The 72,089-nt window shown below is 41.4% G+C and overlaps 5 protein-coding genes and 1 non-coding gene across 7 annotated transcripts in view; 3 read left to right on the top strand and 3 right to left on the bottom strand.

Moving 5' to 3' along the window:
* The window catches only part of LOC114308428 (BTB/POZ domain-containing protein At1g55760), a 7,345-nt gene extending 2,670 nt beyond the window's left edge, over nt 1-4,675 (bottom strand). Inside the window, exon 1 of one of the 2 annotated variants that reach the window (XM_082880289.1) lies at nt 4,537-4,675. In XM_082880289.1, the coding sequence (XP_082736415.1) occupies nt 4,537-4,562 (26 nt within the window). In that variant the 5' untranslated portion in view covers nt 4,563-4,675. Of the gene's footprint in view, nt 1-614; nt 1,817-4,536 lie in introns of those variants that run through there. The other variant, XM_028254013.2, reaches the window with a different exon arrangement.
* On the bottom strand, nt 4,587-7,391 carry LOC114308410 (disease resistance protein RPM1). Its single transcript, XM_028253991.2, has one exon. It carries the CDS (start codon nt 7,389-7,391, stop codon nt 4,587-4,589), a length of 2,805 nt encoding a protein of 934 aa, XP_028109792.2.
* Nucleotides 7,392-48,220: 40,829 nt separating this feature from the next.
* On the top strand, nt 48,221-49,379 carry LOC114315725 (uncharacterized protein At1g08160). Its single transcript, XM_028262336.2, has one exon. It carries the CDS (start codon nt 48,464-48,466, stop codon nt 49,187-49,189), a length of 726 nt encoding a protein of 241 aa, XP_028118137.2. The 5' UTR covers nt 48,221-48,463; the 3' UTR covers nt 49,190-49,379.
* Nucleotides 49,380-50,719: 1,340 nt separating this feature from the next.
* Nucleotides 50,720-51,905, bottom strand: LOC114315680 (uncharacterized). The gene is made up of 2 exons (XR_014336658.1): nt 51,285-51,905; nt 50,720-51,017 (listed from the first exon to the last, which is right to left on the bottom strand). It is a non-coding gene; the product is annotated as an uncharacterized LOC114315680 (transcript).
* Nucleotides 51,906-54,350: 2,445 nt separating this feature from the next.
* LOC145796423 (uncharacterized) lies at nt 54,351-54,839 on the top strand. The gene has a single exon (XM_082881530.1). The coding sequence runs from the start codon at nt 54,351-54,353 to the stop codon at nt 54,837-54,839; it is 489 nt and encodes a 162-aa protein (XP_082737656.1).
* Nucleotides 54,840-54,992: 153 nt separating this feature from the next.
* LOC114315724 (uncharacterized) lies at nt 54,993-55,703 on the top strand. Its single transcript, XM_028262335.2, has one exon. It carries the CDS (start codon nt 54,993-54,995, stop codon nt 55,701-55,703), a length of 711 nt encoding a protein of 236 aa, XP_028118136.2.
* The last annotated feature ends 16,386 nt before the right edge of the window (nt 55,704-72,089 follow it).

Genomic DNA, 72,089 nt, shown 5'->3' with positions numbered 1-72,089 from the left:
CCAATTAATATTCTGTTTGTTTGCCCAGAGAATTCAACAGAATTGAAGAAATTAAATTGGTATTTTCTGAATTTTCATCACAAGGAGCCATAGAGAACTTAAAAATGAGATTTTGGGTTGTTTTAGCTTTCCATTGATCACAAAACGCAATTAACATATGATTCAAGATTCTATGTTCTTTTCCTTTGTTTTCTCAGTAACCAAACAAAAAAGAGACAAATTCCACAGGACTAAAAAAAATAATAATAAAAAAAATCAATTATAGTAAAGTTCACTCACCAATTCCATTGATCAAAGAACCCACTTAACATACGATTCAAGATTATACGTTATCTTCGTTTCCTCTGTTTTCTCAGAAACCAAACAAAACAGAGGCAAAATCCATAGGACTAAACATAAATTCAATTATTGGAAAGTACACTCACCAATTCCATTGGGGAAAAAAAAAAAATTACCCAAAAAATTCCATTGATCAAAAAACCAAATTAACTTACGATTCGAGATTATTATACGTTCTGTTCATTACCTCTGTTTTCTCAGAAACCAAACAAAACAGAGGCAAAATCCACAGGACACACTGATCAAAAATTCAATTTTAGAAAAAATTCACTCACCAATTCCACTTGCCGATCTTGAAAGGATCGGATTTACGGTAAGTACAAGAAGCCAAATTTTCGATCCGCCATTGGGCGAGTCGAGCCGTGGTGTCGACACGGTAAACAGAGTCGCCGCTCATCCTCGCGAAGGCCAGTGCGGCTGCGATTTCATGGATGCACTCCAATAACCCCCCTCCAATGCCCACCTTCCCCAGGTTTCCTCCTCTCTCTATCCTCCTCTTCCTCCCTCATACACACACACACACACACATATATATACGTGTGTGTATAGGCTGTCTCTGTTTCTGCACTGACAGTGTTGAAGAAGAAGAAGAAAGATTGTTTAGACAGCTGATGTGTGAAATAGTGAAGAGATTTCAATTTTGAGATTGGTCTACGCCATTGATGGTGAAGTTTGGAGAGGAGTGATGAGTTTTAGAGAGAGAAACAGCGTGGGCAGAGAGAGAGAGAGAGAGGGAGAGAGAGAAAGACAGAGAACGGGGACAAGTTAATATGCAGATTTGTTGATAGTGGTGGTGGGGGTTATTTGCGTCTTTTCACAATTGATTTTTATAAAAATGTAGGGAGCCGCTATTTGCACACACCATTTACCCTCTTTACACACACTTAATGAATTTTTTTTTATTACATTTCAATCCTAAAATGAAACTACCAAAATAACCTTCATCTTCTCCCCCAACCCGTCTCTTTCAGTCCAAAAACCTAACCCTAACCCTAACCCTAACCCTAACCATCAGTCACCACCATCCTCCATGGCCGCCGCCTCTCTTTTCCTCCATCACCGCCGTTACCTCTTCCTCCACCACTGCAACTCCCTTTCATCTGCGAACCCATTGCCTTCCCACTTCTCTTCCCCACCACGTCGGGCATCGTGGAATCGCCTCATTTTCTTACCATTCAGACTACCAGTGTCGAAGGAATCGCCTCCGTTCGGAAATCAACCATCGAACCAATGAATTTGGTTCGACTATCACCATCCGAACAAAACACATTGGTTCGACCATTAACATCCGAATCCCCTTTCGTCTGCGAGTCGTCATCACCTTCCTTTTCGCGACTGAGAGGAGAGAGAGAGGGGGGGTCGCGGTACGTCGCCGGTGCTGCGTCGCCGCCGGCAAGGTAGTTGCTGTCCAGGGTTAGGGTTAGGATTTGGGTTTGATCGTTGCTTGGGTGTGGAAGAAGGTGTGTGGATTGGGAGTGTGTGTATTGTGTGTGTTGAGTAATTTATTTTTTTTTTTTTTTTTTTTGGGCGTGTGAATTAAGAAAGTTGTGTAAAAAAAGGAAGGGGTGTGTGTAAATAGAATCACCCAAAAATGTAGTAAATGTGTTTGTGTGTATGTGTACGTATTTGTGTAGGCTAGGAAAGGAACATTAATTTTTTTTAATTTCTTTTTTTTTTGGTGCATTGAAGTAAAGTATCGGTTCCTTGGAAAATCGCTAGACACTAGGAAATCACTAACTTGTGAGTCCCTATTTGCTACTTTTTATATTTATAAAAAAATTTAAAATGTGAGAACATAAATATGATACAAAAAAATGTATTTTTTTTCCTTCAAACTATTGCGACGGGTGCCGGCAACCCCTCCAATCACCATTATTGGCGACGACCTTTGATAAATCCCCTCTACTTCTAGTCACCTACTTTGATCATCACCTCTATTTGACCATCGACAACAATCTTCAACTATCACTCCTAGTTATTACTGTTAGTGATCCCTTTGATCACTTCTAAGCAATTGTTGTTAATGACTCTTTCGGTCACTATTATTTGTGACCATCATCGATGAGTCTGCATTAACCACCTCTTCCGGCCATCACTTCTGTCAATATCTTTCCAGTCACTTTCTTTAATCCTGTGTTTGGTTGAGGGATTTGATGAGCGATTTGGAAAGAGAAATGAAAAACGTAAGTGAAATGTTAATAAAATATATCTATATTTCACTTAATTTCACACACTTTTTTCCTTTCCTTTCCAAATCCCTCCTTAAATTTCCAAACCAAACACAACATAAGTCTCTTTAAGTTTAGCAAACTTTGTTATTATTATTATTATTATTATTTTCAAGAGAATGTTATAACTAGTAGGTGTCCATTGTGCTATGGAGGCACCATATTAGACATGCTAATCTTTTATTTTGTTTTATTTATTTTGTTGAATGAAATTTCAGTAACCAACTCTTCGACCTACCAAAGGGATTTTTTTTTTTTTTAAAAAAAAAAAAAAAAAAAAAAACTACGTACTCTTTGAATTATTTTCATAAAACCACTACTTGTAAAGCAAAAGGAAAAAAACATTATGTCAATTTAGAGCAGTTGCATACTATGCATAGCCATTATTGGCTTGAGTACTTTAAGGAAGAAAGTTTGGGCACAAGGGATATTTGTCTAAAATCGGTTTTTGATTCTTAAAATAAAAAAAATAAAAAAAAATTGAAATACGACTGTTATAGAAGTGGAATCTCTAATTGTAGCAACAACAAAAAAAAAAAATGAAAAATAAATTTAAGTTGTTTGGATCTTAAATTTAAAAATAAAAAGAAAAACTTGAAAAAAAATATAAAGCAAATTTTGTTATATTTTTTTTCCCTAATCTAAAATTTTGTCAAGTTTGAGTGATAGTAAAATGGGCCAATAGGGTCATTTGGTTGGATCACTGTTTTTGCTAAACAAGTTAAAACCGCACGTCAAAACCTTAAACATGTCATATATTTGTTGGCCACCTTGCAAACATTTGTGACGTGTATATATATAATTATTAAAAAGAAAACATCACCACGTGACACATTTGCTGTGATTCAAGTATTTAAAAACTTTATACTATCTATTTAAAAGGTAAAATATGATTTACTTGAATTTAATCTCTCCAGCTAAATTAAATATTTAGTTCAATTTTTATAGGAGAGCCAATGAATTTTCTAATGAGATCCATTCGCCCTTTCACAATAATTAGGCTAAATGTCCAATTTTATTTTCGAGAAGCATATCCCATGTTGAAAAAAAGTAGATCAGCAAAATTATTATCAACAAGGAGGTAATTTGGTCAAAATTAGAAGGAAAAGGACTTCTAAACCTCTTGCTTTTAGAAAAATAAAATAGTTTTTTATCAAATTATAAAATAAAATGAAAGATAGGGTTATGCCGCCTTTTTTGGATTAAACTTTACCCTGAAAGATAGAGGAGATGGGTAAGAACTTTATGGTTTATCACTTAACAAATTGATATAGCCACTAAAGTATAAAAATGAACATAAAAGAAGAAAGAACCAAGAAAGTTTGTATCATGAAAAGAGGGCGAGAAAGTTACTTATTGTGGGGGCATGAAGGTTTGGAATCTTTGATTAATTTATTTATTTTGTTTGATTGGGGAGTATAAATATACACACATACAATTGGAGAAGAAAAGTATCTATATATGTGGGGGCATATCAATCTCACTTCCAATGTTGCAAGCAATCCCTACTTCAAACAAATGGGTAGAGTATTTTTGTGAGGAAAAACGATGATTATGTCCCACATATCATAATCCAATCATGAACATAAATCAAATACATTAGGATATAAATACAAGTATTGTGTTGGAAAGCCCAACTAGAGAGGGGTGACCACTAGAATTAGACCTTAAGGAAGTTGAAACCCCAAAGGTCGCCTTGGGTTGTGCACTATAAGTACGACCACTAATCCATGAGCTGTAGGTAGTTCATTCGCATGTAGGTAAGGATTCGAATCCACAATCCTAACAGTGGGTACAGTAGATTCGTTCTACCAACCTTGTGTGCTAGCACAACGAGTGAAATTTTATACATCCTGGCAACTTTGTTGTCTTGCTAACCCATAATTGCAGTCTTTTATTTGGTTTCAATTACAATAAGCATACAAGGATATCAACAATGTGTGTGTGAGACAGAGAGAGTAAAGCTTACCAGGTGGTGTACTTGTATGTGGACATGGTAGATTCATATAGCAAGAGGAATCAAGAAAGATTTTGATCCAGGGACCAGGATCCATCGTCTTGAAGAATGAAAGAATGGATGACATCAATGTGCTCTACCATCTCACGGTCGTCACTACCCTTTTGAAGTCCACCGATGAACTCCGTGGGCATACTGTACAGAAGAAGCTCTTTGAGGCGAGTGAGATTATGGATGCCTAATGGAAGCATCTTCAACTGCCCACAACTACGTAGCGTCAGTTTTTGAAGCACAGACATTGATCCTTCCTCTACTACCACTGTATGCAAGTGATCAAATTGTTCAATGTGTAACATCTTTAGTTTCTTGAACCCTCCAGCTTTGAACACCAACTCTTCACCAGTGAAAGCATCATCCATTTGGAGCTCCATCAGATTCGGCAAACTGTGAAGGGCCACAAGTGGGTTGCTCGTCAATCCTGACCACTTGAGACGGATCCTAAACAGGTTAGTAAGTGAGGAAATCCATTTTGGGAACTCAGGTAGGTGACCTTTGAGATATAGATGTTGAAGATGAGGGCAAGGGCAAGCATGACTAGGCATATCGAGAGGTTCCTGTTTGCCAGTTGAACTAACATCAAGAGTTGAAAGATTTTCCATCCTTTGAATGGATGCACACAAATCCTTTCCATCTTCTCTTTTGAGGTCTATCAGCCCCAGCTTCCTGAGCTGAGTTAAATCACCCAACTCTTTAATAATTTTGTGGTTCTTGTCCGGCTTGACAAGTGACAACGTCTGTAAGTTAGTTAAACCCCCAATTCCTTCAACCATCTCCACTCCTTCATCAGGGTTCAACCATACATGATTCTTGCCCCTGTCGCGACAAAGCAAAAGATGGCGCAGATTATGAAGTTGGTTGATCTTCTTTGGCAACTGACTGACACCTGTTTGCTTAAGGTCTAAGGTTTCAAGGTACAAAAGCTTTTTAATAGATTTTGGAATGTTTTCAATTTGAGTACGCCTAAAACTAAGGTACCTTAGAAGGGTGAGACGAACAATAACTTCAGGAAATCTATTTAGAGGGGCATCACGAAAATCTAAAACCCTTAACAAGTTGAAAGAAGGAAGACCAAGCATGTCTGTAATTACAGAGGGGTCAGAAAGCTTGTCCATCTTGAAAAAGAATGTGGAACGAACAGAACTGGAACGAACAGAACTGGAAAGAACAGAATTGGAACGGAATACTGTGCTGATCTGTGTGATGCAGCTAGGGTTATGGATAGAAAGGCGTCGGAATTTCTCACTTAAACGTGTATCTGCTGTCTTTGCAAGAACTGAGACAAGGTTCTCCTCCTCGGACTTCTGAATGATGAACTCAAGGACAAAGTTTAGAACTCGACAATCTTTCACTCGTCCATCAAAATTCCATGTTGCATGAACCAAATTACTTCCAACAAGTTCATTGAGGTAATCCTCTGCAACCTCTTCCAGTGTTTTGCCTCTTGTTTCCTCCACAAATCCCTCGGCTATCCACAAGCGAACCAATCTTCCACGCTCAATGGAGTGATCCTCAGGAAATACGCTGAAGTACAAGAAACAGCTCTGAAGATTCCACGGTAGATCCTTGTAGCTTGCCAATAGCTTGTTGATAATTGAAAGACTGGAACTAGTTCCAACCTCGGAAACAAGGCTGTCATGCATTCTTTTCCACACTGTTGGATTTTGTTGTTTCTTTGACAGCAGAGTACCTACTGCCACAATTGCATGAGGATTCCCTTCACATCTTTTCATAATTTTTTTAGACCAATCCTCTAACTCCGGAGGACATTTGTTGGCTTGGAAAGCCTTTTTACAGAAGAGTTTCCAAGCCTCTGGACCTGATAAACAGGTTAAATTATGGGTATGGTGCTCATCTGAGCAAAAAGAGGCCACATCTAACTTTCGAGTTGTGACAACTATTCTGCTTCCATTGGATTTATTAGGTAATGCATCCCGAATATTTTCCCAATGTTTTATACTCCAAATATCATCTAGAAAAACAACAAACCTTTTTTGCTGCAGATAATTCCACAATTTGGCCGGTGTAACTGCTGCACTTTCATGATCGGGTATTGGTTCCTTCGTTGATGAACAAAATTGTTTTAACATGCTTTGTAAGATGTGCTCAATTTTTGGAGAATGGGACACACGAACCCAAGCATAGCAATCAAACAGTTCATGACTTCTAATGATGCCGTAAACATTCTTTGCTAGAAGGGATTTGCCTGAGCCACAAGGGCCAACCACGGAGATGATCATGGTCTTTTGCCTCGGTTCTGTGCCTCTCAACTGACAAATAAGCTCTTCTCTAGGCTTTTCAAAGCCTACTATTTCATCTTCAATATGATCACAATGCTCCACCCACGGCCTGGAATTGGGGCCTTCACAGAGACTGCTTCCACCTCCGTCACCACCACCGCCACCAAGTTGATCTGAAGCTGTAATACCCACAATCCTTTCCTTAATGCCTTCCATCTTGGAGGACATGGTGTTATGTAAAGGAATCCAGTGTGCCAAATTGTGAAAAAATTCATGGGTTTTCTTGGTGATTCTATGCCTATGATATCGATATGTCACATGAAGCATAATCTCATCAAGAACATTCTCGGTGTCGTAAGCTATATCCCGAACTTGTTTCATTCTTTCTTTGAGCACCCAACTGCGTCCTTCTCTACCTTCCATGTCCCTAAGGTAGGCTTGCATCGTTCCCAAACTGTTTGTTACCTCTTCTACTTGATCGCGTAAAGTTTTCTGAAAGGGAACTCGGTCAAGGGAGGAAAGAACCGTTTGAACCAAAGACAGTGCTACTGTAACAGCTATTCCCTCCATTCCTGCTAGCCAGCCAGCTCCTCCTTCCTCTACGTTGTCCTCAAGGAAGAAAGATTAAGCCTTACTGTTCTGTTTTTTCTCAACCGTAATCAGATTTAACCAGTAGGAAAATTACAATGGAAAAAAAATGAAGAAAAAGAAGAGCATGGAATGGAAAGACAGCTAGCGTATCAGTGAGTTAACACGATGATGAATGGAAGAAATTATGTTTTAAAAAGAATGGAAGAAAGGAGAATTGTAACCAGGGATTGACATTGCTATGTAATATTACAGTAAAATCTAATAAATACATGTACTACGTCTGAACAAACGCGCTAATGAATGGAAGAAAAGTCAATTGTAACCATGGATTGTAGGAGACAGCACATACATCTAATAAATACATGTACTACGTCTGAACTAACGCGCTAATGGATGGAAGAAAAGTCAATTGTAACCATGGATTGTAGGAGACAGCATATACATCTGATTTTTATTTTTATTTTTCCAGTCAATGGTGTGTTTGGTAACGTTTACGTTTTCAGTTTATATTTATAAAAATTTTATAAACTGGTTTTTGTTTATTTTTTATTTACTTTTAGAAAAACATAAACTGCAAACACGTTTGGTAATTAACAAAATGTTTAAAAAATTTAAAAATATAAAAAGAGTGAGAAATAGCAAGTGGTGGCAAGTGGCGGCGGAAGACGGTGGTGGAAAGTGATGACGGTGGGTGGTGGGTAGTTGGTGGTGGCGGGTGGGTGGTGGTGGTGGTGGGTGGGTGGGTGAGTGAGTGGGTGACGGTGGCGGGTGGTGGGTGGCAGCGAGTGGGTGGTGGTGGTGATGGCGGGTGGGTGGCGGATGGCGGGTGGTGGTAACGGGTAGGTAACGGGTGGTGGTAGTGGTGGGTGGGTGATGGTGGTGGGTGGTAGCGAGTGGGTGGTTGTGGCGGGTGAGTGGCGGATGGTGGTGGGTGGTGGCGGATGGGTGATGGTGGGTGGGTGGGTGACGATGACGAGTGATGGGTGGTAGCAAGTGGGTGGTGGTGGTAGTGGCGGCGGGTGGTGGGTGGTGGCGAGTGGTGGTGGTGTTGGTGGGTAGGTGGGTGACGGTGGCGGGTGGCGGGTGGTAGGTGGTAGCGAGTGGGTGGTGGTGGTAGTAGTGGTGGGTGGTGGCAGGTGGATGGCGGGTGGGTGGTGAGTGGTAGTGGCAAGTAGGTGGCGGGTGGTGGGTGGTGGTGGCGGGCGGTGGATGGTAGTGGCGGGGGTAGTGGGTGGTAGCGGGTGGATGACAGGTGGGTGGGGGGTGGTGGTGGTGGCGAGGGGTGGATGGTGGTGGCGAGTGGGTGGTGGGTGGTGGTGTGTGGTGGTGACAGGTGGGTGTTGGGTAGTGGTGGCAGGTGGTGGTGGTGGCGGAAGACGGTGGTGGAAAATTGTGGCGGGTGGTGGCTAGTGTTGGGTGGTAAAAAAAAAACTGAAAACTCAAAATGGAAACACATTTTTTGTGTTTTCATTTTTTGGCCAAATTTATAAACTGAGACCACTGATTTATAAATCAAAAATTTACCAAACAAGTTTTTATTTGAATTTTTAAAATTTTTATAATTATAAATAGAAAACAAAAAACGTAAGTATTACCAAACGACACCTCAGCGTTTTATTCTCACTCAACATATCATTCATTAAAAACATTAGGTTGATCTGCGATTGATACCATTTGATTAGATGACATATCTCTTTGAAAAAATTGGATTATCTATTCTCGAAATCATACTTATTGTCTATTTTTTTTTTATAAAACAAATGTACTCCAATCATGTAGCTACCGATGTCCAATCAATTTTATTTTTTGTATACATGATCTTTTTTGAGAACCCAACAAATTGAATGGTTTAGATCATTAAAGTGGTCCGGAGGGAGATCACAATCCCTCAATTGGACCCATGGACAGCAGGGAAGCCTCGTATTTTTTTGATAATAAGAACTAGTAAGAAGAAATCATTTATTCTAAAAATATTTCATTTGAACGAGTCAGCTAGGCATCGCACCGTCGGCAGAAAGATACTTCATGTGAAGTTATGTGGGAGCTTCCTGCAATAAAGTCGGTCAATACCCCGATGGAGGAAATGTCTATTGAGATGATCATGGATGCTTAACAGAAGCACATCATCTGATATTTCAATCTGTGAAAGGGAAACTTGTTATTTCCTCTAATATTCTAAATCACAACAGCATTTGGTGGTTGCCTAGCAAAAAAGGAAAAATTAAAAAATTAAAAAAGAAGTGGGCGTGCAATTGATGGTTATAATCAAGGTTTTAAAAAGCGGCCGCAACCATTACGTAGCGCCGTTACGTAACGGTTTTGGCGGTTACTGTCACTTGTTACAGCCGCTTATGCGCTGTGATTGAGATTCATAGGTGTGTCGGTCGTAGCGGTCATAACGGTGCCATAACAGTTATAACGGCGCCATAACAACTATAACGGCCTGTTACACACCATTACGTAATTGTTCCAAACTGTTTCTTTTGAAAAAACACACAAAAAAAAGCTAAAAATAGAGAGAAGAGGGAAGATAAAGAGAGAAAATGGACGAGCAAAAGATAGAGAGAGAGAAGAAGGAAGATGAAGAACATATTATTGATTTGTTGAAACTGTAAGACCTATGTTATTCTATTCAGCTACTATCACTCAACTATTTTGTTCATGTACAATAATAATAATAAGTGTGGTCATTATTTATTTGGCTTGGTTAAAATATGTATATGTATATATATATAGGCTCTTATTTATTCTCTTATTTTTGTCATTGTTTATCTTATATATAATAGTTAGTGATTGATTGATTTTTTGTGTAATATAAAGTCATTAATTATTAAAATAAAATGTAAAAAACTCAGTTTATAGTGATTTAAAAATATGAAATATATTGAATCATACTTAAAAATTTAAAAAAATTGATTAATATTTATTTTTAACCCAATAAATATGATCATGGAAAAAAAATATGCGTATCGATAAGTTTTTTTCAAATTGTGCGAAAGATAAAAAAATTTACGGTTCCGATTACCGCAACTGTTGCACTATGATCTTTACACCCCGCAACTGTAACTGCGCCATCGCTACCGTTACGACGATCGCAACCGCTTTTCAGAACCTAAGAACTAGCAGTCTCAATGTTCCATATGCAAGTTGTAGCATCAACTTGACTGCTTCAAGTCTACTTTTAACTTGGAAACATTCAGACATGTGTACACCTTTCACAAGTTGACAAGAGGGTCCATACTTCATAAGAACTTGTCAATATGAATAAGTCGTCAAAGCCTCAATCTTGGCCAAAAGAAAGATCGTTTGGAGTCCTTGAAGTAGGGACTCCCTGTTAAACCTAATCATAGTTCTGCCTAAAGTGTAATGTGATTCAAGTTATCAAATCTAGGTGACAGATTATCACACATTCTAATAATCATATCACATTTTGTAGAGGAATGTTGAGTCATTAAAGAGTGCAAAAGATAAATTTGTCCATAACATTTAAAATTACGCAAATTATACCAGCAGTCTCTAACTTTTTTTTTTCACTTTGTGTGTGTTTGGTCACAATCCAAACTGATTGTTGTAGTTTCATTTAACTTGAAGAGAATGATTGTAGCAGGGATGGAGCCAAAAAGTACCTGTAATATATCCCTTATAAAATTATATTAGTAACCCTCCTAAATTATTTTAAGGTATCTAATATTTTTAATTTTTCAAAAAGAACCCCTCATATGAAGTTTTAAAAAATGAGTAATAATATACAAATGTAATGCTTGTACAAAAATTCTTTACACATTGAGTTGGAATATTGTCATTTCTTCATTTTCAATCAAAACTAGGGGTGTGTGCAGTGGGGGTCGGTACAGTTTAGGAGAAAAATAGAAATCGTACAGCGGGTGGCGGATTGATAAAAGTGTTATTAAAAATTGTCGTTTTTTCTATCAAAAACCGGCAATTCGATTGACAAATAATGGCGGTTTCGACTTGGCGGTTCGGGCAGATTAGCAATTTACAAGAAAACATAATTTAAATTATAAAATTTGAATCAAAGAGTAAAAGATCTAATTTATAAATTAACTAAAATAGTCAAAATTAAAATATTGTGTTTTCATTGTGTGCTACCTAGACAATATTATGAGAACACTTTGATTAAAGTAAAATGGGTAAATTACACTGACACCCCATGAGGTTTATGTTCATTACAGTTCCCCCCTCAACTTTTGAAAATTACATCCCCTGAGATTTAAAGTTTCATTAGAGATTCTCTCCTTAGCCATTGACACCTCTCACCTTTTAGAAATTACAATCCCCTCCCTAAGGTTTAAAGTAGCATTACCAATTGCCCCCTCGGTTAGTATTAATTGGAAAAAAAAATTTGTTAGTAAAATTTTTAAATTTTTGTTTAAAAACCAACGTAAACTCATTTTTTGAATTTACGTTTTTTTCTCAAATTTACAAACTAAGACAACCATTTATAAACCAAAAAAATTATCAAACAAGTTTTTATAATAGTTTTTAAAATTTTTGTAAATATAAATTGAAAACTGAAAACGAAATGATTACCAAATAGGTCTTAGATGGTAAAAATGTCATAAAATTAACAAATAATTAAATAAGTTACCAATGTAAGAAATGACTTATCAAAAGATTCTTAGGTTATATATGGTTTGATTTTTAGAATTTTTTAAAAAAAATTAAAAATTAATTTGGTTTAGAAATAAAAAATAAAAAATAATTTCCATTTCGTTTAAAAAATAATTTTCATTTCGTTTAAGAAATAGCCTAAGAATATTTTGATAAGTCAATTTTACGGCATTTTTACCATTTGAGACTTGTTTGGTAATCATTTCGTTTTCAATTTTCAATTTATATTTACAAAAATTTTAAAAATTGTCATAAAAACTTGTTTGATAATTTTTTTGGTTTATAAATGGTTGTCTCAGTTTGCAAATTTGAGAAAAAAATGTAAATTCAAAAAATGAGTTTACGTTGATTTTTAAACAAAAAACTAAAAATTTTACTAACAAAATTTTTTTTTTCAATTAATTTTTTTTTCAATGATTTTTTTTTCAACTAATACTAACCGAAGGGGCAATTGGTAATACTACTTTAAACTTTAGTGAGCGGATTGTAATTTCTAAAATATGAGGGGTGTCAATGTAATTTACCCAATGAGGGTAAAATTGGTATTTAAAAAAATTAAAAGGGCTGAGGAGGGAATCTGTAATGAAACTTTAAACCTCAGTGGGGAGATGTAATTTCTAAAAAGTGAGGGGAACTGTAATAAATATAAATCTCAGAAGGTGTCAGTGTAATTTACCCATGTAAAATAAATAAAGCACTTTCATGTGCTCACCAGACAATATGACGAGAGCATCATTGCCTGTTTGGTAACCATTCTATTTTTAGTTTTCAGTTTATATTTATAAAATTTTTAAAAACTGTCATTAAAACTTGTTTGATAATTTTTTTGATTTATAAATGGTTATCTAAGTTTATAAATTTGAGAAAAAAACGTAAACTCAAAAAATGAGTTTACCTTTTTAGTTTTCAATTTTTTTTTTCAATTAATTTTTTTCCAATTAATTTTTTTCAAATAATTTTTTTTTCAATTAATTAATTTTTTTAATTAATTTTTTTTCAAATAATGTTTTTTTCAATTAATTTTTTTTCCCAATTAATTTTTTTCAATTATTTTTTAATTAATTTTTTTCAATTAATTTTTTTTCCAAATATTTTTTTCCCCAATTAAATTTTTTTAATTAATTTTTTTCAATTAGAATATGTATGATCTCATTGTCATAAATAATAAAAATAAATATAAATATTTTAGGCCTGAGCAAATATATTTTTTAGTTTATATTTTTAAAATTTTTAAATATTTTATTCAAACTAAACGCGTTTATAATTTATGTTTTTTTAAAAATAAACAAAAACTAATTTATAAAATTTTTATAAACAAAAACCAACAAAAAAAAAAAAAACAACGTAAACCTTGCCAAGCTACGAAAGAATTTATGTTTTATACAACTAGAAAAGCTTTGATACGGCAAATAAACAACTAATAAACACTGTCTATTTGTCCACTTCGGCAAGAGATAGATATTGACGAATGGAGAGAGAGCAGAGGGAGAGGAAAAAGAGCCACATACCAGGCAACTTAGCGAGCAGAGAGCAGCAACGGAGAGAAGAGAGCAGCGGCGGCGAGCGGACAGCAGCGACGGCGAGGCTAACGACAGTGGTGGAGAGGCTAGGACAGTGCCGATCGGCAAGGTAAGGAAGGAGGAGATGTTGGGTCCAACTATAGTACGCAAATGGTGGTATTCATGTACCATACGTAAATTAATATCAGCCCTTAGATCTTTCTTTTTGATCTGGGCTGTCCGCCAAAAGTTCTGTTAACCGGTTATAACCGGTAACAACAAAACCCATAGCCTTCCTCTTTTCTTCTCTCTCTTCTGGTATCTTCTCTTCCCTCCGTGTATTTCATGGTGGATGGATAACTCTTCTCTCTCCTATGATTTTTATTTTTTTAAAGTTCGATACGTGGAATTCCGTGGAATTCCATGAATTCCGACATCGCAATAGGAGGCCATCTTCAAATGCACTCACACCTTCTCCAGCAGCACCTCCTGCTTCGCCTTCTTAACGGCGGCGACGTCTTACTCCGCCCTTATTGAATAGTATGCCCATCCTTCAGCCCCTACACATAAAGGTCGAAGACCACATGACCAACATGGTAGGGCGGCGGGCCTGGCTTTGTTCCCATCATCATCATCCTTGTATGGTTTTTGAATTTCAATCCCAACTGTTGAGTTGAAATGGGTCAATCTTAAATATGATGATGTTTTATGTGTGTATAATTGAGAGGGTGATTTATGATCTGGAGTTGGGCCGTGGTAATGGCCGAGCAGGTTGAGAGCCCAACGGTGCATGGGGTCGAGATGATTGACTATCCGCCAAGAGATGGGCTGCCAGAACTTGGGCCGGGCAGAACTTGGGCCGAGTGTGTGTCGCCCCAGACCGTAAACAAGCTGCTCGGTTGGACCGAGCTGCTCGATCAGACGATGGCCAAAGCAAGACAAGCGGAGTGACCGGCGCCCGGAAAGGCGTGGTCAGCCGAGGTAACTATTTGATTGGCAGAAAGGCCGGCCACAGGAAGTGCCTCGGGCTAGGCTTTGCCGAGATGTCGCCTAGCCCGGTCCTTCTTGGACTTAGCCAGTGAAGTGCTTGGGTATGAAGCACGGCACGGCACGGAAACGGATAGAGCAGCTCGGCTGCTGAGCTCCAGCTGTGAAGGCAGACAGTTGAGATTAGGTGATGTTCAGCAAGGTTCATGATGACAGATGGGATAGCAGAGCCACGTGTCAGGGGATGACTGGGAGAAGATATGGGGCACAGAGGGTATATAAGCATGTCTGCGCCCCCCATACGAAGGAGATGAACACTTTGTAAGGATTTTCTTACACTAAAACACCTCCTCCTCTCTCTCTCTCTCTATCCTAAGGTGTGTGCTAACTTGATCGTCGGAGGGTTTTTCCGGCCACACACTGCCGGGTAGCTCACCGTTATTTGCTCGCAGGTGATCGGACATAAACGGAGCTCGGAAGAAAGGAGTACGGGCTTGCCGGAATATTTGCTCCCCGTACAATTGGCGCCGTCTGTGGAAAGATTGACAGACAAAACCTTGTCTTCCGGGTTCATCTAATCGCCGTCCATGGCGAACAACGACGAGTTTCCGTTGTCTGCCATAGACGGAGCTACCCCGGAATTCACCCGAATGAGAGAAGGTCCCCCCGCCATCCATCCAATGGCGGACTTGGGGACGCCCACTGGAGGACAGTTAGTAGACGCGCGGGATAAGCGCGGAAGAAGTCATGGACATTCGCGGAGTCCAGACGGTCACCGGCGGAGGAGAGACTCACACGCCAGGCGACTGGAAAGTAAGTTAAGAGATCAAGATGCTGTCATCCGGCGAATGGCGGCAGAGATGGAGGATCTCAAGCGGCATGTCAAGGGGAAAGGTGTAGTTGGAGTGGGAGACCACAGTGAGCGCACCACCCCATCCCGCCGTTCAGGCGGTCAGAGTCAGCGACGTACTCAGTCCATATCCATTACCAGAAGTTACCAGGTTGGTGATTCCGATGCGGGTGCAGAGAAGTCTAGCGCGCAAGACAGCACCTACAAACCCTCACGTCCGGAGACGACGTCGAGGTATTCTTACTCTGCTCAGTCAGAAGATTTACGGGCGGTCTTAAAGGAGCGGGCTCGCCGTCGCGAAGCTCAGAGAATACCTGCCTTCCAGCGGCTATCCTACGGGGTACACGCCAGCGAGGAGGTCGGAATGCCTCCACCCCGTCAAGCAGTGCCACTCTTCGAAGATACGGACTTGGCTAGGCTGAGTGCCACCCCTTTTTCCCTGGATATAGAAACAACACCGCTTCCGGCAGGCTTCCACCAACCTAAGTTCACACTTTACGACGGAAAAACCGATCCATACATGCATGTGAGCCACTTCCGACAGGTTATGGCCGGACATAGGCGCAATGACGGACTTATGTGCCTAATCTTCCCGTCAAGTTTAGGCGAGCTGGGCTTAAAGTGGTTTGAGAGGTTGCCGGAAGGGAGCATATAAAGGTGGCATCAGTTGGCCGAGGCGTTTGTTACACGCTTCAAAACCAACACAAAGACACCAAAGGAAGTCGATCATTTGCTAAGTGTCAAGATAGAACCGAGCGACACACTGAAGGTATACAACTCAAGGTACTGGGAAACCTTCAACGAGATCTTGGACTGCCCGGTCAACCTTGCAATCACGCAATACAAGCATGGTCTCCCGGTCGGACATAGACTGCGGGACTCGCTTACCATGCACCAGCCGACCTCCATAGGCCAGCTCATGCAGCGCATCAATGAGCACATCCGAGTAGAGGATGACGCGTCAGCTTCTACCGTGAAGGCCACTGCGGTAGCAACAGACATGAAGACAGCAGGCAAAGTGCACGCAGTTGGGCAAGAGTCCAGCCGCTCAAGTGACCGAGCAGAGGAATCGGACCGTGGCACGAACCGTAAAAACCGGGGTAGAGGACGTCGGAATGACCAGGATGACTACCCCCGAGATGATGTAGCCGACGCAAACAGAAGGATGAAGGCAAGGACTGGCATAACCACGGTCTTCAAGATTCCAATCTATCGCATACTTAGTGAAATCCGCGACGAGGAGTATGTCCAGTTTCCTGCTAAGTTGGGCGATGGACAAAAGGGCTATAATCCGCGGTATCGTTGCACGTTCCACCGGGAGAGAGGCCACCGGACTGAGGATTGTTTGCCTTTGCGGCAACATTTGGAAGAGCTGGTTGCGGCCGGACATCTAGACTTTTACATTGATGGTGGCGTGAAGCCGAATCAGGCTCCGGTCGATCCCAGGGGACAGGATAACCGAGACGCACCACCACATGGAGTTATTAATGTCATCCACAGCATCGTGGAACCGGAGCGTGTCTGCGAACTCCGGGGCATGATAAAAAAGGCAGAGCGTATGAGGGAAGTTTTGTCGGTACAGCCTGCCATCAAAAGGGGGAAGACTGAAGAAAAAGACGTGATTAGTTTCACCTCAAGGGATCTAGAGCGTATCCAGACGCCGCACAACGATGCCCTAGTAATAACACTACGCGTCAAGGACTTTGATGTTAAGCGGATCTTGATCGATCAGGGAAGCTCGGTCGAGATCATGTACTATGATGCGTTCAAGCAGCTTAAACTCCGGGAGACAGACTTGGCTCCGGCTACTTCGCCACTGGTCGGATTCAACTCGCAACCAGAGTGGCCTTTAGGAAAGATTATCCTGCCGGTCAAAGCGGGATCCGTGGTCAAACAAGTTGAGTTTTGGGTGTTGCAAGTGCCTTCGACGTACAACCTTATCCTTGGAAGGGGATGGCTACACGCCATGCAAGCCGTGGCATCAACTTTTCACCAAGTAATGAAATTTCCCTCGGCTATCGGGGTAATCGAGGAGATTTGGGCGATCAGGTCATGTCCAAGCAGTGCTTCGTGGCGGTCAACGAGAGCCGGGCTGCCAAAGGATTCGTTCAAATGATTGAGGGACCGGAGGACCTGGGTGTCTTCGATGATGTGGGCACCAAGACCGAAGACAAGGCAGTTGAGGAATTGGTTGAGGTGCGAATTGATACAGAACAGCCGGACAAGTTCTTCTAGCTCGACTCAAGTCTCACGGTCATAGAGAGAACCGAGATGGTTGAGTTTTGGGTGGCCAACATCGAAGTCTTCGCGTGGTCGCCTTACGACATGCCTGGCCTCGATCCAAGTTTTATCTGTCATCACCTCAACGTCTTCCCTGGAGCAAAGCCAGTCATCCAGCGAACAAGGAGATCGGCACTGCATCACGCCGGGGTAGTTGCGGAGGAGGTGAAGAACCTGCTTGAGGCACGAGCAATCCAGGAAGTGCACTACCCTCGGTGGATTTCCAACACAGTTGTGGTGCCGAAGAAGAATGGAAAGTGGCGAGTTTGTGTCGACTATAAGACGGTCAACCGAGCTTGTCCCAAAGATAGTTTCCCTTTGCCGCGAATAGACCAGCTCGTGGACTTGACGGCTGGACATAATAGGCTCAGTTTCCTGGATGCCTACCGCGGCTACCACCAGATCGCCATGCATGGGCCTGACCGAGAGATCACCTCTTTCACGACTCCTAGAGGACTATTCTGCTACCGAGTCATGCCTTTTGGTTTGAAGAACGCCGGGGCAACCTTTTAGAGGATGGTGACCAAAATGTTTGCTCCTTTGCTTGGCCGGACAATGGAGGCTTACATCGATGATATGGTGGTAAAGAGCCGACTTGAAGCAAACCATTTGTCCGACTTAGCTGAGATGTTTGCCATTATAAAGAAACACAAGCTGAGCTTGAATGCATCAAAGTGTGCCTTTGGTGTGGGATCCGGGAAATTTTTGGGATTCTTAGTCACAAACCGAGGCATCGAAGCAGACCCTACTCAGATCAGAGCCGTGCAAGAATTGAAGCAGCCCAGCTCGGCTAAGGACGTGCAGCATCTAGCTGGGATGGCCGCCGCGCTTAATCGGTTTATAAGCCGGTCATCAGATCGCTGCCGCCCTTTCTTTCAAGCATTAAAGTCAAAATTCTCGTGGGACGTAGAGTGTGACCGAGCTTTGGCCGAGCTCATGGAATATCTGTCTACTCCGCCACTGTTGGTTACACCAAAGCCGGGAGAGGAACTTTATCTTTACCTTGCCGTCTCCCAGCACGCGGTCAGTGCGGTGCTAGTCCGCGCTGAAGGAATCAAGCACTTCCCAATTTTTTATGTCAGCAAGACCTTACTGCCGACTGAGACGAGATATTTGCCGCTGGAAAAGCTTGCTTTGGCATTAATGATGGCTTCGAGGAAGTTGGCGCATTATTTTCACGCCCATACCATCGTCGTACTAACCGAGTTTCCCCTCAAGGCCTTGTTTGAACGGGCGGACTTCTCAGGCCGAATTCTTAAGTGGGCGGTGGAGTTGGGGCAGTTTGAGGTGAAGTTCCATCCGCGCACTGTTATCAAAGCTCAGACTTTGGCCGACTTCGTCGCCGAGTTCTCGCCTGGCATTCATCCGGTGTGCCCGGTCGATATTACCGTGGCAGATGATGAGGTGCACGCAAGACCATCCGAAGTACAACGAGTTGTTGGGAGTAGCGACGCGGAGTTTGCGCGCACCAGTGAAGCACCCTCAGTTTGCACGGTTATACCACTTGGTGATGCGATGACGGAGTTGAGTATCACCGACCCATCCACTCTGTCCGGTCCCGCATCACCAAGGGGGGAAGAAGTTGAGCCACACAGCTCAGGACCTGCGGCCGGCGTAACACCGCAACCTGATGATTCGCCTATGGACTTGAGCATTACAGATCGACTTGCTGAGTCCGGTGCCGAATCATCAAGGGGGGAAGGAATGGATCCACACCGCTCAGAACCTGCGGCCGGCTTAACACCGCCACCTGATGATTCGCCCACGGACTTGAGCATTATAGAACAACTTGCTGAGTCCGGTGCCGAATCGCCAAGGGGGACTGAATTGGAACCGGTCAACAGAGAACTTGGAACCGCACAGCCGAGCAATGATGATCCCACTGCCCTTCGCAACTCTCAGGACCCATCAGACTGCTGGAAGCTTTTTGTGGGAGAAATGTGGAAGCTTTTTGTTGATGGAGCGTCCAACCGTCATGGTGCCGGCCTAGGTATTGTTCTTATCTCCCCGGATGGCCTAACCATTGAACATTCTATCACGCTTGGCTTCCCAGCATCTAATAACGAGGCTGAGTACGAAGCACTTCTCGCCGGGCTCAAGAGCGCAATTCAAATGAAGGCTGCTGAGCTCTTGGTGTACAGTGACTCCCAACTTGTGGTTAACCAAGTCTCTGGGATTTACGAAGCAAAGGACGACAGGATAGCGAAGTACCAAGCTCTGGTCAGGGAACATATCAAACAGTTTGAGGCAATCAAAGTCCAACGGATTGGCCGGGAAGAAAACAGCCGAGCTGATGAACTGGCCGGCCTTGCTTCCATGGTAGATAGTACGTCTCCAAACCCCCTGTTGATTAACTTTCTTCCGCGGCCAAGCATTGAAGACGCCGGGCAGACTGATGTACTCTGCGCCGCGCTAGGTCCTTCTTGGATGGACCCCTTGATCTTGTTCCTCAGAGACCGGACTCTTCCAACTGACAAGAAAGAAGCACACAAAATCTGGGTGAAGTCAGCGCGGTTTTGGCTCTCTCCATCTGGCGCGTTGTATAAGAGGTCCTTCAATGGTCCTTATCTAAAGTGCGTGCACCCGAATAGTGTGGAGGCCTTCTTGTACGAAATTCACGAAGGCATTTGTGGCAGCCACATAGGGGGCAGGTCCTTGGCCTACCGAGCTATTTCGCAGGGATACTGGTGGCCGTGCATGCAGGCCGACGCACAAAAGTACGTCCGCAAGTGCGAAAAATGCCAGAAATTCGCCCATCAGATCCATCAGCCTGCTAGGGAACTTCTTCCCCTCACCAGTCTTTAGCCCTTCGCCATGTGGGGGCTAGATATAGTGGGGCCATTGCCAACAGCACCGGGCAACCGGAAATTCTTTATTGCGGCCACAGATTACTTCACGAAATGGGTTGAAGCTGAGCCCTTGGCAACCATCAAAGAGAAAGACGTGAAGCGGTTTGTCTGGCAGAACGTGGTCACACGGTTTGGCCTCCCCAAAATTTTGATCTCTGACAACGGCACCCAGTTTGACGGTCGCCTATTCAGAGGATTTTGTGAAGATTTGAAGATAGAATTCTATAACTCCACCCCGGCTTACTCGCAGTCCAATGGTCAAGCCGAGGCATCAAACAAGACTATACTGGATGGGTTGAAGAAACGGCTGGAAAAGGCAAAGGAAAAATGGGCTGAGGAATTACCCAGCGTCCTTTGGGCATACCGAACAACCCCGCGACGTTCTACCGGGGAAACTCCATATGCTTTGGATTATGGCATGGAGGCGGTCATACCCCTGGAAGTTGGCATGCCCACCCTAAGAAGCGAGAGTTTTGAGCCCGAATTGAATGCCGAAGCTATTGCCTTGGAATTGGACCTCGTAGAAGAGTGTCGGGAAAAGGCCCTCATCCATGTGGCCGCCTACCAACAAGAGCTCTCCAAGAAATACAACAAGACGGTACACCCCAGACCATTCAAGGTTGGTGATTGGGTTTTGAGAAAGATTATGGGCAACACCCTGGTGCTAGGAGAATGCAAACTAGGGGCAAATTGGGAAGGACCCTACAAGATCACCGGTCTGGCGGGCAAGGGGGCTTACCACTTGGAGGATTTAGAGGGAAGAGCAATACCCCGGCCGTGGAATGCGGCCAACTTGAAACTGTATTATTTTTAAGCTTTTGCTTTCTTTTCTTGTGCAAAGAAATTTTTTGGCCTGCACCACAGCATGTAATTCTTTTTGTCAATTTATAGAAGTAATTTTGCTTTAGCACTTGGACTTTCATTTAATGTTAAGGACCGAGATGATGTACTCTGGTTAGAAGAGTTGGTGTTTTGTCCAACTTCGGATTCCCAACCGAGATGATGTACTCCGGCTGGAAGAGTTGGTGTTTTGCCCAACTTCGGATTCCCAACCGAGATGATGTACTCCGGCTGGAAGAGTTGGTGTTTTGTCCAACTTCAGATTCCCAACCGAGATGATGTACTCCGGCTGGAAGAGTTGGTGTTTTGCCCAACTTCGGATTCCCAACCGAGATGATGTACTCCGGTTGGAAGAGTTGGTGTTTTGTCCAACTTCGGATTCCCAACCGAGATGATGTACTTCGGTTGGAAGAGTTGGTGTTTTGTCCAACTTTGGATTCCCAACCGAGATGATGTACTCCGGCTAGAAGAGTTGGTGTTTTGCCCAACTTCGGATTCCCAACCGAGATGATGTACTCCGGTTGAAAGTGTTGCTGATTTGTTCAACTTTGTTATTACCAACCAGGATAATCACTTCGGTTTATGAATTTGTTTTGTTCTGCCTAAGTACTTTAACCGAGTTATGAATTCCGGTCGACGAGGTGTTTTGTTCAAACAATGACTTATACCGAGATGCTTTGCTGAAAATGGCATTTATGGCAACCGCGCAAACACTTGGCAAAATTTGGCTTTTTCATTGATAAGAAAATCAATACAAAAGGTGGGGACATAGCCCGGTTACATCAAAAGCGTTGAAAGCAAAAATACAAAAAAGAAAAGAAAACTAAACTAAGGGGGAGAGATTGGTGAACTCGTCCTCGCCAGCATCAAGGTTGATGGTTGGACTTGCGTCTTGGGCACCGGGCTCATCATTGCCGGGCTGCTCTTGCACCTCGGCCTCCTCTGCCTCAGAATCTGTCTCACCGTCTCCCTCTTCAAGTCCTTCCTCGGCCTCAGCTTGCAAAGCGCTGAAGACGTCGTTTGCATAAGGCACGAGGTAGACCGGTAGCGAAGCTGGAGGAGGGTTGGCAAATACGTCGGTGTCAGAGCCCTGGCCGAGGTGTTCGCAGGCGGACTTCCAGCCGGCTTTGAAGTAGATGTCTTGTGTTGCAAAGACTTGCTTCTTGTAGCTCTGCTCGGCCTCGTTAAAACCGGCGTTGTTGGCAGCCCGGCAAGCTTTCTTTTTTGACTTTTTCAGGGTGTCCACCTCGGTCTGGATGTAACAACCCTCATACTGTTTACTGATTAAGGACTGATTGATTACCGTTAATCACCGATTACTGCTAAACGGAACTGATAACTGACTGACTGAAATTAAAACTGAATTGACTGAGTATATGTTAGTTAATTGCATTCTATCTGTTTGATTGTCTGATTATCTGTTCACGTTTATATGTTTAAACTGCTAATTGAAGGCCTTATCGGCGGCCGAATCCGAAACCGATTAGTGTTCTATGATCCACATAATTAATGTGATTTTATGGTATATTTATCTGAAAACTGATTATGTATGATTAAATTAGATTAAAATAAGCTAATTAAAGAGTTCGGTTTATTTACCATATTGCCACCCTTAGTGGCCCACTACTTGGATCATCTTTGATTCTCATTATGCTCACACATACACATTTCATCAGCTCATTTTGAGCACACCACCGACTAGAGAGAGGGAGGTAGGGAGTTAGAGTGAATTCACCTTGAATTCCTTGGAAACTTGAAGAATTGCTTGGTAATTGAAGTGTATTTGCATATTTGAGCTCCCTCACTCCTAATTCTACAAGATTAAGGTAGGACATCCATCTTCTTGTTGCTGTCCTTGAGTTCATTCTTGCATGATTCATGTTAATTTGTGGAGCTAAGTCATGATTTGGTTCATTAATGATGGATTGAAGATCATTTCTTGCATGCATGTTAGTATTGTTGCATTTTGAGGTTGATTACATGGACATTAGTGCATGCATGCTCATATTGTTGTTATAGACCATGTTTCCAACTGGTTTGAAAAGAAATGAGCTCATTTGAGCAAGCTTTGGAGCTTTAATTTGGTTTAAAACTCATGCATGACATGTTTGAATGTTGTTCTTGAAAATGGGTTTGAATATGGTTCTAATTGACTCACCTTTGGGGCTTGAATTCATAAATTGAGCTTTGAAACTTGTTATACATTGAATTTAGTTATGTTTTCCAGAATTTGGGCCCAAGAGGTCGAGTTTGGAGTGGTTGAATGCTTGGTTTGAGCTTGGGAGGCAGATCTGGAAATTCCAGATTTGGCTTCCTCGCTCGAGCGAAGGATTCCCCGCTCGAGCGAGCACCTTTGTCCAGGGCTCCGCTCGAGCGACCATCGAGCGACCATCGCGCGTAAAATTTCAGCATCCAGTACTTTTACTGTTTTGCAGACCGCTCGAGCGAAGGATTCCTCGCTCGAGCGAAGCCTTTGATTTTGGACTTACGCTCGAGCGTAGAAAGTCTCGCTCGAGCAAGGCTCCTATTTTCAGCAAACTTTGCGAAATGTTTTCTAAGTGTATTTTTGCATCCTCATCCCATCCTAGGCATTCTTAGGCCTAGTTTAAGGCACCTTGATGAGGATATCATTGTAGAACACACCAAGGCAAATTAGGGATTAAGTTATGAGATTTCCCAACTGTGTAGCTTAGTGTGTTCAACCTGTGATCTGTGTAGGGTTGGCAACTGGGGAGACACGCTCTAGCATACTGTAGCCCAGAACTCTGTGAGTAACAATTGTGTAAAGATATGTTCAACTGATTATCTTCTGAATACTGAACTGAACTGTTTACTGAACTGGTATTATTTACTGAATGAATGTATGTCCTTTATTTCTGAACTGTACTGTGGCATCCTTAGTATCTACGGTTTACTGTTACTGTTACTGTCACAGAGATCTCTGTCGGTTTCCTTGTGGAACCACTACTGTTTACTGACTGATGGCCATCATTACTGTTCGGTCTTTTAAGACCTACTGTTACTGTTATGCTAATGGATGTACCACATATGACTGTTTACTGTACTGAGCAACTGAATTACTGATTGAAATGAACTGTTTTCATTACTGTAAGGACATTCATTCTAAACCCCTTTACGCTTTATGTTATTCACTGGGCTTTAGCTCACTGCTCATATATATATGTAGGTGTACAGGCACCAGATCGCAGCTAGAAGCGTCAGGGTTACTCCAGTTTTGTCAAGCCAGCCTTTGTGCCTCACTGCGAGGTTCCGAGCCTACTGTTAAGGCTTAGGGGTGTTTTAGAACTTCCCCCTTTTGTACTGTTTCACTATTTTGTATAGACTGACTGTTTACTGTACTGTTATACAGGGATTAGGTCCCTGTACTGTGTGACTGTTAATTTTGTATACTGTGTTGTACAGACGGAACGTTTTCTGTACTGTTATGTGGGGTTGAGTCCCTAGTTAAGTGGATGTGAATATTGTGTATACTGTTCTGTACTGTTTTTGTATGAATGCATAAAAAAAAAGCCTTTTTGCATACAGACTGTCACAGCTCAATGGACACTATTTATTTACTGTATTGGCTTCCGCCAGGCCCTGTACTCTGTTTCACTGTATTACTGTTCAGCAGGCCTTCGGTAATCTCGGATTACTGGCCGGTTACGGTGCTAAACCCATAGGGCCGGGTTTGGGTCGTGACAGAGTGGTATCAGAGCGATACTTACCACGAGTTATACCGCACACACGTGTCCAAATGAGCTATAGGGTGTCCTAGAAAGTTATTAGGGCATCTCATGAGCATGTTAAGTGTGTGATTACGTTATGACTGAATATCTGCTAATGTGTTAAACTGTTAAACAAATGACTGCTTATGTATAAAACTGTTATAACTGTTATAGTGAAATGGACAATGCAAATGAACCTGAATCCTCGTCTACCGAGGCAAGAATGGAAAGAATGGAAAGAATGATAGAACTGATAACTGCTAGACTTGAACAACAGAACCAACCTCCTCCTCCTCCGGTACAGCCGGAACCTAATGTTAACGTGGATGATGGGGATATTATTGCTCTCACCCATAAATTCAGCAAGATGAAACCGCCATCCTTCCAGGGAGGCCTTGAACCGTTAAAGGCTGAAGCTTGGGTTCTGGAAACGGAAAAATTGTTCGAAGTGTTTCCGTGCTCAGAAGCAAACAAAGTATTGTTAGCTACCTTCACCCTACAAGAAGAAGCTAGAAGGTGGTGGATGTTAATCCGTGAAACAAACACTGTTATGACTTGGGCTCAGTTCAAGGAGTCCTTCTTTGAAAAGTACTTCCCTCAGTGTGTCAGGGATAGAAAAGTGACCGAATTTGAACAGCTGAAGCAGGGCACAATGTCCGTTGCAGAATATGAAACCAAATTTACTGAACTTGCCCATTATGCACCGCACATGGTGGATACTGAATATAAGAAGGCCAGAAAATTTGAAGGTGGCCTTAATGTGGCAATACTTGACCGGATAAATGTTTTGAAATTACCGACTTTTGTGGGTGTTCTCGACCGGGCATTGATGGCCGAGTCGAACATTGCAGCAGTGAAACAATCTGAAACACCAACGACTGAATGGCATGGAAAAAGACAGAGTTTCAAATTTAAGAAAGGCAAGCACAACCCAGCCAACAAGAAACAGAATACGGGGTTGACAACTAGCCCCAGCCAAGGGAGTGGTTTCATACCACCCTGTTCTGAATGTGGCAAGAAGCACAAAGGGGTTTGCTACAGAATATCTGGAGCCTGTTACAGGTGTGGCAAGGTGGGCCACATGGTTAAAGACTGCCCCTCTGCTCCACAAGCCAGTGGTAAAGCTGCACCAAGCGCAGCAGCATCAAATGCTCCACCAAAGCCTAACCCCAGAGTTACGGGGAAAGAGCCTATGAGGCAAGGCCGAGTGTTCGCACTAGTACCGGGAGATGTGCAGAATACCGAGACCGTTGTGTCAGGTATTCTCTCTATCTGTACTCAAAATGCATATGTACTGATTGATTCGGGGTCTACGCATTCTTATGTATCATATGCTTTTTCACGGAAATTGGATAGACCCTTAGAACCCATGAACTATCTGCTAGCCGTATCATCACCCGTAGGGGGATCCATGACATGTGCTTATATGTACCCCGCATGTGAAATTATTGTTGGGGATATGCATCTGTTTATTGATTTACTGCCATTGAACATTGATCATTTTGACGTAATACTGGGGATGGATTGGTTACAGAAATATCATGCCACTATTGACTGTGTAACGAAACAAGTAGTTTTCCGTCCACCTGGTTTACCTGAATTCGTGTTTAATGGGGTTGGAGTAGTACCTCCCCCGTATCTGATTTCATTTGTGAAAGCTGGTAAGCTGATTAGAAAGGGATGTAAAGGGTATCTGTGTTCTGTATTGACTGTGCCTATTGATGATAATACTAATGTGGACTGTATTCCTATAGTCAGAGAATTTCCAGATGTTTTTCCAGATAATCTTCCAGGAGATTTGACTGACAGGGAGATTGAATTTACCATTGATGTGATGCCGGGTACGCAGCCGATATCGAAAGCTCCATACCGAATGGCTCCAACTGAATTGAAAGAACTGAAAGTGCAACTGCAAGAACTGTTAGACAAAAAGTTCATCAGACCCAGTACCTCACCATGGGGTGCACCGGTTTTGTTTGTAAAGAAGAAAGATGGCTCACTGAGACTGTGCATTGACTACCGTGAACTGAATAAGGTAGCTGTAAAGAATAAATACCCATTACCGCGCATTGATGATTTATTTGATCAGTTACAGGGTGCACAAGTATTTTCCAAAATTGATCTCAGATCCGGATACCATCAGTTGAAAGTTAAATCAGATGACATTGATAAAACTGCTTTTAGAACGAGGTATGGCCATTATGAATTTCTAGTTATGCCTTTTGGAGTCACGAACGCACCAGCTGCTTTTATGGACCTCATGAACAGAATTTTTAAACCGTACCTTGATGACTTTATTGTTGTATTTATCAATGACATATTGATTTACTCCAAGAGTATAGAAGAACATGAATATCATCTGAGACTTGCCCTACAAACCTTAAGAAAACAGAAACTGTATGCGAAACTGTCTAAATGCGAATTTTGGCTTGACCATGTTATGTTTTTGGGGCATGTTGTTAGCAAAAATGGAATTTCTGTTGACCCGCAGAAAATTGAAGCTGTAGTGAACTGGCCTAGACCAACAAATGTGACTGAAGTCCGAAGCTTTTTGGGATTGGCTGGATATTACAGAAGATTTGTCAAAGATTTCTCCAAAATTGCTCTACCATTGACTCAGTTAACTCAGAAGGGGACATCATTTGACTGGACTGACCAAAGAGAATCTGCGTTCCAGGAGTTGAAAACTCGACTTGTGACTGCACCAGTTTTGACTTTACCCTCAGGTACGGATGGTTATACTGTATTTAGTGATGCTTCTCATAAGGGTTTGGGATGTGTTTTAATGCAGAATGGGAGAGTTATTGCTTATGCTTCCCGACAACTGAGACCACATGAAAAGAATTACCCGACCCATGATCTGGAACTTGCTGCAGTAGTATTTGCACTGAAAATTTGGCGTCACTACCTGTACGGGGTAACATGTGAAGTATATACCGACCACAAGAGCTTGAAGTATTTCTTCACACAGAAAGAACTGAATATGAGACAGCGGAGATGGCTAGAACTGATAAAGGATTACGACCTACAGATCTTGTACCACCCAGGAAAAGCCAATACCGTTGCCGATGCATTGAGCCGGAAATCGATTGGAAACTTAGCCTGTTTGCTTACAGGGCAGAAAGAGTTGCTTTGTGACCTGGAAAAATCTGAAATAGAAATTGTTTTGAGAGGACAAGGTGGAATCTTAGCTGCTATTTCTGCTCAACCGGCACTGATCAAGGAGATTAAAGAGAAACAGCAACTGGATGACTTCTTGAAAAAGATCATCGAAGAAAGAGAATCTAAACCGAGACCGGGATTCAAATGTGAGAATAATGTACTGAAATTTCAAGAAAGACTGTGTGTACCGAATGATACTGAACTGAAAAGAAGAGTTCTGCAAGAAGGCCACAATTCGAAATTGTCTATCCATCCGGGGAATACGAAAATGTACCAAGATCTAAAACAGAATTTCTGGTGGCCGGGAATGAAGAAAGAAATTGCTGATTTTGTATCCAAATGTCTTCATTGCCAACAGGTCAAAGCTGAACATCAACGACCTGCCGGACTATTGCAACCCCTACCCATACCAGAGTGGAAATGGGAGCATATCACGATGGATTTTATCGTTGGATTACCTCGCTCCAGAAAAGGTATGGATTCAATTTGGGTTATTGTTGATAGGCTAACCAAATCTGCTCACTTCTTACCTGTCAAGACGATTTATAATGCGGACAAATTGGCTGTTATCTATATTGATGAAATCGTTAGACTGCATGGAGTGCCTGTGTCTATTGTTTCTGACAGGGATTCGAAGTTTACATCGAGGTTTTGGCAAAGCCTACAAACTGCACTGGGTACTGAACTGAGATTGAGTAGTGCCTATCATCCTCAGACAGATGGCCAATCAGAAAGGACCATCCAAACTCTGGAGGATTTACTGAGAATGTGTGTCCTTGATTTTCAGGGAGACTGGGAAAGCCATTTGCCCTTAGCTGAATTTGCGTATAACAACAGCTACCATTCGAGTATTGGCATGGCGCCTTTTGAGGCATTGTATGGCAGAAAATGTAGATCTCCAATTTGCTGGGCAGAAGTTGGAGATGGGCCTTTGCTTGGGCCCGAGATTGTATATGAAACAACTGAAAAAGTGAAACTGATACAGCAAAGATTGAAAACTGCACAGAGTAGACAGAAAAGTTATGCAGATGTCAGAAGACGGGACAGAGAGTATGAAGTGGGTGATCACGTTTTTGTGAAAGTGACACCAATGAAAGGCCAGACTCGTTTTGGAGTCAAAGGCAAGTTAGCACCGAGATACGTCGGACCTTATGAGATTATTGAGAAAATTAATCCGGTGGCGTATCAAGTTGCGCTCCCTCCTGAAATGGAGCATATGCATAACGTCTTCCACATTTCGATGTTGAGAGATTACCTTCGGGATCCTTTCCATGTAATAGAGCCTACCCACGTGGTGTTGAGTGATGACTACACTTACGAGGAACGGCCTATACAGATTGTAAACAGACGAATCAAGAAACTGAGGAACAAAGAGATCCCGTTAGTGAAAGTTGACTGGCAAAACCACGGTGGCGTGTATGCCACTTGGGAAAGGGAAGATGACATGGCCAAACGATATCCTGAACTGTTTCCACTGAATCCTGTTTTCTTCCAGAATGAAGGTAACTCGAGTTTAGGGGACTAAACTCTTTATAAGGAGGGGAGACTGTAACAACCCTCATACTGTTTACTGATTAAGGACTGATTGATTACCGTTAATCACCGATTACTGCTAAACGGAACTGATAACTGACTGACTGAAATTAAAACTGAATTGACTGAGTATATGTTAGTTAATTGCATTCTATCTGTTTGATTGTCTGATTATCTGTTCACGTTTATATGTTTAAACTGCTAATTGAAGGCCTTATCGGCGGCCGAATCCGAAACCGATTAGTGTTCTATGATCCACATAATTAATGTGATTTTATGGTATATTTATCTGAAAACTGATTATGTATGATTAAATTAGATTAAAATAAGCTAATTAAAGAGTTCGGTTTATTTACCATATTGCCACCCTTAGTGGCCCACTACTTGGATCATCTTTGATTCTCATTATGCTCACACATACACATTTCATCAGCTCATTTTGAGCACACCACCGACTAGAGAGAGGGAGGTAGGGAGTTAGAGTGAATTCACCTTGAATTCCTTGGAAACTTGAAGAATTGCTTGGTAATTGAAGTGTATTTGCATATTTGAGCTCCCTCACTCCTAATTCTACAAGATTAAGGTAGGACATCCATCTTCTTGTTGCTGTCCTTGAGTTCATTCTTGCATGATTCATGTTAATTTGTGGAGCTAAGTCATGATTTGGTTCATTAATGATGGATTGAAGATCATTTCTTGCATGCATGTTAGTATTGTTGCATTTTGAGGTTGATTACATGGACATTAGTGCATGCATGCTCATATTGTTGTTATAGACCATGTTTCCAACTGGTTTGAAAAGAAATGAGCTCATTTGAGCAAGCTTTGGAGCTTTAATTTGGTTTAAAACTCATGCATGACATGTTTGAATGTTGTTCTTGAAAATGGGTTTGAATATGGTTCTAATTGACTCACCTTTGGGGCTTGAATTCATAAATTGAGCTTTGAAACTTGTTATACATTGAATTTAGTTATGTTTTCCAGAATTTGGGCCCAAGAGGTCGAGTTTGGAGTGGTTGAATGCTTGGTTTGAGCTTGGGAGGCAGATCTGGAAATTCCAGATTTGGCTTCCTCGCTCGAGCGAAGGATTCCCCGCTCGAGCGAGCACCTTTGTCCAGGGCTCCGCTCGAGCGACCATCGAGCGACCATCGCGCGTAAAATTTCAGCATCCAGTACTTTTACTGTTTTGCAGACCGCTCGAGCGAAGGATTCCTCGCTCGAGCGAAGCCTTTGATTTTGGACTTACGCTCGAGCGTAGAAAGTCTCGCTCGAGCGAGGCTCCTATTTTCAGCAAACTTTGCGAAATGTTTTCTAAGTGTATTTTTGCATCCTCATCCCATCCTAGGCATTCTTAGGCCTAGTTTAAGGCACCTTGATGAGGATATCATTGTAGAACACACCAAGGCAAATTAGGGATTAAGTTATGAGATTTCCCAACTGTGTAGCTTAGTGTGTTCAACCTGTGATCTGTGTAGGGTTGGCAACTGGGGAGACACGCTCTAGCATACTGTAGCCCAGAACTCTGTGAGTAACAATTGTGTAAAGATATGTTGAACTGATTATCTTCTGAATACTGAACTGAACTGTTTACTGAACTGGTATTATTTACTGAATGAATGTATGTCCTTTATTTCTGAACTGTACTGTGGCATCCTTAGTATCTACGGTTTACTGTTACTGTTACTGTCACAGAGATCTCTGTCGGTTTCCTTGTGGAACCACTACTGTTTACTGACTGATGGCCATCATTACTGTTCGGTCTTTTAAGACCTACTGTTACTGTTTTGCTAATGGATGTACCACATATGACTGTTTACTATACTGAGCAACTGAATTACTGATTGAAATGAACTGTTTTCATTACTGTAAGGACATTCATTCTAAACCCCTTTACGCTTTATGTTATTCACTGGGCTTTAGCTCACTGCTCATATATATATGTAGGTGTACAGGCACCAGACCGCAGCTAGAAGCGTCAGGGTTACTCCAGTTTTGTCAAGCCAGCCTTTGTGCCTCACTGCGAGGTTCCGAGCCTACTGTTAAGGCTTAGGGGTGTTTTAGAACTTCCCCCTTTTGTACTGTTTCACTGTTTTGTATAGACTGACTGTTTACTGTACTGTTATACAGGGATTAGGTCCCTGTACTGTGTGACTGTTAATTTTGTATACTGTGTTGTACAGACGGAACGTTTTCTGTACTGTTATGTGGGGTTGAGTCCCTAGTTAAGTGGATGTGAATATTGTGTATACTGTTCTGTACTGTTTTTGTATGAATGCATAAAAAAAAAGCCTTTTTGCATACAGACTGTCACAGCTCAATGGACACTATTTATTTACTGTATTGGCTTCCGCCAGGCCCTGTACTCTGTTTCACTGTATTACTGTTCAGCAGGCCTTCGGTAATCTCGGATTACTGGCCGGTTACGGTGCTTAACCCATAGGGCCGGGTTTGGGTCGTGACACTGGAGCTCATCCCGTTTTTTCTCGGCCGCATCCAGCTGACCAAGCAGTCTGTTATTATCGACGTTGGCTATCTCAAGGGAAGACTTAGCCCGGCCAAGCTCGGCTTGAAGGCTCTCGACCTGGCTGGCTGTGTCGTTGGCCTTTTGCCGAAGTCTGTGGATGCGCTCCAAAACCAGGTGTTGTTTTTGAATGGCCTGCAAAAAGCAAAGTTGATTAGAAAAGGAACCGGGCAAACACTTGTGAAATTTTCAGAGGAACATCGACTTACCCTGGCCATGGACTTCACTAAGGATTTTACCAGCCGAGTGTCAGGGATGTGGTCACTGCCGACCACGTCGCTCGGTAGAAGAAAAACTTTGGAGAGATCGAAGGCGAGCCAATGTTCTTTGTCGGCCTTGATCGAAGCCGTCGCCGGGATGTCTTGCCCCCGGTGCTTCAGCTGTGGACGCCAGGCTGGCACGGGGACAGGAGTTTCAGATGGATGTTCGGTTGTCAGCTCGGCGACGAGCTCAGCAGAGGGATCTGCCCGTGGTCTTTTTCCAGCCCGGCGTGTTTCTCTTCCAGACTGCCCGGCGGCTGGAGAAGCTAGGGCTACCACGGCGGCACTTGATTGACCACCAGCCGGGGAGCGAGTGACAACGCTCGGTATCTCGGCCGAGGTTGTAGTTAGAAGGTTTTTGATGCGGCTTCTTTTAGCCATTTCCTGTTCTTCTGTCAAACGGATCAAGGGGACGTCTGGAAGGGTAGGATCTGGAGGTGGTGAAGGAGCTCGGAGGAAGTCAGTTACTCTACTCCGGCGCGGAGCAGAATACCTGTAGGTCGGGGTGTAGCCGAGTAAATCGTTGCAATCTCGGTAGGAATACCGAAGCACGGTCCGAATTGCCTCAACGTTTGGAAATTGATAGTTGGCTTGTAAGGCTTGGATTGCTGCAAAAGAAACAGGAAAACAGGAAAACCGGTTAGTTACAGAGTAAAGAGTTAGGCTGACCGAGCAAGTTTGAGTGGCTTACATGAAGAACCGAAGTCCTTGTTTATAAACCAGCCCGGCACCTCGGCTGTTTCGTAATTGCCCGACACCCAGAAAAAATCGTCGTCGTGAAGATCTTTATCCGGGGTGCCGGTTACAATTTTTTCCTTGCCCGGTCTGATCTTCAAGTAATAAGCTAAACCGTCCTCGGTGTGGCCCATTGTGTATTGCCTCAATATCTCGGCTAGACCCAAGTTGGTGCCTAGCCGATTGTTCAATTCGTGAACGCCGTTGATTATTATGTAAGTATTGGTGGACACTTGTGTGGGTGCCAGCCCGGTGCAGCGGAGGAACTCGGTTATAAGTGGGTTGAGCGGGAAACGGAGGCCCCCTTCGACAATTGAGAGCACGGTGAAGGGGCATTGGTCTAGTCTGCCCCAGGGTGTTGTCTCCTCTTCAGCCAGTTCGAGATGGACGTCGGCCGGGATGCCGTACTCCTCTCTGAAAGCAGCTAGCGCGGCCGGAGTATCCACTAGGAAGCGGAATTTCCCCATTTGTGGCCGGACTATGGTAGCTCGGCTGAGGTGTTTGGCACAATGGCAATTGTTAATCGCTCGGTCTTGAGAACCTGAGGAATGGACAGTGGTCCCCTTGGACCCTGCAGGAAAAGGAGGGCAAGTGTAAGTGTGAGCGCGGTCGCGCAGAAGGAGTTAGTCTTTAGCTCGGTCGTTAAGGGTGCCAAACCACCTAGGTCTCCTAAGCTAACTAGACAGCTCGGTCGCCCAGGCAGGCCAGATATTAGCCCGGTTGAGCGACCATTTCCTTTTGTTATCTCGGTTTTTGCCGGGGTTGAGACAAACACGTTATTTGCTTGGTCAGAATGGTTTTTTGGATCAAAAAAAGACCAGGAGCCCGGTTCGCCCCAGTTCTTCAGTGTTCTTCATGGAGATGAAGAACACCAAGAACAGTGGGAGGTTTGGGATGGATTCTATGGCCTACGCCCTAAGAGCTACGTTTTTGTGCCCTAATGTGTGTAATATGAAAGAAAATAGCAACTCAAGAGGGATTGAAGATCTTACCTGTGAAGGGCTGGAGCTGTTCTTCCAAGCACGAAGAATGGCAGTCGAGTATGAGAGGAAATGGATTGAGCTCTGAATCGTCTGGTAGAAAAGAGGCAGTAGGAAGAAATGGCATAAGGGGGGTCTTGTATATGTAAGCACGAGAGGCCGCCCAAATTCAAAATCTGGCAAAAACGGCGGGTTGGCTGCTCGATGACCAATGGCAGCCCACCACGTGTCCCCATTTATGGAACGTCAGGACTGAAGCGACGGGTTGAAGAGTCGAAGAGCCAACCGAGCTACTTCTGAAGAAGAGGATGTCAGCCGTGGCGTACAATCGGTCAAGTTTACAGACAGTTATGTTAACTAGCCCGGTCGCCCTTTCTCATCTTGGAGACCGAAGGAATGTTATCTCGGTCAAAGTAAGTAATCCCAGTCACGCTTTCGCGGACGGAATTAAGGGGCAATTGAGAGGGTGATTTATGATCTGGAGTTGGGCCGTGGTAATGGCCGAGCAGGTTGAGAGCCCAACGGTGCATGGGGCCGAGATGATTGACTATCCGCCAAGAGATGGGCTGCCAGAACTTGGGCCGGGCAAAACTTGGGCCGAGTGTGTGTCGCCCCAGACCGTAAAGAAGCTGCTCGGTTGGACCGAGCTGCTCGATCAGACGATGGCCGAAGCAAGACAAGCGGAGTGACCGGCGCCCGGAAAGGCGTGGTCAGCCGAGGTAACTATTTGACTGGCAGAAAGGCCGGCCACAAGAAGTGCCTCGGGCTAGGCTTTGCCGAGATGTCGCCTAGCCCGGTCCTTCTTGGACTTAGCCAGTGAAGTGCTTGGCTATGAAGCATGGCACGGCACGGAAACGGATAAAGCAGCTCGGCTGCCGAGCTCCAGCTGTGAAGGCAGGCAGTTGAGATTAGGTGATGTTCAGCAAGGTTCATGCTGACAGATGGGATAGCAGAGCCACGTGTCAGGGGATGACTGGGAGTAGATATGGGGCACAGAGGGTATATAAGCATGTCTGCGCCCCCCATACGAAGGAGATGAACACTTTGTAAGGATTTTCTTACACTAAAACACCTCCCTCTCTCTTTCTCTCTATCCTAAGGTGTGTGCTAACTTGATCGTCGGAGGGTTTTTCCGGCCACACACCACCGGGTAGCTCACCGTTATTTTCTCACAGGTGATCGGACATAAACGGAGCTCGGAAGAAAGGAGTACGGGCTTGCCGGAATATTTGCTCCCCGTACAATAATAAATAGATAATCAATGAATTCAGAAATATCATTCAGGATGTTTATTGAAAAACTTAATTAAAATTAAAATTAATGTTAGTGATTGACACTTCTAAATACACCTTTAATGATGTAATAAAAAAATAATGACAAATTAAAAATTAATACTTATCATTTAATATTATCGTAGGTGAAATTGTGAAGATTTTATTAAAAATCTCAAACATTTTTCTTAAATTATGCACCCAAAAAAAAAAATCACACTTATCAATATAATCCACCTTCAATAAATCTTTTAATTTGAATTTTTTTCAATAATAAACAAAAAAAAAATAATTTTAATATATTGTTAATACTATTTAACATATATATATAATAAATATATACAGTTCCAAAATTACTGTCAATAAATTATACTTCTTAAATATGGTTTAGTAGTAAGCAACTTCATAACTAGTCATAAATAGATTCAAAACAAATAAGAAGTAAGTTTAGAACAAGTGGTAGTTATATGTTATTTCAAAATGAGTAATAAGTTGTTTCATGTGGTAAGTCGTCTCATAATAAATGGTAAGTAAATTCATAAAGACTGATAAGTAATGTTATATATTATAGAAAGTTATTTTTCTTGTAATATAATTCAACATGTAACTCACTAATTTTTTTATTTTATTTTTTAAAAAATTATTGGAAAAGAACGAACCTGTTATAGCGATCCCGGGTTTACCCTTGTTGTACAGTGATCCGGACATGTGTCCGTGGATGTTGGTAGTTGTTTATTATCTTGTTTGCATCCTTTTTACTTTGTATATTGAGTTTGGGATGTGTTGGGCAGGTTTGTTACAGGTTGGTTATGTTTGGGAGCCTAGTGTTGCTGCCCAGATTTTTGGACCTTCGCTCGAGCGAGGAGTTGGTCGCTCGAGCGAGAGTGAGGTTCGTGTCTGGTGGGTCGAGCCAGGGTGGCTTCGCTCGAGCGAGTGTTGCGTTTGGTTCTGGACCTGAGAGTTGCCTTTCTTGGCTCGAGTGAGCTTCTTTCGCTCGAGCGGTCTGGGTTTTTCTTCGCTCGATCGAGAACTTCTTGGCTCGAGCGAGAGTTTCTGTGTCTGGTCGCTCGAGCGACAAAGGCTTCGCTCGAGCGAGCGTGTTTTATATCAGCGGACAGTGGCGATTTCGAACTTCAGTTTTTCACTTCTTTTTTTGATCAAACCCTAAATCCGAGACCCTCTCTCTCTAAACTTACACCCTCTCTAAGATTTGATCTCCCTAGAGTGTGAATCTAGCCTAGAGCCTTTGTTAAAAAGATAGAGGGCGTTGAGAGCTTTGTTTTAATCTGAAAAAGTTTGGATTTGGAGCACGTTGATTTTCGAGTCTTCATCTCCTTTTTGGCTTAAACTTCGAGGTAGGGATATCCTACTCCTCTTTATGGATTTTGTCTTTAAATTTTAGTATTTTGAGATGTTGGGGTTGATTTGGTAATTTGGTAAAAGTTTGGGGCTTTTGTGCAATTTTACAAAAGTTGGGGTTTTAAACAAAATAAACCTAGATGCATGATTGGAGTAGAGAAATGGAATAAATGTTGTATCATTGATGAAAATGGGACCTAAGGGATGAAATGGTAATTATGGAAAATGGCCTAATTACATTGTTTGATTAATTGGGATAATTAATGGTGAGAAATGAGGAAATGAAATGTTGATTGTATATCCATTGTGCATTTATTTTCTGTATAGAAATAACTGTTTTGCGCTATCGGTGGAGGATAGTCGTGATTGTTGTAGACAATGCATGATGATTAGGCAAACTGAAACTAATCAATGGAATGTGTCATGGAACTTGACGGTTGATAGAATACATTAACTGTATGTATTGGGTGATTGTATATAGAACCAATGTGTTTATATACGTTATGTGTAGAGGAGGAGATAGGGGATGTACTCCGCGGTTTAGGGGAAGATAGGGGATGTACCTCTAAACCGGATAGTGTTGGGAGAAGATAGGGGATGAACTCCATAGACACAGCTCATATGCTTGTCTAGAGAAGTGAAGATAGAGCTTATATGCTTATCTTAGTAAAGTATGGATACAGCTTATATGCTTATCTGTGAATGTGGGATATTGTTGTTATACATATCTGTTGAGAATGTGGATATAGCTTTTATGCTTATCTGAATGTGAGATATAGTTTTTATACATATCTGTGGAAATGATGAGAGAGCTAGCATGCTTATCTGTTGAAAAAGGGAAAATGAAAGGTAACTTAGACTCATAAGTTGTATGACATAAATGTGTAATTTATGTGAATGTATCTGTGTTAGCCATCTATCAATTGCTAATCTTTTAGTCATTGTTCATGGTTGGTTTAGTGTATTTCTACTGGGTTGTGGCTCACCCTATATGGGAATATCATTTTCAGGTACAGGTAGCATGCCACCTCCAAGGACATAGCTGGGAGGCTAGAGGCGGACATACTTTTGTCGCTTAACTTTTGATGTATTACATGTAACTTCAAGCCAAGGGCTTAATGTGTAAACGAGTTAGTACTCTTTTGTTATAACCAAGTGTTAACTTGGAAAGCTGTAAGCCCGTAGGGCATTTTGTTTTGATGTTAACATGTAATACTTATGTAATGGAACTCTAATGAATAAAAGAATGTGGTTAGTTTAATGTTGTTATTTTGAGGGCGTTACAAACGAACCTTAATATATAGCACATTCAACAATTAGTTGTCTAAGAGAGTAATCAGAGTGCAAGATAGATTCCAAAGGGGATAAAGATAATGGATTAGACTGTCTCCAGTCCTTCATCGAACTAGACCATACAATCCGGTCCAATGGGCCTATTTTTTTACCCCGTTTCAATGATTCAAACCGTTCACATTTTAAGGTTCGTCTAGTACATCATTCCTGCAAAAAATCAAGTCAATCGGATAACAGAAATCACATATTTGGGTCAATTTTGTACGAATCATTTATTTTCTAAACATCTATTTTTTCATACAAAATTAATTCGAACACATGGTTGCTGTTATCTGATGTACTTGACTTACTCCTTAATCAAAATGACTTACTATTTAATAAGACACTACTTAATGAGTTTCCATTACTTAATCAAAATAGTTTCCACTTGCTATTTCACTAAACTCCATTTGCTACTTAATGAGTTTCCAGTTATTACTTCATTACACTTCACTCTTACTACTCAATTTTGGTTTCACTTAATACTAGGTGGTAAAATGGATGGTAAGTGGTAAGTTAAGTCACAAAGAGTTGCAAGTAGAATGAGAAGGAATGGTAAGTGTTATGTTTTTGAATGGTAATTAAACTCATTCAAACCACACTGACTACTCAATAAGATTGTACTTACTACTTTATCAGACTTGACTTACCACTCATTTGAATCGCACTTACTACTCAATGAGACTCTACTTACTACTTTATCAAACTTGACTTATCAGTTATGTAAACAACACTTACTACTCAATAAGACTATACTTACTATTTTATTAGACTTGACTTAATACTCATTTAAACCACACTTACTACTCAATGAGACTGTACTTACTATTGAAACAATCTTCTATGTACAATGAATAAATTGAAACTAAATCAAACAAATAAAATAAATAACGTACCGAATTTATTTTACCGAACCGAATGAATAATAAAAAAGATCAAGTCGAGTGTGTGACACTCTATCCTTAAGACAGATTCGCCCCGCTACGGTACTTACGGATAAAAGGCGTCTATCTCCCAAGATATAATGATCTTCGCAAATTGTAGTAGCACTCCAAACAATTTGTTCGACGAACAAACCTGTGTTCTTACTCTCTGAATTTTTCTCTAAAATAATATAAAGAATAATGCAAACAGATAAAAAACTAGACAGCAAGAAAATGTATTTTTTAGACTGTGTTTTCTGATCAGAACACTGTTGGAAAATGTTGATATATATAGGAAAATGCTGGTATATATAGGCAAATTGCAGACCCGAACATGTATGTTTTTGAACTTGAACAAGTGCAAAACTTTTGAATAGATGTAGTTTGAAAACTGAACAGATTTGATTTTGTAACTGAACAGATACAATTACAGTTTTGAACTTGTAACTGCTGGACAGTTTCTGGCAGTTTATCTGTTGGAATTTTGGACTGTAAATGTAACGCCCCGACCCTTTACACGTCATCGATATTGTCCGCTTTGGGTCACGCCTGCACGGATTTGTACTTCCCAGTGGGTCACCCATCCTAGAACTACTCCAGCCTAAGCACGCTTAACTGGGGAGTTCTAATAGGGATTTCACCACTTGGGAAAAGGCTTCGATGCTATATAAGGGTCCAGGTTTTTACTTTTATAGCCCAGGAACTCCCCCTCCATTCCCGATGTGGGACACCTGGGCCTTCAATCCACCCCCATAAGGTTGCACGTCCTCGTGCAGTAGCCTGCCAGCTCGTAAGCTCGCCCACATGCACCGAGAGACGCCAGGGGCCCACACTCGGTACCTCGGAGAGTCGGCTCTGATACGATTTGTAACGCCCCGACCCTTTACACGTCATCGATATTGTCCGCTTTGGGTCACGCCCGCACGGATTTGTTCTTCCCAGTGGGTCACCCATCCTAGAACTACTCCAGCCTAAGCACGCTTAACTGGAGAGTTCTAATAAGGATTTCACCACTTGGGAAAAGGGCTCGATGCTATATAAGGGTCCAGGTTTTTACTTTTATAGCCCAGGAACTCCCCCTCCATTTTTACTTTTATAGCCCAGGAACTCCCCTTCCATTCCCGATGTGGGACACCGGGGCCTTACAATCCACCCCCCATAAGGCTGCACGTCCTCGTGCAGTAGCCTACCAGCTCGCAAGTCCGCCCACATGCACCGAGAGACGCCAGGGGCCCACACTCGGTACCTCGGAGAGTCGGCTCTGATACCATTTGAGTAGTTCTAGGATGGATGACCCACTAGGAAGAACAAATCCGTGCGGGCGTGACTCAAAGTGGACAATATCGATGACGTATAAAGGGTCGGGGCATTATAGTAAAATGCAAAATTATGGATAGAAAATGTGAATTCAAATTTGAATTAATTCCCCGCAAGAATTAACATTAGAACCGACCCGATCCGTAACCCACACTCTGTGCACGGCTTGGCTTGGCCGGCTGGTCGGCGACGGGAGCGCGTACATGTAGTGGTTTGGGCTAAGGTCCACTTTGTTCATAACTCCTTCCTTTTACAAACTTGGGGTGCCCTTGGGGCCCAACCCAAGGTTGTACACCTAGAACTTCTATACTTACAAAAGCTCTCTTAAAATTTTAATGTGGCACAACCCATTTCAAGGAAACCCACATTTAATTCTTTAAATGTCCAATTCCACGAATCCGAAAACGACGTCAAGTTCCCATTCACTCATAACTGGTTTTGACGAATCGTCTTCACCGTGTAACTTGCCATGCGACAAGAAACAAGCCACCTCTTTGAACCCATCCCAAAAAACGTTTGGGGCCTACTCGATTTTGGGCTCAAAGTTGCCCCAAAATAAGCTTTATAAAACCAAATTTTCCAATACTTACTACTCAATGAGACTCTACTACTACTTTATCAAATTTGACATATCAGCCATTTAAACCACACTTACTAGTCAATGAGGTTGTACTTACTATTTCATCAGACTTGACTTACCACTCATTTGAATCACACTTACTACTCAATAAGGCTCTCCTTACTACTTTATCAGGCTTGACTTACCACTCATTTAAGTCACATTTACTACTCAATTAGACTGTACTTACTACTTTATCAAACTTGACTTATCACTCATTTAAACAATACTTACTACTCAATAAGACTCTACTTATTACTTTATTAGACTTGACTTATCAATCATTTAACTAAACTTAAGACTACATTTACTATTTCATCAAACTTGATTTTTTTTTTTCTTACCACTTGAATCTCATAATTTTTCTTTTAACTAGGTGAAACGTTGTTCCAACAAAATATAAAAATTTATAAATTCAAAATATAATGGAAGTGAAAGTTAAAAAAGATAGACTCACCAAAGGAGTTCCAAATCAACAACAATTCTATCTTAAAATTTTCAAAAGTTTTAGAAATGAACATCAAATTTTGTTTATGGAATCGTCAAATGAATTTGAAATTTTCCTATATTTTGTTAATCATATTTCTCATTAATTGCATTTATTGTGGTAGAGGAAAATGATACTAGGTTTCATTTATTGCCATCCATTACCATTAAGTAGATAAATAAAAAAATCATATTCCATAAAATGTAAAAAATTATAATAAAATTTATAAATTTCATATTTATTTTGTACATTTTTTTTTTTGTTTACATTCTATTTTATAAATTTTATATTTATTTTAGAGGTTAGGTGCATTTTATTAATGTTTGAATGGTAAGTGTAGTTATCTGGAATAGTAAGTATAACCATATCAAGTAGTAAGTGTGTTTAGTTGTTGTAGTAAGTTGGAAACTACTCATTTAAACTATACTTACTACTTTATCAGACTTGACTTACTACTCATTTAAACCACTCTTACTACTCAATGAAACTCTCCTTATTACTTTATAAGACTTGACTTACCATTCATTTAAATAACACTTACTACTCAATGGGACTCTATTTACTACTTTATCAAACTTGACTCGTCACTTAAACAATACTTACTAGTCAATTAGACTCTATTTACTACTTTATCAAACTTGACTCATCACTTAAACAATACTTACTACTCAATAGGACTCTACCTACTATTTTAGTAGACTTGATTAATCACTCATTTAAACTAAACTTAAAACTGCATTTACTATTTCATCAAACTTTTTTTTTTCTTACCACTTAAATCTCATAATTTTTCTTTTAACTAGGTGAAATATTGTTCCAAAAAAACATTAAAATTTATAAATTCAAATATCATGAAAAGTTAAAGTAAAAAAAGAGCTAGAGACTATAGAGATTAGGAGTGAGCAGCAAATATACTGATCTTCCAAAATCGACCGAGCCGAATCGATCCGCCGCATTTCGAATGGATGCGTAATGACGAGCAGACGGTTGCGGATTGATTTTCTCCAATCCGCCAATTTGGCAGACGAATGGCAGCTTTGAGGTTTCTTTGGCCGCAACCGAACCGCCAAACCATGAGCACCCTTAGTAATTTATAAGACTTTGTATTTTTAATTTGTTTAAATAGTCTGTTTGTGTTTTCAATTAAAAAAGAGTTTAAATATTCTGTTGAAAAAAGTTTTCAACTTGAATATATTTTTTGAATTGAAAAAAATAAACTTATTATTTATCTATATATATATTTTTTAAATCTAATTCTAAAAATAATAAATAGAAAATAGATATATATGCTAGTTGGTTTTTGTTTTCAAAAACATATATAGATGTAACAATACAGAGACATACAATCTCTACTACTGCTCTGTTCATGGTTTTGGTGGTTTGAATTGTTTTTATATTTTAAGAACCACATGTTGTAATACTTTATGTGGATGAGACATGCTGTGATTGTAACATGTAGATGAGGCATGCAGTGATTGTGATATTCTAAAGTTTCAAACTTTCTTTCTTTGGATGAGGCATGTAGTAATTGTAATACTTTTTTAAGTCATTGACTGTAATACTTTTTTTTTTCTTTTTTTCTTTTTTTTGAGGAAGTGCACAAGTTGAATTATGTTTAAAATTTATAATTCGCATCCATCCGCTAAACCGCCAATCCACTCAATTCACATCCGCCGGATTGGCGGACGGATGTGGATTGATTTTTTTCAATCTGCCAATATGATGGACGGATGGCGGATTGGAAGTTTTGTGGCCGCAGCCGACCCGCCCCACCCCTAATAGAGATAGATTCTTACCTAAAGAGTTCTAAATCAACAACAATCTTATCTTCAAATCTTCAAATATTCAAAATTTTTAAAAACAAACACAAAATTTTGTTCATGGAATCCTCAAATAAATTTTAAAATTTCCTATATTTTATTAATTACATTTATTATTTTCAAGTGTGGTAAATGAAAAGGAAACTAGGTTTCATTTATTGCCATTAAGTAGATGAATAAATAAATTTAAAAAAATCATATTTCATAAAATGTAATAAATTATAATAAAATGTATAAAATTCACAATTATTTTGTATATTTTTTTCTTAAATTCTATTTTGTAAATTTTATATTTATTTTAGAGGTTTTGAAAATTTATTATAACTTAATTTTTTAAATTTACCTATTACCTGAATAGCAGGTTAAGTGTATTTTATTAATAATTGAATGGTAAGTATAGTTATTAGAAATAGTAAGTATAATCATATCAAATAGTAAGTACACTTAGTTATTGTGGTAAGTTGAAAACCACTTTTTGGTTTCAAAAACTACCTTATTTTTTACGAAATTATCAAGATTTCTTAACCTGGTTTTAATTATTACCAATCAATGGTTAGATTTATTTTACTTTTAGATCTAATGGTCCAAGTTTATTTATGTATGGTACATGAAAACCACCTTCATGTATCATAGAAAAATAATCTAATGGTTGGAAATGTAACCTGGATGTATATACAGTGGCAGGGGAAAATGTTTTAGCAAAGTGGCGGTACGGGTCGATTTTTTCAATGGGTTGGTATTTTCAAACCGCCACCTGCACTAACCTGCTAGTCCTGGCATCTCAACCCACCCAACTGCTTGCCAGAATTGAAAAAAAAAACCTCAATTCGGAGCGATTTTGTGCACAACCCTAAACATTCACTATTATTTTTGTAATTTCACAAATATCATTAGCATATCATTCTGATGAATTTAATTTTTTTTTTTCCCCATTATGGGGTTTTGAAAGTGCCCCTTATATCAAGTTCCTAGTAATTTACCCTTAATTTCAATCCAATTGTCAAAAGGTAACTATCAAATGAACTAAATTTGACACAATTTAAAAAATTCAGAAGTGAATTTGATGCATTTAGAACTACAAATGAACAAATTGATATATCAAGAAGCTAACAGTGAATTCATGCTTCTTTTAAAAATAAACCGAATATTTTAATCAAATATACGTTACTACGAGTTTTTACTTGTGTTGATGAAGATCGAACTGGATTGGCTGATAACAATGTAGACGAAATTGAGAATTATTTCCATCGCCGACTTGTTTGATTTGCATAACATCGAGTTGATTAGAAGACATAGATGGTGTGTGGCCTATATATACTCCACCGGAGACTTCTCGTCCAGTTGCCGGAAGTCGCCGGACGCCATTATGGGCTAGGGTTAGGGGCGGCGACGCGGCGGCGGTGGGGCTTAAGAAGAGAAAGGGCAAGCGGTTCGGTTTCGGTCGGTTGAAGGAAAATTTAAGCACCAAATCATTGAAAGATAAATAAATATATTGTAGAATCAAAACCAATAGTCAGTTTTCTGGTTTTAAAAAAATAGAAAATAAGTATTTATTTAACAAATAGAAATTTGTTTTCATATATAAAAATATTTTCAAAGCTCCGAATATTTTTTAAAATAAAAATATTTTGAAAATAAATGATAATAAAAATAGAGAACATGTTTAGTGAGTTGTTAGAGGTGGCGGCTGATAGTAAAGGGTGGACAAATGTGCTGATCGACCGTGGGAGTGGTTAGAAGTGGTCATTAGAGTTAGTTATTACAGTGTCACTAAAAGATGGCTGAAACTTGTTGACAGTTCATCGATTGACAATAGTTAGTGGTGGCAGAGAGATTAGAAAGTGATAAATTGTTCTGAAAACGGCTAAAAGTACCCTTTTTTATATTCATATCCGAAATTTATAAATAAAAAAAAAATCAATTCAATTTGTTTTTGAAAACAAAATCAATATATTAAACAAATTTTCGTTTGTAATTTTAAAAGAAATGAATATGAAAACAAATAACTTGGAAACATTCAGACATGTTTACAACTTTCACAAGTTGACAAGAGGGTCCATACTTCATAGGAACTTGTCAATATGGAAAATTTTATGTGTTCACTGAATAAGTCGTCAAAGCCTCAATCTTGGCCAAAAGAAAGATCGTTTGGAGTCCTTGGAAGTAGGAACTCCCTGTTAAACCTAATCATAGTTCTGTCTAAAGTGTAATGTGATTCAAGTTATCAATCTAGGTGACAGATTATCACACATTCTAATAACCATATCACATTTTGTAGAGGAATGTTGAGTCATTAAAGAGTGTAAAAGATAAATTTGTCCATAATATTTAAAATTACGCAAATTATACTCGCAGTCTTTAACCTTTTTTTTTCCACTGTGTGTGTGTGTGTGTTTGGTCACGATCCAAACGGAGTGTTATAGTTTCATTTAACTTGAAGAGAATGATTGTAGCAGGGATGGAGCCAAAAAGTATCTGTAATATATACCTTATAAAATTATGTTAGTAACCCTCCTAAATTATTTTAAGGTACCTAATATTTTTAATTTTTCAAAAAGAGCCCCTTATATGAAGTTTTAAAAAAGGAGTAATAATAATAATACACATTGAGTTGGAATATTGTCATTCCTTCGTTTTCAATAAAAACATCCACTATTATTTTTGTAATTTCACAAATGACATAAACATATCATTCTAATAAATTTAGTTTATTTTTTCCGCATTATGGGGGTATGAAAGTGCCCTTATATCAAATTCCTAATAATTTACCCTTAACTTCAATCCAATTGTCAAAAGGTAGCTATCAAATGAACTAAATTTGACACAATTTAAAAAATTCAAAAGTAAATTTGATGCAATTAGAACTACAAATGAACAAATTGATATATCAACAAGCTAACAGTGAATTCATGCTTCTTCTAAAAATAAACCGAATATATTAATCAAATATACGTTACTGCGAGTTTTTACTTGTGTTGATGAAGATTGAACTGGATTGGCTGATAGCCATGTAGACGAAATTGAGAATTATTTCCATCGCCGACTTGTTTGATTTGCATAACATCGAGGTGATTAGAAGACATAGATGGTGTGTGGCCTATATATACTCCACCGGCGTCCAGTTACCGGAAGTCGCCGGACGCCATTATGGGCTAGGGTTAGTGGCGGCGACGCGGCGGCAGTGAGGCTTAAGAAGAGAAAGAGCAAGCGGTTCGGTTTCGTTCGGTTGAAGGAATATTTAAGCACCAAAGCATTGAAAGATAAATAAATATACTGTAGAATCAAAACCAATAGTCACTTTTCTGGTTTTAAAAAAATTGAAAATAAGTATTTATTTAACAAATAGAAATTTGTTTTCATATATAAAAATATTTTGAAAATAAATGATAATAAAAATAGAGTACATGTTTAGTGAGTTGTTAGAGGTGGCCGCTGATAGTGAAGGGTGGACAAATGTGGTGATCGACCGTGGGAGCGGTTAGAAGTGGTCATTAGAGTTAGTTATTACAGTGTCACTAAAAGATGGCTAGAACTTGTTAACAGTTCACCGATTGACAACAGTTATTGGTGGCAGAGAGATTAGAAAGTAAAAAATTGTTCTGAAAATGGCTAAAAGTACTTTTTTTTATATTCATATCCAAAATTAAAAAATAAATAAATAAATCAATTCAATTTGTTTTTGAAAACAAAATCAATATATTAAACAAATTTTCGTTTGTAATTTTAAAAGAAAAGAATATGAAAACCAATAAAAAAATGAAAGCATAATATTGTGCTTTGCCATAGATTACATTTTTATCAGGGCACAAGGTCTAAATTCCTGCTCAACAATTTCTTACTGAAAGCATTAGCACAAACATAAAATAATAGTTTCAGTCAAAATGGCAAGCCTTACTCTGTTGGATTCACCACAATACAATAAAATCAAAGCCAATAATGATGTGTTCGGTCAACTACCCACCATATCAAGAGAAATTCAATAAAGTATTACTCCTTTTGATTTTGGAGCAAATATACTGAATACAGTTCTATTTTTTTTCTTACTGACTTGTCAAATAACAATAAAATTTCAGAATTTAAAGTAAGACTTAATATACTAACATGACAAGTATCACATCAATTAATAAAAAAAATATTAAAGAATTATTTATTTGTATAACACCTATATTTTGGAGCTTTGCCCTTTCTCAAGCAAGAAAAGCAAAACAATTCAAAACCCAAGAACACCTATAGGCCCCGTTTGTTTTGGGTTATAGCAAGGGGATTAGGATTACTAGTACCTTGGGATTAGTATATGGGGTGTTTGTTTTGAGAGATAGCCTTGGGACTATTAATACCTTGGGACTAACTAATACCTTGGTATTACTAATACCTTGTTTGTTTTGAGAGATAGGGAGGGTATTACTAATACCTTGGTATTACTAATACCCTTGGGGAGGGGATTCATAGTGAGGAGGTAGAGATGGTATTAGAAAAATAGTGAGGGGATTAGAAATTTTTTTATTTTTTTTATTTTTTATATATTGGAAATTTTTTTTAAAATATAATTTTTAATTTTTTATATTTTTTTATTTGTTTTATTATTTTATATAAAAATAATTTAACAATTCCTCACTACTAATCCCCTCACTATCAATCCCCTCACTACTAATCCCCTCACTATCAATCCCCTCACTAACAATCCCCTCATTATTAATCCCCTCACTATCAATCCCCTCAATTCTATCTCTGAAAACAAACGACCCTCACTAACAATCCCCTCACTATTAATCCCCTCACTATCAATCCCCTCCATTCCATCTCTGGAAACAAACGGGGCCATATGATACACTCAACTTTAATCCAGCCCCAAACTCCTTTTGTGAATTTCAAAACAACACATTGGTCCCATTCCTCTCAATCAACAAAAGCTTCTTCTTTTTTTTTTTTTTTTTATTCTTCCCTTCTCTTTTACTTTATTTATTTATTTTAATAAGTCCATCCACTTCACAGTTTATTTATACAGTAATTTCATTTCATCGCCCTGATTACTTCACTGTTTTTTTCCTTCATAATAATTCTCCCAAAATGCTTTCTCTTCCACAATCCCAAAAGCAAACCATGGCCACTCCACTCAATCAAATTGTAGTATCAAAACCAGCCACGAATCAACAAATTCCGGCACCGAACATGCCGTATGTCAGTTTAACAAAAGCCAATGAGCAACCGGTGCTCCGGCAACCTCGCCGGACAAACTTAATAGTGTGGTGTGGTGCAATCCTCTGTTTAATCTTCAGCCTCCTGCTCATCTTCTTCGGAGTCGGAACTTTGATAGTCTATCTCGTCATCAAGCCAAGAATCCCGGCATTTGATACCCCAATTGCAAGCCTCAGTGCCATCTACTTTGACTCGCCGGAGTATTTCAACGGTGATTTCACCTTCGTTGCGAATTTCTCCAACCCGAGTCGGAAACTTGAAGTGAGATTTGAGTACGTAGAAATCGAGCTCTACTTTTTTGACAGTCTCATAGCAACTCAAGCACTGCAGCCTTTCACGCAGAGACAAGGGGAAGCAAGACTGGTATCGGTTCACATGACATCAAGCTTGGTTTATTTGCCCCCAAACATGGCGCTAGACCTTCAAAAGCAGGTACAGAGAAACAGAATCATGTATAATATAAGAGGAACTTTCAGAGTGAGAGCTAACCTGGGTCTGCTTCATTTTTCTTATTGGTTGCACGGACGATGCCAATTAGAGATGACTGGTCCACCTACAGGTGTTTTGCTTGGCCGGAATTGTAGAACCAAGAGATGAAAATGCAGAACATGTATTGTTTCCTCTGTTTTCTCCGTTTTCTTTCACCCAAATTGTTCAGGTTTTTGTCTAAATGGCAATTTTCACGTATCTGATGATATGTATACAACTCTTTTTGTATTGTACCTTCACAAGGGATGTTCTTGTACAATTGCAGAATCAAATAACACAGCCAAAGAGCTTCATTTTACATTGAAGCTTTGTTTTCTACAAAATGTTCTCCATAATTATCCTATGTTTGGTTGCAACTTTGAAACTAATTTGCTAGTGGTTGCATTAGTGGGGGTGGTGGTAGTCGTGGTGGCAGTGGTGTCGTGGCATTTGTAAGGCCTAAGTTCAAAAGATGTTTTTCACCGTCAAAAGTAGAAAATGTTTTCACCGCAAATAATCTTATTTTCATTGACCACAAGCTTTCATTTTTCGTAGTAGCAAACACTAGAAAATGCAAAAAATGTTTTCCAAAATTTTTTTTTGGCCAAAACAAACAAAATGTATATGTTTATCAGTGTTCCTTGTTTAAAACAAGGATAACTAGATTGACAGGAGAAAGATATTGGGTGGAAGAACTAGTCAGTGACACAAAGGAATCAACAAATAGTACGAGATTGTATTCTATGCCATTTCTTATTGATTAAGTTTTCAATAATATTATTCAATTTAATAATGATGTGTTGTACATTCCACTTTTAACTTGTACATTATATCTATTAAATGGACAAAACTTATCTAAAAAGTATGCAGCTTGATCCAGGATCTTCAAAGCTAGGATCATGATTCATATCAAACTTCATTATTTCTTTTCAAGGAGGAAGAAGATTATGCAACGCCAAAGTCTGTGATATCAAATTCCCAATATGAGTTGATTGAAGCTCAACAACCTTAACCAACTGGAGCCACACACACACACACCCAAAAAAAAAAAACCAATAACATTGAGACTATAATGCATTTAACCCATATGGGGAAGAATTGACAGTTTCAATCTTTCAGTGAATCAAAAGCATAAAGATGATCTAAATTTGTCATCCAGGATGATTGAACTGGACTTCGCCTATTGCAAATCCAAGCGGTGAACTTCAAAAGGTATGTCACATTTAGATGCACCAGAGCCTACCCGGTGAATTGTTCTAGAAGCTCTAAATGTTGATCGGTTTTCATCATTCAGTAAGGTTGATTTGCAACCTATTGAATAAAACGAGCCATTAAACATCAAATATGGGATTTTGCCTATGGGTATTAGTCCTTTGTTAGTCACCAAAAACACACACAGCACCAAACACAAGCTACTGATTGCGCAGTTATTTGTGGAGATGTTATCTACACAAAAATAAGAACCACAACCACAAGAAAAGCTTGCAATATCGATAAGATGTGAAGCAATTTTCTCTTTACTCACACCTACAACCTATCTCCCAGCATGGAATCCAACCATACTCTAACCAAGCATAAACACTACTGGCCACACTATGAAACCATAATATAATCAAGCTAAATTTCAACACAACTAGAGTAAGAAACCAAGGCAACGAATTGCATCCAAAAACCCATAACAGTCTATTAAATCAAAAATTACTAACAACAAATTAAAACACTATGATCTTGAAAACTTATCAATTATCACGAGGAATTTTTTTGCACAAGAAAATCAAAGGACTGGACTTTGTCTGAACCAGGGACCTCTATTCCTTTCCTCTAGGTGATTGCAATGAAAGTTCTTTGCTTTTCTTGTCACCCAAACAAAAAACAAGAACTTCCTCCAAGAAAAAATCATCACGTACCAGCATAGAATCCAATCATTCTCTAAGTAAGCATAACACGAACGGCTACACTGTGAAAACCATGATACAATCAAGCTCAATTTCAACACAACTAGAGTAAGAAACCAAGGCAATGAATACTGAATCCCGAAACCCATAACAGTCTATTTAATAAAAAACTAGTAACAACAAATAAACAAACTGTGATCATGAAAACTTATCAATTATCATGAGGAATTTTCTTGCATAAGAAAAGCTGAGGACTGGTCATTGCAATGAAAGTTCTTTGCTTTTCTTGCCACCCAAAAAAAAAAAAGATACATGAAATCATCACATACTATCAAACTTCGGATGGTGTTTTCGCAACGATCGACAAAGCATGTAGTCCACTCTGCAATTCATCTTGCAACAACCCATAAATCAGCCTATGCCTCTTCACTAAGCTCTTCCCTTCAAACTCCATTGACACCACTTTCACATTAAAATGAGTCTCACCATCACTGCCCTTCACACCAGCATGCCCTGCGTGTTGATACGATACATCTTCGACTTGCAACTCAGTAGGACTCAGCTCTGTCTCCAATTTTTCCTTAATTCTCTTCCCTCTACTCCCTAACCCACCATCAGCATCTGAATTCGATACTGAATCATCAATCGCTGCTTCAGAACTCACTCCGAGCTTCAAATCGTCAACGCCAATGCCATTTTTTGAGCTTAAATTGGAATCCTCAAAGGGTTTTGTGGCCATTCTTTGGATCGAGATTGATTTGAAGAGTGAGAGGTTTGGAGATATTGTCGGTGTTGATATATAACTAGGGTTTTGCAGATTTGGGGGAGGAGGAGAGATTGAGGGAATTTGGTATAGAAAATGGGTGCTCACTTTAAAAAAACATTAAAATAAATTACGAATATAAAAGTGGTCATTTTTTAAGAAGATAAATAATATAACGGAAAATTACAAAAAACAATTTAGAATTTGACTGATAACAATTAATACTACTCATAAAAAAATAATAATAATAATAAATAAAGGAATAATTTAATAATTTTTTTTATTAATGATGAAGTGGATAGGGACTAAGTAAGAAATGAGAAGGGTAATGGTAAGCTGGGAAAGGAAAGAGGGTGGGTGAATGAAAAAAAATGATTGAGGGGTAACACCGTCGCGAATTAAGAAATATTCGAGGTGATTATCAACGTCAAATGCGGGAGGTGGCTATTAATAGTATTGAAGGGAGAAAATAAAAGTGGCTTATTTGTCTAAAGGAAAATATTTGAAAATTTTAGAGGAAGAGTTTTAGTGGTCTCATTATGTGGTGTGATATTTTTGACTTGTATTTTTTTTATTTTTTTATTTTGTCATATCACTAGAGTTTTTTAATTTCTATTTTTAGAGGTTTGTATCATTACTTCTGGTCTAAATTGGTTTTTATCATTGCTTCTGGTCTACATTGCCCATATAGACAGATAGTTAGAATTTATGCAATTTTAAAAATTCTAAATTTAAATTGAAACAATTAAAATGTTAAGAGCTTGATTTGTTCAAACATTGAATTATTATTATTATTTTTATTGTAATTTCTATAATATAGCTAACTTGATTAATCTAATTAATTTGATTATGTGGACGAATAAAAAATACTACCTATTTCGATTTTTTATTTGGAAAAATACTTTGAAAATAAGGTGTAATATATAAATTTAAAATTAATATGATGTGCAACACATTCAAGTATGATCTATAAATGTACTTTGTTGAATAGAAAATGACATGTGAGAGGGAGGTTTATGACCTAATATTGGGCCTAGCTGGTTTGGGCCGGAGTCAGAGTCTTTGCTCGGTCAAACGTTGGGTGCGCGCTGGACTGAGGACTCAGTCCAATTATGTTGGAACAACGTTGGAATCCCAGCCCGGAGAAGATGTGCGCTTTGCTGAGTTGGATAGGATTAGTTCTCAGAAGATCAGGTTCGACTGAGCAGGAACTCAGTCGTGACTGGGGAGCTCGATTGAGCCCATGATGAGGAATTATTAAGGAAACCAGACAAGTAGCATAGTCGTAAAGTAATGGCATGACGCTGCACTAAGAGTACCTTGGTGGGGAGTATTATGCTACGTGATGGGACTGAGGAAAGAAGATTTTATTGTCCGTATGCGTCGGTACCGTTTGGCGATTTCATCATTTGGTGTTTAGCTGTATAAGCGCTGACACGTGGGAGAACGTGAAAGGAGAGTAGGTTCACGCGTCCAGAGGGGAATGGACGCAAAGGCGCGCCCAGAAACTATATAAACAATGCTACGCCTCCATATTCAGGTTTGGAACATTCTCTGATCAGAGCTCACCTACCACTTTGTCCCCTCTCTCTCTCTCCTTTCTTGCTCTCTCTGTGTGCTAACTTGATCGTTGAAGAGGCTTTCTACCAACCGCCCACCGGGTAGCTCACCATCTTTGTGTTCTCAGGTCAGTCGAAGGGAAGCGTAGCTTGGACACGAGGAGTGTGGATAATGTCGAATATTTGGCTCCCGTACAATTGGCGCCGTCTGTGGAAAACTTTGACAGACAAAACCCTTGTCCTCTAAGCTCATCCAATCATCTTTCATGGTGAACAACGACGAAACTCCGCTGTTCGTCGTTGACGGCATCACCCCAAAGTCGGTCCGAAGGAAAGACGGACCCCCCGCCGTTCCGAACATGGCAAGCCTGGAGACTTCATCTAGAGGGCTTTCCAGAAATGCACGAGACAAGCGCACCAGGAGCACCGATCACTCTCAGAGTCCAAACGGACACCGGCAGCGAAGAGAGTCGTACGCTCAATGCTTGAAGCATAAGCTGAGAGACCAACACGCCATCATCCGGAGGATGGCGGTGGAGATAGAAGCGTTGAAGCGACAAGTCAAAGGGAAGAGTGTTGCTGGAGTGGGAAACCACAGTGAGCGCACTCAACCCCGTCATTCAAGCAGCCAAAACTGGCGAAGGACGTCTTCCCTTTCCTTCACCAAGAGCTATGGGGCTGGTGATTCTGACCCACCAGTGGAGAAGTTGGGCGCACGAGATAGTAGCTACCGTCCCTCATATCCGTCGACGACGTCGAGATACTCTTACTTTGCCCGTTCGGAGGACTTGAAGAACGTCTTGGAAGAATAAGCGCGTTAGCGGGAGGCGCAAAAGGTGCCGGCACTGCAGTGGTTATCCCACGGAGGTCGCCCCAGTGAAGAACTCATAATGCTGCCACCACGCCCAGTTGTACATATCCCTTTGGACAGAGACCTGGCGAGGCTGAGGGCCACCCCTTTCTCCCTCTAGATAGAAACCTCGCCACTTTCTGTGGGCTTTCATCAGTCCAAGTATACACTCTATGATGAAAAAATCGATCCATACATGCATGTGAGCTACTTTCAACAGGTCATGGCTAGCTACAGGCGGAATAACGCACTTACGTGCCTTATTTTTCCGTCAAGTTTGGATGAGTTGGGCCTGAAATGGTTCGAGAGGATGCTGGAGGAAAGTATCGAAAGGTGGCAGCAACTGGCGGAGGCGTTCGTGACCCGATTCAAGAGAAACACCAAAACGCCCAAAGAAGTAGACCGTCTTCTGAGCGTCAAGATGGAACCGGGCAACTCATTCAACGCGTACAACGCCACGTATTGGGAAACTTTCAACGAAATCCTTGACTGCTGGACCAACTTGGAGATCACGCAATACAAGCGCGGTCTTCTAGTCAGATATAGACTTCGAGACTCACTCACTATGAATCAACTGATGACCATGGAATTATTGATGCAGCGCATCAATGAACACATCCAAGTTGAGGATGATGCCGCTGCAGCTACCGCGAAGGTGAATCTAGTGGCATCGGACAAAAGAGTGGCCAAAAAGGTCCACACGATTAGATAGGAGGCAAACCGTCTGAGCAACCATGATAGAGATTCAAATCGCGGTGCAAACCGCAACAACCGGGGTAAGGGTCGTCGCAACGACCGAGCTGACTACCCCTGTGATACCACGGAAGATGCAAGAAGAAAGTTAAACTCCCGAACAGGCATCACTATGGTTTTCAAGATCCCAATTTATTGTATCCTTAGCGAAATCCATGACGAGGCATATGTCCAGTTTCCAGGTAAGTTGGGTGATGCGCAGAGAGGCTTCAATCCGAGATACCGTTACACCTACCATGGTGAACATGGCCACCGCACAGAAGATTGCTTCCCTTTGAAGCAGCATCTAAAGGAGCTGGTGGCTGCCGGGCACCTAGATTGCTATATAGATAGCCGCGCTAAGGCCGCACCTCATGCTCAAGTTGAACCCAACGGTTTGGCCACCCTAGAAGCGTCCCCCCAAGGTGTGGTCAATGTGATCCATGGTATCGTCGAGCCAACACGAGTGTGCGAGCTCCGAGGGATGATAAAAAAAGTAGAGCATATGATGGAAGTCTTGTCAGTCCAACCTGCGATTAAAAATGGCAAAATCAAGGCGAAAGATGTGCTCAGCTTTTCAAGCCGAGATCTTGAACATATTCAAACACCGCACAATGATGCGTCGGTGGTCACGCTTCACGTCAGGGACTTTGATGTTAGACACATTCTGATCGACCAGGGCAGCTCGGTTGAAATAATCTATTACAACGCCTTCAAGCAGCTCAAGCTCGAAGAGAAAGATTTGACCTCAGCAACATCGCCGCTGGTTGGCTTCAACTTGCAGCCGGAATGGCCAGTAAGCAAGATCATCCTACCGGTTAAAGCGGGGACCGTCGTCAAATAGGTGGAGTTCTGGGTGTTGAAGGCACCCGCCACATATAACCTGATCCTAGGCAGAGGATGGCTTCATGCCATGTAAGCGATAGTGTCGACTTTCTACAAAGTCATGAGGTTTCCCTCTACTACTGGCATGATAGAAAAAGTTTGAAGCGATCAAGTACTAGCCAAGCAATGTTTCGTGGCTGTAAACAGAAACCGAGCTGCCAAAGGCTTTGTATAAATGGTCGAAGGACCGAAAGATCAAAATGTCCTGGAAGACGTGGGCACCAAAGTTGAGGAAAAAGCTATCAAAGACCTAGTGGAAGTACGAATCAACAAGAATGATCCTGAGAAGTTTTTTCTGTTAAGATCCACCCTTACCGCTCAAGAACGATTAGAGATGGTGAATTTTTTAGTGGTGAACATTGAAGTTTTTGCTTAGACGCCTTACGACATGCCTGGCATCGATCCAAACCTCATTAGCCACTGACTCAATGTTTTCCCTGATGCCCGGCCAATCGTTTAATGAACGTGAAGGTCAGCGCTTCATCACGCCAAGGTGGTGGCAGAAGAAGTGAAGAACCTACTTGAAGCAAGGGTTATCCTAGAAGCACATTATCCATGGTGGGTTTCCAACACGGTCGTAGTGCTGAAAAAGAATAGGAAATGGCGAGTTTGTGCCGACTACAAGACGATCAACCATGTTTGCCCTAAAGACAGTTTCCCTCTGCCCAGAATCGACCAACTTATGGACCTAACAGCCAGTCATAACTGACGTAGTTTTTTCGACACCTACCATCACTACCACCACCACCAGATTGCCATACATGAGCTCGACCAAGAGATCACTTCTTTCACAACCCCGAGAGGATTGTTATGTTATAGAGTTATGCCCTTAGAATTGAAGAACGTCGGAGTAACCTCTCAATAGATGGTTACGGAGATGTTCGCCCCTTTGTTCGGCCAAATGATGGAAGCCTACATCAACGACATGGTTGTGAAGAGTAAATGTGAGACCGACCACTTGGCCGACTTAACAAAGATGTTCGCCATTCTCAAACGACACAAGTTGCGTCTGAACACATCCAAGTGTGCTTTCGGCATGGGGTCAGGGAAGTTTTTGGGTTTTCAGGTCACTAATTACGGGAATGAAGCGGATCCCTTTCAAATCAAAGCCATCCAAGAATTGGAACAACCCAACTCGGCAAAGGACGTGCAACATCTTGCCGGAATGGCAGTCGCACTTAATCGATTTATAAGTCGGTCGTCAGATCGTTGTCGCCCTTTCTTCCAAGCCTTGAAATCGAAGTTTTCATGGGATGCATAATGTGACAATGCATTAGTCGAACTGAAGACGTACCTATCCTTCGCCCCACTTCTTGTCACGTCTAAGCAGGGCGAAGAGCTCTACCTCTACCTGGCCGTTTCCTAGCATGTGGTCAGCGCGGTGCTGGTGAGAGCGGAGGGCATACAACACTTGCCGATCTTTTATGTTAGAAGAACCTTACTCCCGACGGAGTCGAGATACTTGCCACTAGAGAAACTTGCTTTGGCACTAATGATGGCCTCAAGAAAATTGACACATTACTTTCATGCTTACACGATTGTGGTGCTGACCGAGTTCCCTTTAAAAGCCTTGTTTAAGCGGGGGAAATTCGACATCAAATTTCAACGGAGGACCGCCATCAAGGCTCAGACATTGGCAGACTTCATCACAGAATTTTCACCTAGAACTCACCCTGTATGTCTGGTAGACCTTACCGATGCAACCGAGCTAAAGGGGACAGGCATAACGGAAATTGCACAGCCATCTCCTACTTCGATCCAAATAAATGCTTCCACTGAGTGAAGCGCAGAAGGCGACGTGGAAATTGCGCGCCTGAGTAGAGATCCACCACTTGAAGAACAACCACCTCTTGGCAATGTATTGGTGGATTTGGGAATGATGGGGCGACCTGTGGGATCTAACACTACATCGCCAAGGGAGAATGAAGGCGTGCAAATTACAATCGACAATGGTGTACTTGCTGCGGAAATAGCCGAGCAGTCGAGCAACTCTGATCACCTGAACCTTCAAATGTCCCAAGACCCCACAGAATGTTGAAAGCTTTTCATCGGCAAAATGTGGAAACTTTTGGTCGATGACGCTTCAAATAGTCATGGAGCCGGGCTAGGAGTAGTCTTGATCTTACCAGATGGACTGATTATTGAACATTCCATCACGCTGGGATATCTTGCGTCAAACGACGAGACTGAGTACAAAGCGCTGCTTATCAGACTAAAAAGCGCGCTCCAAATGCAAGCATCCGAGCTTGTGGTCTACAGTGACTCCTAACTCATTGTAAACCAAGTATGTGGAGAATACGAAGCCAACGATGACAGAATAGCCAAATACCAAACTCTGGTGAGAGAGCAAATCAAGAAATTCCAAGCTATAAGAGTTCAACAAATTGGTCGAGAAGATAACGGCCGGGTAGATGAGTTGGCTGGTTTGGATTCCATGGCCGACAAATCAATCCCCAGCCCTTTCCTGATTGAATTCCTCCTAAGACCTAACATTGAAGACTCAGAGCAGACAGAAATTCTCTGCACCGAGCTAGGTCCTTCATGGATGGACTCTATCATCCTTTTCCTTAAAGAAAGAATCCTGCCGACCGACAAGAAAGAGGCACACAAAGTCCGGGTAAAGTCTGGGTGATTTTGGCTTTCTCCATCCGACGTTTTGTATAAGAAGTCATTCACCGGTCCATATCTCAAGTGCGTTCACCCAAACAAAGTCGATGCTTTTCTTTTTGAGACCCATGAAGAAATGTGTGGGAGTCACATCGGCAGGAGATCTCTAGCCTACCGCGCTATTTCGCAAGAATACTGGTGGCCATGCATGCAGGCAGATGCACAAAAATACAAGAAGTGCCAGAAGTTCGCCCACCAAATTCATCAGCCGGCCAGAGTGCTTATTTCTCTCACAAGTCCTTGGCCTTTCGCAATGTGGGGGCTTGACATAGTTAGACTATTCCCAACCGCGCCGCGCAATCGCAAGTTTTTCATAGCGGCGACAGACTACTTCACCAAATGGGTCGAAGTCGAGCCCTTGGCCACAATTAAGGAAAATGATGTGAAAAAATTTTTCTGGCAGAATGTGGTAACGCGGTTTAGGATCCCCAAAACTTTAATCTCTGATAATGGCACCTAATTTGATGGAAGACTGTTAAGAGGATTCTGCGAAGAGCTAAAGATAGAGTTCTACAACTTAACGCCGGCTTACCCACAATCGAATGGCCAAGCAAAAGCATCAAATAAAATAATTCTGGACGGGTTAAAAAAGAGGCTGGAAAAGGCCAAAGGGAAGTGGACTGAGGAACTTTCAAATGTCTTCTGGGCCTATCGAACTACGCCAAGATGCTCAACCGGTGAGACACCATTCGCTTTGGCATATGGCATGGAGGTGGTCATCCCACTGGAGATCGACATGCCTACCATCCGCAGTGAAAATTTTGAGCCAGACTTAAATGCCGAAGCCATTGCTCTAAAATTGGACCTTGCAGAAGAACGCCGAGAAAAGGCGTTAATCCATGTCACAGCACACCAATAATCCAAAAAGTATAACAAAACAGTTTACCCCAGACAGTTTAAAGTCAGGGATTGGGTCCTAAGGAAGGTGATGGGCAACACTCTTGTGCAGGGCGAAGGGAAGCTAAGGGCAAACTGGGAAGGACCTTACAAGATAATCGGTTTGGTGGGCAAAAGGACATACCATCTAGAGGATTTAAACAGCAAAGCAATACCCCGGCCATAGAACGCGGCCAATTTGAAGTTGTATTATTTTTAGTTTCAATCTTTGATGTAATTTTTTGCAAGGGACAAGCATTTCCCTCCATGTGCCAATATGTTTCTTTTCAGTCACCATGTGAATTTATACAAGCTGTATGTAATAGAAATGAATTACTGTACATAGAAAATTTGTTGTGGTTAATGGATTGCAATGGACAAGGGGCAACTGTTTCCCAACCGAGGTGATTTTACCCAGTCAAAAAAGTTGATGAATTGTTCAACTCAAAGCTATAACCGAGGTAATTTTGCCCGGTTAAAAGAGTTGATGAATTGTTCAACTCCAGGCTTTTGGGTGAGATAATTTTGCTCAGCCATCAGAGTTGATGAATTATTCAACTCTAGACATTTAGCCGAGGTGATTTTTGCTCGGATGAGAGAGTTGATGAATTGTTCAACTCTAAGCTTTTAGTCGAGATGATTTCGCTTGATCTTTAGAGTTGATGAATTGTTCAACCCTAGGCTTATAGCCTAGATGATTTTGCTCAGTCTTTGGTGTTGATGAATTATTCAACTCTAGGCTTTTATCTAAGATGATTTTGCTCGGTTAGTAGCGTTGGCGAATTGTTCAACTTTTATCCAACTTTTGTTCAACTCCTAATGTCAAGCCAATGAGTTTTGCCCGGCAATATGAGTTGGAAAACTAATCGACTCCAAATGTTAAGCCGAGGTGTTTTATCCGGCTAGACTAGTTGATGACTTGGTCAGTTTCGAGTGTCTAATCCCACTCTAAGTGTTTAGCCGAGGTCTTTTGCCCGACTAACACTTAGAAAACTGTTTTGCCCAGCCGAGAATGTTGTTTTGTTCAACTTCTATCATGACCAAGATGATTTACCTGGTTACATGAATGGACGCTTTGTTCAAGTATATAGCACGGTTGTAATGACGACACAACATACATTGCAAGAGTACAAGCGGCACAAAAGTTGAAAAACTTTCATTGATTGCGAATTAATGTACAAGGTTGGGGCAAGCAACCCGGTTACAAATGACTTCCAAAAGAAAACAAGAAAAAGCATAAATTTAAACTAGGAGAAAGAGAAGGTCGGTAAATTTGTCCCCGGCTCCGATAGGGGTCTCCTCCAAGTCCACCACGGTGATCGCATTGATATGCGTCCCTTGACCAATTTGGTTTTGACCGCCTTCTTCTATAACCTCCTCATCAGCCTTCTCTTGCAGAGAGTTGAAGACGTCGTTGGCATAAGGCACCATGTAGCCTGGTAGGAAGGTAGGGGGTGGAGAGGTGAACACCTCAGTCTCGGGTCCTTGACTGAGCTTCTCACAAGTTGCCTTCCAACCAGACTTGAAGAAGATGTCCTTGGTAGCTTCGACTTGCTTTGTGTAGCTCTCATCGGCTTCTTTGTAACCAAGGTTGTTGGCCTCCTCCACTGCTTTATCCTTCGTCTTTTTTACCTCATTGAGCTTGGCCTTGAGTGTAACGCCCTCGAAATATCACATTAAACATTCATTCGAGAGATACATAAATATGATAGCAAAGTTGTATTCCATTCATCAGAATGTTCTATACAAAGGGTAGTACATGTTAATCAACAAAATAGATGCCCTGCAGGCTTATAACTTTCTAAGTGAACACTTGGTTACAACAAAAGAAGAGTTCTAACTCTTTACATATAAAGCCCTCGACTTGAATTTACATTTAAGATCAAAACAAAATAACAAAAGAGAGTTTTCAACTCCAAGACCTCCCAAGCTAAGACCTTGGAGGCGGCATGCCTCCTGTTCCTGAAAAATGGTGTCCCAAGTAGGGTAAGCCAAAGCCCAGTAAAGATATGCTAAACAGAATATGAGAATTAACTAAAACATTAACATTTGATAAATGTTTAACACTTATAAGCCAACTTACATTATTTAATATTATCCAAACAATTTAAAATGAGACTACAACTCATATATCAACACTTCAATAATCAACAACATTCAACACTTCCATTTCTTGCCATTTTATGGAACTACGTCCGTGGGAACCGGCACCCAAATACATATAAGATTTTGGGACTTTCACCTTGGACACTCCGACCAACTTAATTATCCATGGAGTCCATCCCCTATCTCTTCCCAAACAATGGAGTACATCCCCTAACTTCTCCCAAACAATATACATATACAATGTATTTAAACAGGTTGTCATATACAATGATCAATTCAATCACATTTTCAATGTGTTAATTCCACCGTCACATTCGATGAAACAATCCAATTGATTAGTTTCAATTTCCCTAATCATCATGTAGTGTCTACAACAATCAAGACTATCCTCCACCGATAGCCCAAAACAGTTATTTCTAAACAGATAAATAAATCTACCAAATAGATAATTTATTATATTTTCCATGGGTGAGTGATTTATCAATCCAACTACACCGTTCAATCACAATTTCCCCCAATTTCAAGATTCTCAACCCAATTTCATATTCCCACAATTTACTAAATTAATTATACAAATTAATTATTTAAATTCGATTAGGGCATTTTCTCCCTTTTCTCAAACATTGATCCTAAGACCAAATTTCTTTTATTCTACCCAAATATCCCCATTTTCAAGACCTCACACATACAATGAAGTCCAAAGATAGAAAACCCCTCTTTCAAACATTTCAAGTCTCAAAACCCTAACTTTCCAAAATTACCAAATCGCACCATTTATACTAAATGACTAATAGCTATGTTAAAGCCCATAAAAATGAGTAGATGATCCCTACCTCAAATGGAGAAGCTCAAAGGAGATGAAGAGAAAAATCCAAGATGCTCCAAAGTCCAACTTTTTCTGATCAAATAATAGCCTACACGATACTCTACCTTTTTTCCAAAGGAAGTAGGATAGAGACACTCTAGATCAAGTGTATTTGTAGAGAGAGAGAGAGAGAGAGAGAGAGTTTAAAGAGAGAGAAAGCCGGATCTAGGGTTTGGAGTAAAATGGAGATGAAAAAGTGATGTAGAATCACGCTGCTACGAACTGATATATACAGGGCTCGCTCGAGCGAAGGAGTGGTCATTTGAGCGACTAGACACAAAAGGACCTCGCTTGAGCGCAAGAAGCGTCGCTCAAGCGAAAAATGCAGAGCTTCAGGTCTGCAACCCTGACGCACGCTCGAGCGTAGGAGTCCTCGCTCGAGCGAAGGACATAGAGCTCGCTCACGCGCAAGAAAGCTCGCTCGAGCGAAGAATACCACTATTCAGGTCAAAAAGAGATGCAAACGCACGCTCGAGCATAGAAGTCCTCGCTCGAGTAAAGAAACACACCAGACCAGGCTTGCTCGAGCGCAAGAAAGCTCGCTCGAGCAGAAGCTGCGTCTGAAAAGAAACCTGAAGACCCTCAATCCTCGCTCGAACGAAAAAGCCAATTCTTGGGCAGCAACCATTTGTTCTAACTCACAACCAACCTGCTCCAAACTTCACCCAACACATCCCAAAACTCAAATACAAAGAATCACAGGATGGAAAAGAGATACAGACAATAACATATAACCACGGAACTTGTCACGACCCCAAACCGCCCCTAGTAGTTTGGTGCCGTGATGGCCAGTAATCCGTAATTACCGAAGGCCAACTTACAAAATTCACACACAATCAGAGTATTTATATAGGGGGCTCGCAAATGCGGAAGCAATAATTCAAGATACAAGTGGTCCATAAGAGCAGTGCATAAGTCAAATGAAATGGCATACATCTTTATATAGCTTTAAAACTTGAATACAAGGTACAAAATACACATTACATCATAACAAAGGGCTTCCCAAGCCGACATGTTCAAAATACAAAAGCTTCAAGATTGCCGACGTCCTCACTGCCGACGTAACATGCATACAAAACACCTTGTAAAACACACATCTCGGCGTAGCCGACTTAAAGCTTGTTACCTACATATATACATAGGGAGGGTGAGCTTGGATACTCAGTGAATGGTACAAGTAATAAAGGGGTTAAATGAATGATTCCCGAGGTCTTTACAAAGCAATACATAATATATCAAGTCAAAACCATACTTATCATAACTTGTACAAAACATGAAGTAAATCTTGTTCATCAAACTTGGTCTTGCAAAACTCACATACTTAACACGTGTCAAATCTCATAACATAACCTCGGCATAACCTTGGTCCTTCAAAACATACTTGTGTCACTTAGGCCCGTAGCCCGCTTTGACCATTACTTGTGTCACTTAGGCCCGTAGCCCGCTTTGACCATTACTTGTGTCACTTAGGCCCGTAGCCCGCTTTGACCATTACTTGTGTCACTTAGGCCCGTAGCCCGCTTTGACCATTACTTGTGTCACTTAGGCCCGTAGCCCGCTTTGACCATTACTTGTGTCACTTAGGCCCGTAGCCCGCTTTGACAAGGACCGTATCCTTTTATACTTAGTACTGCGAAAGTTTAGAGTCCTCCAGCACAAGGGACTTGTGTTACATAGGCTTAACGTCCCCTAACACGAAAGGACGGCGTTACTTAGGCTTAACGTCCCCTAACACGAAAGGACGGTTCCAAGAATGTCATTCAAAACAAAGCTTATACTTGATACATAAAATAGGGGTGATCATTCGTGCTTAACAAATACTTTTATCAAAACAAGGCAAAGCTTTATCAAAACTTTAAGAACATAACTTTATTAAAAATACCACTCACACTAGTTCTTGGGACGTCGGGTCAAGGCAAAGGTCCAAGTCCTACAAACACATGGCAAAGCATACTGAACATACTTCTCAAAACAAGTCTCACATGCATGCAATGATTCTCGGGAACACATGCTAGAAGTCAAAACACTGTTTTTCATGTCAGGAAGACATGCTGGGTACCAACCAGGTCTAAGCCGAGGCCCTACACCTCCTGGCCGAGGTGCGGTTACCTAGGCTTCGGCATGCGGCTGCACGCCGAGGTGCGCACAAGACAACCAAAGGTGTAAGTGATTATGCAAGGTAGGCCAAGGTGAGATACGATGCTTGGCCTAAGTGTGAGGTCTAGATGAGAGTGGTCTCGGCGACTACACCCCGGAAAGTGAAGTCTGGAGACCTGGGTTTCCACCCGTGAAGAACAGGAAGGACATGAACATGAAGATCATGAAGAACATGAATGCTAAAATCATAACTTGTTATTACGAGATCTGGGATTTCATGACATGAGTTCGAAAACATGGACCTGGGTACCCATACTTGAAAATCATGCAAGAACAAACACAAAAACATGGATCTAGGCATGAGCCTTCGGATCAAAACATGACTTTTCTTGAAGAACACATGAATGCTATTTTCTCTTTCTAAAACCGAACTTCAAAACAATGCATGGCTTACAAATCATTTTCAATCATGCAATGCAATAACATAAACATAAAGAACATCATGAGCCGATCAAGAATCTAACCTTAGAACGCGGATCTAACGGTTGGATCTCTAGGAATCAAGCTTGGAAATCTACTCTCTCTCAAGAACTCTTCTCCCTCTTCTAGAGCTTCTCTCTCTACTCTTCAAAACAATATACAACAAATGATGGGTTTCTCTCTCTGCCGGCTGACTTAACTCTCAGCTCGGACACGTGGCAACGGTTGGTTGGTTCTCTTCAAAAAGGTGATAGATTGACAAGACAAGGCTCTGACAAGGCGTATTTAGCAAGCTACTCGGAATGGCACTCCGGCAAGGGGTGACATCGGCTAACCACAAGACTTCGGCAACTAGGGTGACAATGACCTCGGCTAGGAAGGACAACACTTGACTAAGCTGTGCCACACCTTGGCCTAGATGTGCCACACCTCGGTCTAGGTCATACCACTCCAGGACAAGGTCGCTCAGGTGCAAGGGTAACATCTCGGCCTAGATGATACACATCTCGGCCTTGGTGATTCACACCTCGGCCCAGATAACGACATCCCGGCCAATATGTCAAAGCAAAGGTGGAGGTCAAACGAAGGGGTTCCAAGATACTTCTATACTGAGGATGACCTCGGCTTGGAATGATCTAGGCTTAACATAACCTAGGCTTGGCATAACATCGGTTAAGATAACTTAGGCTTGGCGTGACCTAGGCTTCACATCAAGGAGGGAGCAAAGCAAGCACACAACACTTAGACAAATCACGAGGCATCAAAGCAAGGCATGGATCTTACTTAAGCAGAACAAGTCAAAATGTGCAAATGCAAGCTTAACAAAACAGAAACATGCAAGTGTGCAGGAACATGACTAGGATATGAATGTGGGTTATTACATTCTCCCCCCCTTAAAGAAGTTTGGTCCCCAAACTTCGCTTACCTTATTTCCAAAACAGTTCCCGATGTCAAGTTCTCATCTCTGCTTATCCCCTCTAGCCTTTATCTTGGGACAATCCTTAATGCGGTGACCCCTCTCTCCGCATCCGAAACATGCTCCAGTCGCTCGAAGACAAACCCCAAAATGTAGCTTCCCACAACTTGCACACGTCGGCCTGGTGCCACTTTCCTGATTCGCGTTGTTGGGACTATCTTCCACTGTCTTCTCCTCGGCATCATTCGGGTCTGCCTCTTCTTCGCGATTGTCGTAGGTCTGTCTCTTCCTTTGACTCTTCCCCGAACTTTGACTTCTGTTCAGGTTGGCTTCTGCAAGGAGGGCTTTGTCTAATACTCCAGCATACGTCGGCATGTCGAGTAAATTGACCTGATCTTGTATCGGCCCTCGAAGTCCACTCTCAAACTTCCTAGCTTTCATGTATTCGTTGTTGGCCATGCGAGGTACAAACCTTGCCAATTCGGTAAAAGCGCGGTCGTATTCCGCCACTGTTCGGTTGCCCTGTGTCAAGGTATGAAATTCGGTGGCCTTGCGATTTCGAACACTTAAGGGAAAATGTTTGTTGTAAAACAATTCCAAAAATCTGGCCCAAGTCAAGTCTGGGTTGCCTTCTCGAATCATCATCCACCATCTACGGGCGTCGTCTTCCAATGTGAATGCTGCTAGTGCTACTTTCTGAGCGTCGATGCTGGGAAAAACCTCGAACATTTTCTCCATCTCAAGAATCCATGCTTCTGCTTTCATCGGCTCTATACCTCCATGGAACTTCGGCGGTTTCATCTTCTTGAATTCTCTGATCAGGGTCAATGTGTCATCTCCATATAGAGCTGGTTGCGGAGGCACTTGCGGTACTGGCGGTGGTGGAACTGCATGTTGGCCATCTGTTTGCTCGGCCTGGGTGGAGGTAGTACCGGTGTTCTGCTGCCTTGCCTGCCTTAATTCATCGGCCAAACTTTCAACCAATCTTTCTAATCTGTTTATTCTGTCCTCGGATTGATCTCGGCTAACTGGGGGTCTACCTCTTCTCATGATACTGGGGGTATGCAGGATGTGACTCTCAGAATAAAATGAACAAATGAACATGTATGCAAGTGAACATGATCATGCCGAGATGATGCACACCTCATCAAGTAGCAAGCAACATGATGCAATTCTAAAATCATTCTAAGGGACATCCTATGCTCTTTAGGACTCAAAGTGTGTGAATAACGTACTATAAGGAACTTGTGCTCTGATACCATTCTGTCACGACCCCAAACCGCCCCTAGTAGTTTGGTGCCGTGATGGCCAGTAATCCGTAATTACCGAAGGCCAACTTACAAAATTCACACACAATCAGAGTATTTATATAGGGGGCTCGCAAATGCGGAAGCAATAATTCAAGATACAAGTGGTCCATAAGAGCAGTGCATAAGTCAAATGAAATGGCATACATCTTTATATAGCTTTAAAACTTGAATACAAGGTACAAAATACACATTACATCATAACAAAGGGCTTCCCAAGCCGACATGTTCAAAATACAAAAGCTTCAAGATTGCCGACGTCCTCACTGCCGACGTAACATGCATACAAAACACCTTGTAAAACACACATCTCGGCGTAGCCGACTTAAAGCTTGTTACCTACATATATACATAGGGAGGGTGAGCTTGGATACTCAGTGAATGGTACAAGTAATAAAGGGGTTAAATGAATGATTCCCGAGGTCTTTACAAAGCAATACATAATATATCAAGTCAAAACCATACTTATCATAACTTGTACAAAACATGAAGTAAATCTTGTTCATCAAACTTGGTCTTGCAAAACTCACATACTTAACACGTGTCAAATCTCATAACATAACCTCGGCATAACCTTGGTCCTTCAAAACATACTTGTGTCACTTAGGCCCGTAGCCCGCTTTGACCATTACTTGTGTCACTTAGGCCCGTAGCCCGCTTTGACCATTACTTGTGTCACTTAGGCCCGTAGCCCGCTTTGACCATTACTTGTGTCACTTAGGCCCGTAGCCCGCTTTGACCATTACTTGTGTCACTTAGGCCCGTAGCCCGCTTTGACAAGGACCGTATCCTTTTATACTTAGTACTGCGAAAGTTTAGAGTCCTCCAGCACAAGGGACTTGTGTTACATAGGCTTAACGTCCCCTAACACGAAAGGACGGCGTTACTTAGGCTTAACGTCCCCTAACACGAAAGGACGGTTCCAAGAATGTCATTCAAAACAAAGCTTATACTTGATACATAAAATAGGGGTGATCATTCGTGCTTAACAAATACTTTTATCAAAACAAGGCAAAGCTTTATCAAAACTTTAAGAACATAACTTTATTAAAAATACCACTCACACTAGTTCTTGGGACGTCGGGTCAAGGCAAAGGTCCAAGTCCTACAAACACATGGCAAAGCATACTGAACATACTTCTCAAAACAAGTCTCACATGCATGCAATGATTCTCGGGAACACATGCTAGAAGTCAAAACACTGTTTTTCATGTCAGGAAGACATGCTGGGTACCAACCAGGTCTAAGCCGAGGCCCTACACCTCCTGGCCGAGGTGCGGTTACCTAGGCTTCGGCATGCGGCTGCACGCCGAGGTGCGCACAAGACAACCAAAGGTGTAAGTGATTATGCAAGGTAGGCCAAGGTGAGATACGATGCTTGGCCTAAGTGTGAGGTCTAGATGAGAGTGGTCTCGGCGACTACACCCCGGAAAGTGAAGTCTGGAGACCTGGGTTTCCACCCGTGAAGAACAGGAAGGACATGAACATGAAGATCATGAAGAACATGAATGCTAAAATCATAACTTGTTATTACGAGATCTGGGATTTCATGACATGAGTTCGAAAACATGGACCTGGGTACCCATACTTGAAAATCATGCAAGAACAAACACAAAAACATGGATCTAGGCATGAGCCTTCGGATCAAAACATGACTTTTCTTGAAGAACACATGAATGCTATTTTCTCTTTCTAAAACCGAACTTCAAAACAATGCATGGCTTACAAATCATTTTCAATCATGCAATGCAATAACATAAACATAAAGAACATCATGAGCCGATCAAGAATCTAACCTTAGAACGCGGATCTAACGGTTGGATCTCTAGGAATCAAGCTTGGAAATCTACTCTCTCTCAAGAACTCTTCTCCCTCTTCTAGAGCTTCTCTCTCTACTCTTCAAAACAATATACAACAAATGATGGGTTTCTCTCTCTGCCGGCTGACTTAACTCTCAGCTCGGACACGTGGCAACGGTTGGTTGGTTCTCTTCAAAAAGGTGATAGATTGACAAGACAAGGCTCTGACAAGGCGTATTTAGCAAGCTACTCGGAATGGCACTCCGGCAAGGGGTGACATCGGCTAACCACAAGACTTCGGCAACTAGGGTGACAATGACCTCGGCTAGGAAGGACAACACTTGACTAAGCTGTGCCACACCTTGGCCTAGATGTGCCACACCTCGGTCTAGGTCATACCACTCCAGGACAAGGTCGCTCAGGTGCAAGGGTAACATCTCGGCCTAGATGATACACATCTCGGCCTTGGTGATTCACACCTCGGCCCAGATAACGACATCCCGGCCAATATGTCAAAGCAAAGGTGGAGGTCAAACGAAGGGGTTCCAAGATACTTCTATACTGAGGATGACCTCGGCTTGGAATGATCTAGGCTTAACATAACCTAGGCTTGGCATAACATCGGTTAAGATAACTTAGGCTTGGCGTGACCTAGGCTTCACATCAAGGAGGGAGCAAAGCAAGCACACAACACTTAGACAAATCACGAGGCATCAAAGCAAGGCATGGATCTTACTTAAGCAGAACAAGTCAAAATGTGCAAATGCAAGCTTAACAAAACAGAAACATGCAAGTGTGCAGGAACATGACTAGGATATGAATGTGGGTTATTACAGAACTCGAGTCCGGAATATAGTAAATGATAGGGGAAAACCGGGATCACTATATTGAGGGCATCTCTCTTTTACTTGGCTCTGCTAAGCTGACCAAGCAGCCTTGCATTATTAGTATTCGCAATTTTGAGTGAAACTTTTGCTTAGCCCAACTCAGCTAAGACATTCTTCCCAGTAGCGTTCAGCTTGGTTACCTTTTGCCGCAAACTGACAATGTGGTCCATGACAAGGTGGGTCCTTTGAATAGACTGCTGGAAACCAGAAGAAGATTAGGCCGAGCAAGAATCAAACTGAGCAGACAGTTGAAAAAATTTCAAATTTGAAGCTCTTACCCTCGTCATCGATTTCACCGCGGACTTAACAAGCTGAGTGTTCGGAACGTGCTTGGTCCCTGTCATGTCTTCCAGCAGAAGCAGGGATGTGAAAAGATCGAAGGCACGGAAATATTCCTTGTCCCCCTTCATAGAAGCGTTGGCAGGGATAGGGCCTCTCCTGGACTTTAACCTCGGCTGCCAAGCAGGAACCGATTCGACTTCGGTCGCTGCATGCTAAGTATTGAGCTAAGTTGCTAGCTCAACGAACGAATTAGCTGAGTGGGCCCTCTTACTAGCCTAGTGTTGCTCAGCATGTTGTGTAACCGTGGAAGCCAAGGCGATCACAGTCCCCGAGCTTTAGCCAGCGGTTGGTGCAGGAGGCTGGTTACTCGGCAGCTCGGTAGAAGTGGCGGTGATTAGGTTCTTAATCCGACTTCTTTTTGTCATTTCTTCATCCTCAGTCAATCGGATTAGGGGCATGTCTGGCAGAGTTGGGTCAGGCGGAGGAGAAGGAGCCCGGAGAAAATCGGTAACTTTGCTCTTGCGAGAAGCTAAGTAACTGTAGCTCAGTACGTACCCGAGAAGCTCGTAGCAATCTCGGTGCCGATACCTTAGCACAGCCCTGATCGCCTCTTCGTTCGGATAGAGGTAATTGGCTTGTAACTTTTTGATAGCTGCAAAAGAAAGGCAATTAGCTTGACACAATTAGTAATGTCAAAATTAAGTAGCCAGAAAGCTCGACTTGCAAGAAGAACTAAAGTCCTTGTTAATGTACCAACCTGGTACATCGACCATTGCATAATTGCCAGTCACCTAGAAAAAATCATCGTCATGCATGTCTTTGTCCGGCGTCCCGATCACTAATCGCTCCCTGCCCGATCTCATTTTTAAGTAGTAACTGTAGTCGTCCTTCGTCTGACCGAGCATGTATTGACGCAGGATCTCAGCCAATCTTAACTGTAACCCCAATTGATTATTCTGCTCAGTCACTCTGTTTATGATCCTAAAAGTGTTGGTGGATACTTGTGTAGAAGCCAACCGGGTAGGTCTCAAGAATTCGCACATTAGAGGCTGCATCGGGAAGCGCAACCCTCCCTCAACTATACTTAATACGGTAAAGGGGCAAGACTCTAATCTGTCCCATGGATTTATGCCTTCTTCACCGAGCTCCAAGTGTACATCAGTGGGGACTCCATACTCCTCGCGGAATGCGGCCAAGGCGCCCAACATGTTTACAAGGAAGCAGTAACGCCCCATAAAGGACCGGCTTGTTTAGTTTTGCAGAATTGAGTTGACTAAGCTGTGCACGATGGCTGCTCAGTCTTTGAGAGCCCTGGTATTGGTGTGCCTGGTTCCCTAGGAGTCTGCAGTTAAAAATAAAGTGTCAGTGGCAACGCGGTCACGCATATGAGCCTGATTTTAGCTCGGTCACATCAAGCGCGCTTGGCAGCTCGGCCTATTTGGTTAGCTTGGTTGTGTAAGCAGGCCAGATATTAGCTCGGTCGCACAACTCGAGTATTGAGTATCCCGATTTTTCTGCCCTCCACTCCACGAACAACAAATTTGCCCGGTCAACTAATCCTTTTAGATTAAAAAGATGCTTCAAGCCCGGCCGAACCCAGATCCGCACCTGTTCATCATAGGAGATGATGAACAATGGGAAAATAGGGGCACATGAGCTCTTGGACGTCAAAAGCAACGCAAAAAACCTAACCCTATTCCATTCGCGGTACTATTTGAGTGTTTTTACCTTTCTTTGTGAATGAATGTGAGAATTGGAGTTCGAAAACACTGGAAAACACAAAGAACAGACGAAGAACACAACGATCAGTGTAAAACTTACCAAATCGAAGATGCAAACGGCGCTCCAATTGTCAAAGGGCGTTCCGAAGGCAACAGTAGCAGAAAGCTGGTGAAACGGATGCTTTGATAGGGATAACGAACGCAGAAAATGGGGCTTGGGTGCTCAGGATCGACGGATTGCCGCTGGAGGAGATGATGAACAGCGAATGTAGGGGACTGAAGAAGCGTGTCAATATATGTAAGAGAGGAAAATGCACCAAAAATTTGAATCTAAAGGGACAA

This window comes from Camellia sinensis, chromosome 7 (genome assembly GCF_055761805.1).
Source record: "Camellia sinensis isolate YWXY chromosome 7, ASM5576180v1, whole genome shotgun sequence".
NCBI classification, from domain to species: domain Eukaryota; kingdom Viridiplantae; phylum Streptophyta; class Magnoliopsida; order Ericales; family Theaceae; genus Camellia; species Camellia sinensis.
This window is presented reverse-complemented; position numbering and strand designations above follow the sequence as displayed.

Excerpts from the sequence above, each read along its gene's own strand:
- LOC114308410 (XM_028253991.2), bottom strand. The coding sequence starts at position 7,391 with ATGGAGGGAATAGCTGTTACAGTAGCACTGTCTTTGGTTCAAACGGTT.
- LOC114315725 (XM_028262336.2), top strand. The coding sequence starts at position 48,464 with ATGCTTTCTCTTCCACAATCCCAAAAGCAAACCATGGCCACTCCACTC.
- LOC145796423 (XM_082881530.1), top strand. The coding sequence starts at position 54,351 with ATGGCTAGCTACAGGCGGAATAACGCACTTACGTGCCTTATTTTTCCG.
- LOC114315724 (XM_028262335.2), top strand. The coding sequence starts at position 54,993 with ATGGTTTTCAAGATCCCAATTTATTGTATCCTTAGCGAAATCCATGAC.